This window comes from Leptopilina heterotoma, unplaced genomic scaffold (genome assembly GCF_015476425.1).
Source record: "Leptopilina heterotoma isolate Lh14 unplaced genomic scaffold, ASM1547642v1 Lhet_91, whole genome shotgun sequence".
Taxonomy (NCBI): Eukaryota; Metazoa; Arthropoda; class Insecta; order Hymenoptera; family Figitidae; genus Leptopilina; species Leptopilina heterotoma.
Window position 1 is genome coordinate 917,405 of NW_025111197.1, and position 72,089 is coordinate 989,493.

Genomic DNA, 72,089 nt, shown 5'->3' on the forward strand with positions numbered 1-72,089 from the left:
GATTAAAAATGACAATTCTACACTAAATTTAGTGAACGAAACTACATTCTTTATTTTTAGTATCTCTCAAACATTTGCAGCAAAAATTGAAGTAATAAAATTTAGTTAAGCTCTAAAGTTACTAAAATCACTAATCAAGGATCTCTGAAATCGTAGATTTCGAATCTGATGTCAGATTTCAAAAATTAAAAATGGCGGATCCAATAGGTGCGGATTCGATGGATTTTAAAAAACTCGTTCACCATTATGAATCCATCATTTTCAATTTTCGAAATCCGACAACGGATTTGTAATCAGCGACCCCGAATACCCCCGAGTAACGAATTTAAGACGAATTTAATCGATTTTTAAAAATTTGTCCGCCATATTGGATCCACCATTTTGAAATTTAGAAAGCTAACATTGGATTCGAAATCTACGATTTCAGAAATCCTTGATTACTGATTTTAGTAACTTTAGAGCTTAACTAAATTTTATTACTTCAATTTTTGCTGCAAATGTTTAAAGGATACTAAAAATGAAGAATGTAGTTTCGTTTACTAAATTTAGTATAGGATTGTCATTTTTTATCCAACCGAGGTCGACAAGGGCTCAAAATTTGTGTAATGATATAGTCTATCAATAAAAAAATTGAAACCTAAACATTCTTTACTGTTTGATGTAGAAAAAAATAGTAGAAGTTACTCAAACGTCTAAAAATCATCAAAATTGTCATGAAATTTCATCTTTAATCGACTGTAACTCTCTCAATTTTTGTTGAATTTTATTTTGTGACCTATGGATCGAAAGGTAATTTAATAACCTTTCCAATAATACCTTATTTATTATAATTTGACAAGCTAATTTTCCTAGAGGTAATTTTTTCGAAGAATTTTATTGAAATTATACTGAAAATAGTTGAATTCCTTCGATAAATTTTATTATTAATAAAAATACTTGAATTTTTCTGAAGAATTTTATTATTTATTAAAATAATGGAATTTTAGCCATGAATTTTATGAGAATTTTTGAAAATAATAATCAATGAAAACTAATTAGTAAATTAGTTAATAATTGAATTTTTTAAAATTTCAAATCTGTAATTCTTCAAAAATTAAAGTTGATACCTATTTGAATATGAAAATTTTTGTAAATAATTTGCATAAAAATAATAAATTGAATGTCGCGTTTCGTACATTATATTTGCTACAGAAATAAATAATGATCTTGCACATTTTTATGAAACATAGATTATTTTATTCAGTTACAACATATATTAATATATTTCTAAATAACATATCGTATAATAGGTCAGAATTTTTTAAAAAGATGACTGTTGTTCTTACCAAAAAGTCCAAAAATATTTTTTATTCACACCTCATAGAGTAAAAATAACACTTTGAAAATTCTAAACAAAAAATGTTTTTTAATGTTATTAACAATTTAGTTTTTTTGTAGTTTTAAATAAAAAATTTTTTTTCGAAATCCAATTGACCGATTTAAAAAAACAAAAAAGGTTTTCTTCGTCATGAAACAAAGTATTTAAAAATAATTTTTGGGTTTAAAAAATTTATTTTTATTAGTTTTTTATATAATTTGTTTATAAAATAAATAATTAATAAAAAATTTTTTTGTTCTGAAATTTTCAGGATATTTTTTTTAGTCTATGAAGAGTTGAAAAAAATTATTTTTTTCGGACTTTCTGGTAATAACAATGGTCATCCGATTGAGAAATTCTAGTATCTAATAATTCAATATTTGCGCAAATAACTTTTTTAAAATGTCCTGTTTTAAAAACTTTTTTATGTAAAAAAATAAAAGGTTTTAAAAAGTATTAGAGTTGGTTTTGAATATTTAAAAAACTCTTTTACATTATAATTTCAATGAATGTGCGTTCTGTATGAAAATGAAATTACGTTAAAATTGAAAATTTTTGAACATCAAAGTATAAAGGCAAAGTTAGGTACGGAAGTACCGCACTACATTAGAATTCTTATACAGTATTCGAATATTCTCTGGAATGATGAAGAGATCCATGTGTTAAGCGTAGTGAAAAGTATATGTTAGCGTGTGTGAAAAAGAGAAACCAAGGGAGAACATTGTAACTAGGGACATATAATCAAATAACTTGCACGCACCGTATAAATTATCAATCAGGGTGCGATTGTGTAACCCCAATAGAGGGAGTCGCTTGCTTTTGGTAAGGGATGTTATACTCCGACATGTGGATATTGGGGTCGATTGTAGACTGACCCCGCAACAGTTATCTTCCCTTTTATGTGTAGGTGTTTATAGATATAACTCTCTTAGAAGGAAGAAATTCTGAAACGTGCCATTCGCCGCAACCTACAAAGTCTTTCTCTTGATATTGTTATTTTTATCTTAATAAACTTTTACTCTTATATTAAGAGCCGGTTTTACCAACTTCCGATTAAAAGTTAATCAATGATTTAAGACAGTTTAAAGTCTTCTGTTTGGTTAATTGAGGATTTAATCATTGATTAACTTTTAATCGGTGTTGGTAAAATCGGCCCTAAATATATTAATGTTTTTGTTAACAAAGTTCATTTTTTCCTGTCAGTAACTTAATATACGCCACATCTTAAATAAAAATATTATAATGCAAATAATATAGTTTGTATGACTTATTGAGAAACATGATTTCTTGTACAATTGTCACACTAAAAAAATTTCTAGTAGGTTTGACTACGTTTTAACTACTCTGCGTAATTCAATAGATCCTCAACTGAATTTAAAAAGATATATTCACTACCGAAAAGTAGTAAAAAAAAACTGAGAATGTAGTTGGTGTAATCAGATTTCATAGTTGTTCTTATAATTTAAGGGGCACACCTAGTGTGAGTGACTGAAAAAAACGTCGATTTTTAGGAATTTTTTTCAGGGAAATTATTGCATCTAATTTTTTTTAAAGTTTTGTACATGTATATTTGTATAAATAGTGAACATTTTGTAATTTTTTCAAAGAAAAATATCTTTTCTTTAAAGAGTTATTCGCTATATAAAAAAACCAGTTTTCCCACTGCTGCAGTTATTGCGGCCTTCTGAGTGCCTGAAATCAAAAAAACCAAAAAGATTATTAAACTAGAAGATATTTCCCGTACAATGAGGCTCCAGTTTTTTGATTGGATGAAAAATAAAATTTTGGGATGCCAAAAACCATCGGATTTTTTTGGCGAAATTTAAAAGCTTTTTTCAAAACTCCACCATTTTGTTGCAATTCAATATTTTTTGACATCCGAGGGTCATTGTACGGCAAATATCTTCTAGTTTAATAATCTTTTTGGTTTTTTTGATTTAGGTCACTGAGAAGGCCGCAATCACTGCAGCAGTGGGAGAACTTTTTTTTCGGATACTCAGGAGATAGCGAATAACTTTTTGAAAAAAAGATATTTTTCTTTAAAAAAATTACAAAATGTTCACTATTTATACAAATATACATGTACAAAACTTTTAAAAAAATTAGATGCAATAATTTCCCTGAAAAAAATTCCTAAAAATCACCGTTTTTTTCAGTCACTCACACTAGGTGTGCCCCTTAACTACTTTTTTTAGTCATCTGAACTAATCAAAAGTAGTAAAATGAACTACACAAAAATTGTTAGCAAAACTAAAAAGTAATTAATTTAACAACTTTCCACTCAACTAGGTAATAGTAGTTGAAGATTTGGACCAAATTTTTTTCAGTACAAGCATAAAAATTAGCTTATTCAGGCGATGAGGCGCATGATTATTCCCCAAATATCATTTATCCTAACTGTCATTTTACCGAATTGCATTTATCCGAACTGTTATTTTAACAAAATGTCACTTTTGCAAATCGACATTCTTACGAATTGTCATTTTTGCAAAATATCATTTTTGCGAATTGTCATTTTTACAAAGGCTTCGTCCATAAATTACGTCACACTTTTAGGGGGGAGGGGGTCTATGAAAATGTGACTAATTGTGACAAAAGGGGGGGTGGGGATTTTTTATTTTGTTATGTCACACTTTATACTCCATTTATTATAATGAGAAAATTGTAATAAATAAAAATATCAAATATATTTCTTGTTTTTAAAATATTAAAAAGTGTACTAATTATTATGAGGCATTTTACGTGAAATGTCCTAAGTTGAAATTTCAACTTCTTGAAAAAAATTGAAACTCGGGGAATTTGTTGTTCTATCAAGTAGAAATGACCCAAAAAATATTTTTGACTTTTTCGAAAATTTGGAGCCAATTTTACGAATTTTGATAACACCGGCTACTTTGTGAATTTTTTCTGAACATACTTGTAATGAAAAAATTTTTTTAGAATATGTTTCTGAAAGGTTTTTTCGTCCCTTTTCCAATGGTGAATTTTATTTTTTAATATTTTAAAAATTTACCCTAATTTTTGATAATTAATATTTAATTTTCAATTTCCCAAAAATCGGTCCGTTTTATTTAAAAATAAATTATTGCAAGTATGTTCAGAAAAAATTCACAAAGTAGGCGGTGTTAGCAAAATTGGTAAAATTGGCCCCCCTCTACCCCCCAAATTTTCAAAAAAGTCAAATTTTTTAAAGGGGGGTTTACGAATTGTGACATAATTTAGAGGGAGGGGGTTCCTTCAGATGTTACGTAGTGTGACAAAGGGGGGGGGGTCAAAAATGGGCTAAAAACGTGTGACGTAATTTATGGACGAAGCCAAATCGTTATTGTTCCGAAATGTCATTTTTACGAAATGACATTTCGGAACAATAACGATTCGTAAAAATGATATTTGGCAAAAATGACTTTTCGCAAAAGTGACATTTCGTTAAAATAACAGTTGGGATAAATGCAATTCGGTAAAATGACATTTGGGGAATAATCATGCTCCTTGCAGGTGATAAATAAGTACAATTATTTTTAAAAAATAATTGGATTTACTTAAAACATGTTACACGGATACTTATGGGATAGCTGTGGTTACGAATATAAAATCATAGTTTTCAAAATTTCAAACTGGTGAACCGAATATAGAGGACAACTTTTTCAAAAAAAGATTGAATTGCCGTCTACCATATTGGGTTCATTATTTTCTATTTTTGAAATCTGATTTTTGTAATCAGTAAGCCCAAAAACCTTGCGAGTAACAAGTTTTAATTAAATCCAAACATTTTTTAAGTAGCTGTACCTAATAGCAGACAGCATAAGCCAATTTTAATGCTTGACAGTTAATTTAAGTTGTCGTTACAGATATCGCTATATTATATTCGTAAAAAACAGACTATTTTCTTCAAATTAATGTTAGTTTTGTAATTTTTATCATTTTTAATTCAAGAGTTCATGAAATGAATGTATATAGACTAAAATAATGCTAAGCTTAAATGCATTTGAATCATTTTTTCTTTTAACCCCTTCGCAGTCAAGACCAAAATCTCATAAGTGGGCTCAAAATGTCAACAACTTTTTAAAAAACTAAAATTTGCGCAAACGAGAATACTATTGTATTGGAAGTCGCTGATTACGAATCCGATATCAGATTTTGAAAATTCAAAATGACGGATCCAATATGGCGGACATAAAAATTAAAAATCGACTGAATTCACTTGAAACTTGTTACTCAGGGGTTTTTGGGGTCGCTGATTACGAATCCGATATCAGATTTTGAAAATTCAAAATGGCGGATCCAATATGGCGGACAACATTTTCTAAAATTCATCGGATTTACTTTAAACTTTTTACTCGGGGGTTTTCAGGGTCGCTGATTACGAAACCGATTTCAGATTTTAAAAATTTAAAATAGCGGATCCAATATGGCGAATCAAATTTTCTAAAATTCATCGGATTCATTTGAAACTCGTTACTAAAGGGTTTTCGCTGATTACGAAAAACTTTTGAAACGATAATAAATACAAAATTTTCCTCCACAGTCATGTTAAGTATACTACGTTACTTACGACCCCAGAGTTTACTACGTGGAGGTATGGGGTCGGATTTTACACTCCTTCATTTATTTTGTTTTTTTATATTTTTTTTGTTTGTTCTTATATTGGATCCGCCATTTTCAAAACCGATATTACATTTTTGATCTACGACATCAATAAATCTCAAATAGCAACTTTTAAGTAAATCTGATAAATTTTTTTAAATGGCGCCAGTCATATTCGAACCGTCACATTGTATTTAAAAAAATATGAATCGGATTTGTAATCAGCGACTCCGAAAACCCCTGAGTAACAAGTTTCAAGTGAATCCGATGAAATTTTGAAAATGTCGTCCGCCATATTGGATCCGCCATTTTTAATTTTTGAAAAAAAAAAAAAAAAAAAAAAAACGGATTCGTAATCAGCGACACCGAAAACCCCCGAGTATCAATTTGTGGACAAATTTGTGTGTTTTTGTAGCCAAAAATCTGCTTGCGTCTATACACGTCATCGACACCCTGCCAGATTTGGATTTACTATATGTCCACTTTTAAAGTGGACAAATGGTAGACACATGGTAGACATACGGTAAAAGTGGAAATAAACTATTTAGAAGGTGTTTGATAGCAAAAGGAAGTGTTGAATATGTAAAATGGATGTTTAGAGAATAGATTTTAGCAAATATTGCAATAAATAAATCTCTAAATAATTAATAATTACTTGAAATTCCTGACAGATTCGATATAAACCTAAATGTTAGAAAAATCTCTTATAATTAATAAATTAACTATTCTACAGTCGATTTATCCATTATTTAAGTTGAATTAAATCGTAAATTGTTTAATTATTAATGATAAATATGCGAACTGTGAGACATGTCAATGTATTGGTAACATGCGTGATACTTGTAGCAGACTAAGATTCACTACGATCATATTCTGAACGGCGGAATATCTTTTACCTTTAGAAAACGTTTTTTTACAACAATGTGATCAAAAATTAGAAATTTAGCAAAACTTTTTTGATTATTAAAATAAATATATTTATTTAAATAAATATTATTCAAAGCTAAAAATCAGTATTTTACTTAGAAAAATAAATTTAAATAAAATTTTTTTAAACAATTTCATGTAAAAAATAAATAACCTGAACAATTAATTTTGATTGAAAATCAATTATTATTATATTTAGTAGAATACAAAAAATAACTCCTCCTACTTTAAGAAAGCAATTTTTTTTATTCTTTGGTTCAATAGCACAAAAAGGGAGTAAATATTTAATTATTAAAAAGTTACATTTAGTCTTAACTCCTTAAGAAAACAAAGACTTCTGGCCAATAAAAATAAACACCTCCTATTTTCAAAGTGCAATTTTTTGTTTGTTGGTTGAGTTAAAGAAAATGGAGAAAGTGATTAATGTTTGAAAAATAACACATATTACTATATGTGTTATAGAAAGAAAAAAAAATGAATGATTTAGACCAATAAAAATAATAAACAAACTCATCCCATTTTCAAAATCAATTTTTCTATCTGTTGGTTGAGTTAAACAAAATGGAGAAAAAATTATATTTAAATTTATAATTCCAACCCCCAAAAGAAAAAATGGATGTTCTAGACCAATGAAAATAAAATTAAAACTCCTCCTTCTTAAAGAAAAATATTTCTTATTTGTGGCTTCAATAGAACAAAATGGAGAAAATAATAATATTTAAAAAAGATAAAATTTAGTCCCAACCCCCAAAAGATAAAATGGATGTTTAAAACCAATTAAATTAAAATTTAAACTCCTCTCTCTTAATAAAAGCTATTTTTTATTTATGTGTTCAATAGAACAAAATAGAGAAAATATCAAACTTTAAAAAATATAAGTCTCAACCCCTCACGAAAAAACTGCTATTTGGATTTATCCAAATCAGTTCCTTTCGTTCCGCCGTTCAGAATATGATCGTAGTGAATCGTAGTCTGCTACAAGTATCACGCATGTTACCAATAGTTCACAGTTCGCATATTTATCATTGATAATTGAACAATTTACGATTTAATTTAACTTAAATCATGGATAAATCGACTGTAGAATAGTTAATTTATTAATTATAAGAGCTTTTTCTAACATTTTTAGTTTTTTTGATGAACTTTTTTCTACTATTTAACCCATTAAGTCCCATGAAGAAACCAGCCATTGTATTAAAAAACTAACAATTGGATTCATAGGCAAATCGAAAAAAAAGATATACCTGTTTATTTGTTTTTAATTTCCAAATGTTTAACAACAATTGTCTAAACAAATTAATAAAAATTTAAAATTTTTAAAAAAACTGTTAACGCCAATCGATTCTACGTAGAAAAATAAGAATGTTTTGTAAAAGTCATTTTTTCTACAAGTCGTATTTTGTTTATAAAATTTGGTATAAACAAATTAAGCTGGGTAAAGAGTGTTTCATCCCAAGAATAAACAAATGAATTTTGAGTAAAACTAACAATTAGATTCATATGTAGGCAAATTGAAAAAAAGATATACCTGTTTTTTGTTTCTAATTTCCAATTGTTTAACAACAATTGTTTAACAACAATTGTTTAACAACAATTGTTTAACAACAATTGTTTAACAACAATTGTTTAAACAAATTATTAATAATTTAAGTTTTTTTAAAAACTGTTGACGTTAATCGATTCTACGTGGAAAAATAAGAATGTTTTGTATAGGTCATTTTTTTCTCCAAGTCGTATTTTGTTTATAAAATTGTTATAAACAAATTAAGCTGTGTAAAGGGAGTTCCATCTCAAGCATAAACAAATGGATTTTAAGTGAAACTAATAATTGGATTCATAGGCAAATGGAAAGAGAAGATATACCTGCCTTTTTGTTTTTAATTTCCAATTGTTTAACAACAATTGTTTAAACAAATTAATAATAATTTAAATATATTTGAAAATTGTTAACGCTAATCGATTCTACGTGGAGAAATAAGAATGATTTGTATAGGTCATTTTTTACACCAAGTCGTATTTTGTTTATAAAATTGTTATAAACAAATTATGCTGGATAAATATCCTAAGCAACAGTTTTAAAAAATTTTAAATTTTTATTAATTTGTTTAAACAATTGGAAATTAAAAACAATTAATAGGCATATCTTTTTTTTTAATTTGCCTATGAATTCAATTGTTACTGTTACTTAAAATCCATTTGTTGATGCTTGAGATGAAACACCCTTTACACAGCTTAATTTGTTTATAACAATTTTATAAACAAAATACGACTTGGAGAAAAAAATGACCTATACAAAACATTCTTATTTTTCCACGTAGAATCGATTGGCGTTAACAGTTTTTAAAAAATTTGAAATTTTTATTACTTTGTTTAAACAATTGTTGTTAAACATTTTGAAATTAAAACCAAAAAAACAGGTATATCTTTTTTTCCATTTGCCTATGAATCCAATTGTTAGTTTTTAATACAATGGCTGGTTTCTTCATGGGACTTAATGGGTTAAAGTCTAACTACCTATATACATTTAGGTTTATATCGAATCTGTCAGGAATTTCAAGTAATTATTAATTATTTAGAGATTTATTTATTGCAATATTTGCTAAAATCTATTCTCTAAACATCTATTTTACATATTCAACACTTCCTTTTGCTATCAAACACCTTCTAAATAGTTTATTTCCACTTTTACCGTATGTCTACCATGTGTCTACCATTTGTCCACTTTAAAAGTGGACATATAGTAAATCCAAATCTGGCAGGACAGTTTGAGCTCACCCACGTGTATACACGTCATCGACTGCCAAGGGGTTAAAAAAAGTCCGAAAAAACGTTTGAAAATCAGTTTTTAATATGGTTTCTCAACCTTAAAGTTAAATTTTTCTTTACAATATTTTTTTTCAAAAAATTAACATCACAATCACTATACGAGATCATAATCAAAATTTTGTTCATAAAAATACATTATACTTCACCTAAAGTTGTGGCCTATTTTTAGAAAAACCTCATAATTTGTAAAAATGATGTTTAATATCTGTAGAATTCATTTTTGACAATTAATTTCAAATATTTTTAGAATTTTACTTAGAATTTGTAAATTCTATTTTAAGTTGCACAGAGAAAAGATTAGTTTGAAAGCTATGAAAATTTAATAAAAAAGCCATAAAATAGTTTAGATAATACAAATTTTTTAATTGATATTTGTTCAAAATAAGCTAATTTACTTATGAGTCAAAATACGTGAAGTGTACCAGCACAAAATAAACAATGTTATCAACGTTTTAGAAAGTTTGTTAAAATTCTATTGGAAAGAGAATTTTATAAAGATTAAATACCCGATTCCAAATTTCGTGAGCCGCAATTAGGAAAGAAGTACACTGAAACTCCACTTATTTGAACATGGCCCACGCAATTCGACACGAAGTGTCGCGTTTATTTGTATTTTGGTCGACATAACCTATGTTGGTGACGTAATTCGATAAATTGACATAATTGGTTTGTTTTGTTTGAACTCAACCAATGGGAATGTAAGTATCTTTCTATTGATCGCGTACTACGCATGAGCTAAAATAAGTGGGGTTAGGGCTGATTCTAACTAAAAATAACTGAAGCAAAAACGGGTTCAAATAAACGCGACTTTAAAGGTACCGTCCCACGATGGCGTGAAAGCGTCGGCGTAAAGCGTAAACCATGTGAGTGAGTGAGAACCTGATATCTGTTCATCTCTTTCTATCGCACGATTTCTGCTTTACGCCGACGCTTTCACACCGTCATGGGACGGTACCTTAAGTAAACGAGACTTTAAATAAGTGGGGTTTTAGAGTAGTTACATTTTATTTGGCAGGCGGTACGTCTTTTTACCCCGCAGCACGTTAACTGACAGTGCGTACACACAGTGTCACAGTGCTTTTACAATTTACTGTTCAAATTTGTCTACAGGCTGCAATTTTTAACCAATTTGAGTGTTCTTTGTTTTAAATTAAAGGGGAATAAATTCTTAAGACATCCCTCGAGGCCGACTTTTCAGTTTTTAATTGTTGATAATTTTTTATTTAATCAAAGTTAACAAATTAATACAATTTAAAAAAAAATGTAATTACTTCTTTCCTAATTGCGGCTCACGAAATTTGGAAACGGGTATTGAATCTTTATAAAATTCTCTTTCCAATATTCTATCAATGTTACGCATGCGCAGTAGTGTTATATAAATATCAGGCATGTGCAGTAGTGTTCTATGAATATCAGGCATGCAAGTAGTGTTCTATGAATATCAAGCATGCGCGCAAATCACCCACACATGTATACTCCCACATACACTACCGTCGGGAATTATCGGTACGGCTGCACGCGCACGGCCCAAAAACATACCAATCATTAAATTACGATTTTTTTGTAAATAAAAATGTCAGAAAATTAACAAATATACCATTCGAAAGATTATTAAATTCTACGATTAATGATACGGGTTAAAATCAAAAAATCGTTGAAATCTTGTCCTGGATAAATAATAATTTGGTTGTTAAAAATTCATGATTTTAAATACAAACATGTTACAGAGTATAATTTTAACTACATTACCTGGTTATTTAATTTAATTTTTTATTGATACAACAGGTACAAAATAGTAAAAATATGTCCAAAATGTCATCGTGTCCCGTGTCCCTATATATATATTTTACGATATAAAAAAATGTTTAATTCAATTTTTTATTATATATAAAGTAAAATTTCTCTTCGTGTACGTGTTCTCCAATACATAAAGTGTAATATAGGAAAGTGTTGAGAATTTTTATAACACTAAATGCGAAATTTAAAGAATTTTTAACGTGTCCCCAGATTTGAAATTTTTTAATGTCATCGTGTCCTCACACACATATTTACCGGTTTTCAAATTGGGATCACAATTAAAAGTTGTAAAACTATGAAATAAATGAAGTACGATATAAATTTGATAATACGTGAGCATAAAGAAATGTCAAAATCAATTTAAAAATCAGTAAAATGATATTTTGATAATAATAAGAAAAGAGTACATCTTATCTTTTTGTCATCGTGTCCACAAGATTTTTTTTAAAGGCAAACATTTTTAAATGGTAATTAATATATAAAAAATTTTTCTAGTATATGTATATTATTTGTGTAAATATACAATTAAAACTAATTTCAAGTTTTCGAATAAAAACAAAAATAAAAATTCATGTTTATTATTTTTTGTCATCGTGTCCCGTCCGACATATCTTTTTTTAGGAGTGAAGTCAGACGTTACATAGATAAAAAGAAAATTTCTAAAATCTGTTTGGTTAGATATCAAAAAATAGTTTCAGAAATTTATATTAAAACGATTAACACGCTAAATAATATGTTATTATTATTTAACAGGTAAATTCAGTAATTAAATAATTAAACTAACTAAAAATAAATTAATTATTACTATAAACTTTTTTTGTAATTTTATCAAATTGAAATAGGTTAAATATGTGATTACTAAAAAAAATATTAATAAGCTAATAAGTATTCCTTGATCTTGCATTTTATGATTTTTGACATATTTTAGAACATAACAAATAAAACAGACAATTTTCTTCAACATTTCAAAGATTTTATTTTCTTTTAAAAAGTTAGGCACATATTGTCGATTTTTTGATTTTGACCCATACATAACTGAAAATTTAAATAATTTATACAAAGATTGCAGCAATCGACAAATTTGACAAAAAAATTTAAAAAATAAAATTTTTTTGGAAATTTTTTCAACTCTTGCACATTTTTAAAAAATTGTAGAAAAAATTTGAAACTTACATAAGTGTGATCATTTAAATTTCATCTTTAATTTAAGACCAAAAGAGTTTAAAAATCTTATTCGGTTCGTGATATATCATTATAAACGTCCGAGCATGTTTTTTGACAAATGCATTGAATTAGTCGATTTTTAACGATTTTTGGCTGAAAATGCTCGGACGTTTATAATGATATCTCGCTAACCAATTAAGAATTTTGAACTCTTTTGGTCTTAAATTAAAGATGAGATTTAAAAGATTACACTTATGTAAGTTTTAAATTTTTTCTACAATTTTTAAAAAATGTGCAGGGGTTCAAAAAATTTCCAAAAAAATTTTATTTTTTAAATTTTTTTGTCAAATTTGTCGATTGCTGCAATCTTTGTATAAATTATTAAAATTTTCAGTGATGTATCATTAATCGTAGAATTTAATAATCTTTCGAATGGTATATTTGTTAATTTTCTGACATTTGTATTTACAAAAAAATCGTGATTTATAGATTGGTATGTTTTTAGGCCGTGCGCGAGCAGCCGTACCGATAATTCCCAACGGTAGTGTATACACTAATCACATGTACATGAATACTAGGGAGGCTCTTATTTACCAAGTTGAAGATAACTTTTGGGCCCCCCTCTACATCAAATCTTCGCCCCAAATTATGAAAAAATTCGATAAGAAAATTGATTTTGAGATTGATTAACCCTCCCCGTAAGCGCCTACTTTTCCCATTTAAAATACATTTGATTTTACAAATTTTTGGTTTTTTTAAAATAATTTTTCTACTTAACAAAATTTTTTAAATCGGTTTTTAGATTCTTAAAGTGCATACTTTTACCTTTAAAATTACCTAAAATACAAGATTTTCGGTTTATAATTGAATAAGTTATAAAGCTTTTAATATAGAGTTTAATAGATTTAGCCAAATTTTACTAGTTAAAGTGCAAAAATCAGACACATTCGTTGTTTATTCACCTTTCGTAGGACATAAAGTTGAGAAAAATTTTAATTCAAAAGTCGAAGGTTTGGGTTTAATCCGGTGTTTTTATTTCGGAGATCTTCAAAATATTTTTAATAGGTTTTTAAATACATTGAAAGACAGTTGCTAATCATTTCTAAGGTGATCATAAACAAATCTAAGCTTTTGTAATTAAAAAAGAAAATTTTTATACCCCAGGTGGAAAAGTTAACGTAAGCTAATGCTACTAACGTTAGACTAACGTTAGTCTAACGACATTTTTTGATCACAAATATCAGATTATAACGTTAGTTAACATTAGTCTAACGTTAGTAGCATTAGCTAACGTTAACTTTTCCACCTGGGACGGTTTTTGGAAGCTTTTTTAAGTGTCCGATTACTGTCGGATTCTTACTTGTTTATTTATCAATTTTTTTAACGAATAAAATTTTTTTTTCATAAGCATGATTGGTCTAATAGTTTTGTGTGATCGTAAGGAACAATATCACATGAAAGAATTTTAAAAAAAGTATGAATATTGCACTTTAAAAACAGTGTTAATTAAAAAGATTGCTTTAGGTGGCCGACTACTGTCGGATTCTTACTTTCTTTTGTAAATTTTTTTAACGAATAAGAAATTTTTTTGTAAACATGATTGGTATACTAGTTTTGTGGGAACATTAAAAAAAACACATGAAAGAAATTTTAAAAAAATTTTAATTGTAACTTCTAACCAGTATTCATTAAAAAGATTTTCTTAAGTGGCCGACTACTGTCTGGTTTACACTATATTGCGAAGAAATTTTAAAAAATAAAATTAAAATTACGGTGACTAACTTCTCTTGATTATTTTCGAGAAATTTAAATAAAATTATTTGAAAAAAGTTAATTATTTTTAATAGAATGTAAAAAAATTTTAATTATTTCAAAAATATTCAATCAGTTGTTTATAAATATTCAATATTATCTTGAAACAATAAAATTGAAAAATTTCAAAAATCTTATTTTTCAGAATTTAAAAAAAAACTTTGCGAAAATTCAATTTTATTAATAAATTGTACGTGTGTACAAATAATCAAGTAGCAGTGTAATCCTATTCACCTATTTTGCGCCCATGTTGCGAACATAATTTTTTGTCCTAACTGCATGAAAAGTATGGCATTGAGGGCACGAGCGAAGCGGGCGCAAAAGTACAGCAAGCAAGCGTAAAAGTACTTTTGCGCCCGCTTGTGTGACGTCAGCGGGCGTAAAATAACTTTTGCGCCCGCTACCCCGACCCCGAGCGAGAATCAGTTACTTTGCGCCCACTTTAAGTGCCCGAAATGACATACTTTTTATGCAGTTAGGACAAAATAGTTATTATCGTATCAAGGGCGCAAAATAGGTGATTGGGACGATGGCGAGATGAAGGGACCGAGGGGACATTTTCGCGCCCGAGGCGTGACGGCGCACGGCTGTCCTCTTTAGAAACTATAATTTATTAAAAATGTTTTTGATGCTAATGTTAAATTTAATTCACTTCTTACATATGTCAAAACCAAAATGTTAAATATTATTATTGAGGATAAATGTATTCATATTGATTATTTATCTAAGAAAATTAATGAACTTAAAATCATTCTAAATGATACAGTTCCTCCTAGCGTTTTAAAATCTTTACTTCATGTTCATAATCAAAAAAATTCTAATTTTATTAATAATCTTAAAAGTCATTCTAAAAAGAAATTTAATTTTTTAAAGGATAGAAGTTCTAATTTAAATATTGATAATCCTTTTAATGCTTAACCAAATTGGTTTGTGAACTTGTCTGATTGTGAGTTTCCTGATGAGGTTTCTAATGTAATTTCATTAGGTAATAATTTTAAATTTGACAATAATAATAATAAGATGGATTTAAGTACCACAATAGAATATGTAAAATCTGTTAAATGTTTTATTAAATCTTACGACTTAAATGATGGAATCTCAAATGTTATTAGAAATAAATTAATTGAAAGTTTGCGTTCATATAAAATTGATAATCCACGACATATTGATATTAGAGATAGAATTTTTTCAAAAAAACTTGATGATACTAAAATTTTTCTCAAAAACCATAATTAACTATAATAATCTTCGAATTCGTTCATTCATTCATTCAGTCTGTCCACAGCCTGTATATTCTGTCCACAGTAAGAGAGAAAGATTGATAAAGAGAAAGAGAGGGAAGTATCGCCTGTCCTTTTAGTTTAGAGTAGGGGCGAAAGAGAGGCGAATATTATTATTATATCTATATATATTAAGTTAGTCTTTCCTTATATATTCTGTTCACAGTGAGAGAGAAAGAGAGGGAGGGAGGTATTGTCTCTCCTTTTAGTTTAGAGTAGGAGCGAAAGAGAGACGAATAGTTAAGAAAGTAATGCCCACTTTTTGGGTTTAGAAGGGGGTATAATGTTTTCTCCATTTTCCGTGTCAGGTAGAAAGAGAGGAACAGAATTTGATAAGGGAAGGAAAAGAGGGGAAATTTACTTTCAAGCCAAAATACGAAATGGGCGTCTTATTTCCTTATTGGCTACTTATTTTTCTTTTTTCACTTACAGATAGATTAAGGAGTAAAAGAAAGGGAGATCGAGAACGAGGTATGAGTTAGAGGTATAAATTTTATCGTTGTTCCATAAACCAAATGGACAATTTTTCATCAATTTTTGACCCCCACCCCGCCTTCAGTTGCGAACAATCGCAAATATTTTAAAAAACTAATTCGTATAATTATTTATTTAAGATTCAATTATCTTCGAACAATGTAAATAAAAATTTAAGAATATTTAATTTTTAGACTTATTGAATTTTTTGAGAAATTATGGTCCTGTTTATAATTAAAATTCTCCAAAAATTTGATCACTTTTATTAATATTTTTTAATAAAAATTAGGGGAGGGTAGGCTACATTGAACCGGGTATTTTATAAAGTCCAAGAACTAATAAAATTTTACTAATTTCGATCAGGTTTTTGTATCAAAATTAAGCTGAAGTACTCCTTTAGTTAATACACACGTTACAAACACAAATTATTATGATTAAATAATAAAATTAAATTTTTTTCTAGCCAGTTACACTTTTCTTATTTTGAAGAATGTGTGTCTACATTGAACCACCTTTAATAAAACACTACAATTTACTTCTAAAATAATATTTCCACTTACACATTGTAAAAAATCTTCTTTTCCACTCAAAAAAATAGAAAATTGTTATTTAATTGTTATTACTTGTTAATATAGGAGATTAATGTATTTTAATGTCAGGTTAGGTAGGTAAAGTGACAGTTTGAGTTTATCTCGTTCACAATTGTGATGAAAGCATGTCTTCCAGTATTTTTCTTACTAATTAGTAGAGCAGACAATTTTACAACTCTTAAAATTGAAAATTCTTTGCTTTTTCGGGTGGTTCAATGATGCCGCACTCACTGTATTCACATGACATTCACAACAAAAATTGTTTATAATAAATTTGTGTAAGATTTAAAGTTCTTTATCACATCGGAATATTGAAGTTGACACCCTAAGCGAAATAAATCGCAAGTTTACTAATTTTTAAAACTTCCTATTTCAATAAAAAAACGTCATTATAATTCCACCAAATTTTTTGTTTTGTACGTGAAAAACAGTTTTTTTAGTTTTTCTTTGTAAATAATAAACCTACGTGCCCGAAATTTTTGGACATAGTTTGTTTCAGTAAAACTAACTTATATATTAAATAAGAAAAAATTTCACTCAGTCATTTCTCAGAAAATTGAAGTGGTTCACTGTTGACGCTGGTTCAATGTAGCCTACTCTCCCCTATATAATTTTTATAAGATTTTACCAAATTTAAATTGTTTCCTTTAAAAGAGTTTTTGTATATAATTAAAAAAAACTAATTAATTTTTTGATGAATGTCAATTAAAATTTTGAATATAAATGTTTTTTCCAAAATTTTAAAAACAATTCTAAAATATTATTTTTGTATGCATTTAGATTTTTGGAAATATAAATTGAAAATACTGAAAATATTGAATTTAAAAAATTAGAAGCTAATCTTAATAATTTTCATTTTTAAATTGGCCTTTAAAGAATTTTTATTCTTTAAAAATTAATTTTCAAAAATTATAACAAAATACTTAAAAGAAATTAATTATTTTTTAATTAAATTTTACACAATTTCAACTATTCAAAAAGATTTTTATTACACATATATTTCAAAAATTTAATTATGTCTTAAAAAATGATTCAAAAACAATTTTTTAATAATTTGTTTATAGTTATTTTTCGCTATATCAAAATCAAAATAACTTGCACTTTTTTAATAAAAATTGTAGTATTTTGATGTTTGAAATTTAAAGGAAAAGACGAAAAAGTGACAATTTTTTTAAAGTAATTCGAAAAAAGTTTTAATTTTCTTAATTTTCCTGAAAAAATTTTTTTATGACATTTCCTTGTCTATGGTGTTAATATACAGTGGGGCAAAATAGCCATACTAACGGTTTTTTACTCTTGTGACTAAATGAATCAACCGATTTCATTTTTCGATGTGTTGTTTGAAAAATCATTTAATTGTGCAACTTTTTCCCAGAGACATCAATACTTTATCTTTCATTGTTTAGTTGCTGCGTTAACTTTCAAAATTTTGCCAACTGACCGGTTTGACCCACCCCCTGGGGTAAACCGACCAGTTATGTTTTTTATCTATAATATTGCATTTGTACTATAACAACAAACATAAAGAATCATGTGAATAATGGTTGTAATAATGTTAATAATAATACAGGATTGGATTTTAATTAAATAAATAATTTTTTTAATAACAAACAAAAATGTTTAAAATTATCAGGGAAAAAATATTAAAGGGTCTAATTCTTATTGGGAGCGTTCACAAATGATGTCACGTTTTTGGGAGTAGGGGGGTCTCTACTAAACGTGACACAATGGATTTTTACATATGAAATTTCGTGCCTTTTGGGAGGGGTGGTCTAAAATCCAGAAAAATTGCGTGACATCATTCATGAACGCTTCCATTAGAAGACAATTATTTTTCATTGAAAGTAAATATTTTAATGAAAAAAATATTCTAATTAATAATTATTTTCATGAAACTCTGATACAATGAAAATATCTTATGTCCGGTTTGCCCCATAGGCTCATTTTGAAAATAAATATTTGTTTAAAAATAAGGAATACTACACATGGTTGTTTCGAAATTCTAAACAACACTTTTGACAATTTCGCCATTTCGGTGATATTGACACTTAGCCGGTTTGCCCCACTCTCCCCTAATATTACAATATTATTTTAATGATTAACCCATTATCGCCTAAAATAAGAAAATTCTTTGCGCAATTTCAACCTATACTTTTATGTAGAGTTGCATTCCGAGCGAGACGAGCGAGAAATATATAAGAACGAGAATCATTCTCGTTTTCCATAAGAACATCTCGTCTCATTCTCGTCTCAAAGGCGAGATTATATAATAACGAGAATCTCATGTTTTCTCGTTTATTTCTCGTTATAAAAATTAAAATAAAACAATATATGTGTAAATTATACACAATAAATAAGAGTTATTAAAGAACTTTGCTGCTTAAATTAACACAGAAAAAGATTAAATAATTTAATTTATGGTATAATTTTTTCCATGAAAAGAATGTGCCTCTGAATTAAAATCAAATCACTTTTAAAACATATTGATTAAATAATCCTTCGATGGATTACAGCGTTAAGATTAAATCCTTACAGATTATTTTAATCCATTTTGGTATTAAAATAATACTCCATAAGTTTCTGTGATTACATTAATTTATATAAAAAGTATGATGTAGTAAAAACATTTTAAGTAATAATAATTCATATTTTTAATTTTAATATACTTAGAATTTTAATAATTTTCAATTAGCATGAAAAAATATATGATATAAATAATTTATTGTTCTACTTCTAGATGCACCAAAAAAATAGAACATTATATTCTCAACATTAAATACAAACTTTAATTGACTGAAAAAATACAGTTATTTGATAATGCCAAATTAATAAGCATATGTGAAAAAAATATTAAAACTTTTTGTTTTATAATCATTGTACATTGATTTTCTCTTGAATTGAAGTTGCTAAGGAACAGGTAGACCAAGAATTAAGCGACATTAAAAATCGTATAGATGAATCATTCAAACAATTTCGATGTTTCGTAATCGTTAAAGCACTCCTTGAGAATAAACGCTCAGATGACACTGATGTTGCTTGGATTGATAAATAATCCCTCGCCATTTTAGATAAAATTGGATAGGTTTTTTGGTGGCTTTTCCACCACTCTAGAATGTCGGTTTTGCTGTCAGCCCTTTTTTCTGAACAATAAATATTCAATTCTCTTTTCCAGTCACTAATGCAAACATTAACAGGATCTTCTTCAAACAATGAATTTAAATTTAAATCATCGTTTTCATCACTGTCCAATATATCTTGAACATAGTTGTTGCAGTTTGGTTCATTGGTTATCTATAATTATTTAAATAATTATAATTGTCAGAGAAATTTAAAATTACAAATTGAAATTAAAAATAATTTTCATTGTGAAATATTATTTGAAGTTTAATTTAAAAACTGTTTCAAAATTAAATGTACCGTATTACTAACAATATTTTACAATTATTATTTGCTTTATTCAGATGATTATTCAAAAGAAAACAAAATTGGGCAGACATAAATTGCTAATTCAGGGTTGCCACAAGTCAGGGAATTTAGGGAAAAGCCAGGGAAATGTCAGGGATTTTTGTTAAAAGTACTGGAAAAAAAATTGAATTTTAAAAATTGATGAGAAAACTCTGAATTTTCATCCTTTTTTTGTTTGCCTGGTAAACTATGAAATTACCACGAATTTTTACGAATTTTAATACAAAACCTTTAATTTTTTCTATTTCTGACAATAATTTCTTTTTGAAATAACTTAATTCTTGAAGAACTATCATAAAATTATTACTTATAAATTATTTAATGAATAATTTTACTTAAAAAATTCAAAATTAATTGGAGTTTAAAAAAGTTTCTTTTACAATCTTCATAAATAGATTAACTTTAAAGGTTTCAATTCAAAATTTAAATTATCTTCATAATATAAAATTTGAATAAAATTCCCCGCTAGAAATCAATTATTTTTATAAATAATAAAATTTTTCTTGAGAATTCAATTATTTTTATAAATAACAAAACTTATCGCAGAATTTCAATCTATTTTTTATACAATTTTAAATTAAATGATAGAAAATTGCATTTATTTTTAGAATTTTTCTTTAAATTCGCCGAAAGAATTCAATAATTATTATTAACCCCTTGACTGTGAGGGTACGTCTATAGACGTACATTTGAAAGTGGGCTTCCAGTGTGAGGTACGTCTATAGACGTACATACAAAAAAATTGATAAAAGGCAGAAAAAACAAGTAAATTGACGTCACACATACGTTACTTATGGTATTTTCGACGCTGAATCCGAATCTGAAGTCAAATTTTGAAAATTCGAAAACCAAAATCCAATATGGCTGCTTAAAAGTAGACTGTTTTGAATGATACTTTTATTATATTAAATCTCAGGCAGCATACATTATCATATCAAAATAATATCTCACACAATTATATCAAAATGTTGTCGACGTCGCTGGTTACGAATATGAAGTTAAATTTTCGAAATTCAAAATGGCGGATTTGGATCCGCCATTTTGAATTTCGATGACGGACTAATTTTTTTTAATTCATTGAATTCGCTTGAAACTTGTTACTCGGGGGTTTTCGAGGTCGCTGATTCCGAATATGAAGTTAGATTTTCGAAATTCAAAATGGCGGATCCAAAATGGCGGACATATTTTTTTTAATTTCTCGGATTCGATTGAAACTCGTTACTCGGGGGTTTTCGAGGTCGCTGATGACGAATCTGAAGTCAGATTTTCAAAATTCAAAATGGCGGATCCAAAATGGCGAACGTATTTTTTTGAATTCATCGTATTCGCTTGAAACTTGTTACTCGGGGGTTTTCAGGGTCGCTGATAACGAATCTAAGCTCAGATTTAAAAAATTCAAAATCGCGGATCCAATATGGCGGACATATTTTTTTTAATTTCTCGGATTCGATTGAAACTTGTTACTCGGGGGTTTTCGAGGTCGCTGATGACGAATCTGAAGTCAGATTTTCAAAATTCAAAATGGCGGACGTATTTTTTGAATCCATCGTATTCGCTTGAAACTTGTTACTCGGGGGTTCTCAGGGTCGCTGATAACGAATCTGAAGTCCATTTTTAAACATTCAAACTGGCGGATCCAATATGGCGGGCGTATTTTTCCAATTTATCGGATTCGCTTGAAACTCGTCGTTACGCTTTTTCTTTATTTATAAGAGCAGAGATTTTTCGACATAAAGACATGATTTCTGAATACTCTCTATTCATAGAATGTAATTTGCACAAGTCACATCGAGAGGAATGTAACTGCATCTCCCAAGGGCTAATATTTTGTTTTGCTATTTTACGTTTCGATGTTTTAAATCGATTTACATTTTCAGGTTAAATATTTTTATTAAAATATATCACGCTATTATAAATTTTGGACAGTAAAATATGTACAATATTCATTGAACATCATTTAGGCAAATAGAAACGCGTAACTGTTGTATCTTAGTCTTTTTAACGCTCGTCTTTTGTTTTGATATTTTACATTAATCAACTTTTCCATAATAAAAACGTTTTATTATCGTATATTCGTCTTATTAAAATTTTGGACACTTCTACATTTATAATCTTCATAGAATTTCATTTACTCAAATTGATTCGAAAAACAGTAAGTATTAATCCGACTTCTATGTGTTTACCTTTCGTTTATTTATTACGCGTGTTAGTTACCGGCATCAATCAACTTTAATTTTTTTTTATCTCTAATTATATTTTACAAAGCCTTTCTGGTACTAATTCGAAATGTCAAGAGGGTGGAAAAAACGAAAAATTTCTGATTCAGATTCAGAGGTAGATATTAGCAGTAGCGACGAGAGCGATGATTTCTTGGTAAGTGAATCGGGTTCTGAAGATGAAACTATAAATAATGGTAATGATCTTGAAGATGAATCATGTGAAGAATCTGAAGTACCTTTAAGTACACGTCAGTCAAACTTAAGATCAGATTTTAAATGGACTGATCAAAATGTATTTAATCCTGTCATATATCCTTTCAAAGACGACAATCATGGAGTACAGCCATCTTCAGGATTAACCTCTAGAAATTCTCCGGTTGAAATTTTCAAAACAATTTGGGACGAAAATCTGGTAGATATAATTTGCGCACAGACAAACACTTTCGCAGAGAGTAAAAAAAATAACCTTATAGAGCAAGGGAAATTGAAGAAAAACTCTCGTATATTAAAATTTTCTCCTGTAGAAATTGACGAAATGTATGCCTTTCATGCCCTTGTAATTTTGATGGGTATAATTAAAAAACCAGAACTTTCGATGTACTGGACAACGGCTCCTACTCTACAGACTCCAGCTTTTAAAAATTGCATGACATATGATAGATTCCGATTAATTTTAAGTATGTTGCATTTTCAATCCGATTTCGATGATGATAATGATGCTTTGGTCAAAATTCGTCCTGTTTTAGAGTACTTGCTGGAAAGATTTCAGGCTACTTACCGCCCAGGAGAAAATATTGCTATAGATGAATCCTTATTGCTATGGAAAGGTCGACTGAGTTTCAAGCAATTTAATAGAAACAAACGAGCCAGATTCGGAATTAAATTGTACCAAACGTGTGAGTCAAAAACTGGGTATTCCTATAATATAAAAGTGTATATTGGAAAAAGAGGAAACGACTCTTATATTGATAAACGTATTGGAATTTCTGGACAAGTAGTGAAAGACATGCTCTTAGATCTTGGTGGGCAAGGACGTACGTTGTATATTGACAATTGGTACTCTTCGCCTTCTTTATTTTACCAACTGCTCAATGAAAAAACTAATGTCTGTGGGACGGTGAGATTGAATAGGAGATACTTACCAAAGTTCAACACGAAATGTATCAAAAAGGGAGATATGAAAGTATTTCATACTCCAAAACTCTGTCTAATGGCTTGGCATGATAAAAAAATTGTGTCTATGCTAACTACAAAACATGCTCCAGAATTGATAGATACAGGGAAAAAAATCCAAGAACTGGAGAATCAGTAATGAAACCCAACATTGTTATGGCATATAACAGCTACATGGGTGGAGTTGACTTATTAGATCAGAGTACTTCAGCTTATCCTACTACCCGAAAAACCATAAAATGGTACCATAAAGTCTATTTCTATTTGCTAAATGTCGCAATGTACAATTCTTATGTCATTTTCAAAGCTCTTCATTCCGACACTAAAGTGACCTTTTTAAATTTTAAAATTCTTATAGTAGAAGACCTGCTAAAAGTACATCGTAAATCACAAAACATTTCACGAAAACAAGTACCAGTTTTGCAAAAGAAACTGACAAATTTTGATAATCATTTTCCAATCAGTAAAGGTAGCTACAAAAATGCCAGACAAAAATTTCGACCATGCATCGTGTGTCGGCAGAAGAAAATTAGAAAAGAAACAGCTATCATTTGCGAAAAATGCAATGTGCCTCTGTGTGCTTTTCCTTGCTTCAAAGAGTACCATACGTAGAAAATTAAACCACTATAAATGTTTACGACAACATTTATAAATTATACGTTAAAAAAATGATTTTAATTAATTTAAATTTTTATAAAAATCAAAACACAAAAATCAAAAAAAAATAAAAAAAATAAAATAAAAAAAAATTTTTAAAAGGAGTGTAAAGTAAACACCCCTGTACTTGAGAGGAGTGTAAACCGTAAACCTCCCTGCTTCAAAGAGTACAATATGTAGAAAATCAAACCACTATAAATGTTTACGACAACATTTATAAATTATACGTTCAAAAAATTATTTTAATTAATTTAAATTTTTATAAAAATAAAAACACAAAAATCAAAAAAAAAATTAAAATTAAAAAAATAAAAAAAAAATAAAAAAAAATAAAATAAAAAAAAAATTAAAACAAAGGAGTGTAAAATCCTACCGCAAACCTCCACGTGGTACACTCTGGGGTTGTAAATAAATATTAAATAATTTACTAGCAAACTGCGGGGGTGAAATTAAATTTTTTTTCATTCATAATATTTTCATTATTTTTACACTATATTTAATCTGATATTTGCAATTTTTATAACTTCATATTCGTAATTAGCGACCTCAAAAACAACCGAGTAACGAGTTTCAAGCGAATCCGAAAAATTAAAAAAAATATGTTCGATATAATAGAATCCGCTATTTTGAATTTTTAAAAATGGTCTTCAGATTCGTCATCAGCGACCTCGAAAACCCCCGAGTAACGAGTTTCAATCGAATCCGAGAAATTAAAAAAATATGTCCGCCATTTTGGATCCGCCATTTTGAATTTTGAAAATCTGACTTCATATTCGGAATCAGCGACCTCGAAAACCCCCGAGTAACAAGTTTCAAGCAAATCCGATGAATTCAAAAAAATACGTCCGCCATTTTGGATCCGCCATTTTGAATTTTGAAAATCTGACTTCAGATTCGTCATCAGCGACCCCCAAAACCCAACTGTAACCAATCTCACAAATTTTGGTCGCCAAAAAATTTCTTAACATTTTGGACCCACTTTATAAATTTTTCTCCTCACAGCGAAGGGGTTAAAAATTTTGATAAAATTCTTTATAAAAATTAAATTTTAAGAAATATGCAATTATTGAATAAAATATTTATGTTTGTTTTTAAATTATTGAATTTTTGGAAATTTTCTAATAAAAATTAATTTAAAAATTAATTTTAGTTAGAATTTAAAATTATAATTGAATATTAAAAACATTATAGCGTAGATTTTTATAAATAATTGAATTTTGAAAAACGTTAAAATTAAAATCTTAAATTAAAATTTAATTAATTAAAATTAAATTTAAATTAAATTAAAATTAAAATTTTGTGGCAACCCTATAATTAATTTAAATTAATAAAATAAAGACAAATCAAAGCAAAAATAAAAGTAAAAATGAAAGTGATTAAATAAAATGTCATCAAAAGTAGAAGTAAAAGAAGAAAAAAATTAAAAATTAAAATTAAAATAATATATTAAAAAAGCAATAATTTCAATTTTTTGCATTACTTGTTTTTCATGGTTCTGTATTGTTTGAGAATAATCTGCACTTAAGGCTGCTTCAATTTTTTGAACTGACATGGCCTTCATTTCTTTACCCCAAATCGTTTTATCGAAAGTTTCGACTTTAAACCTAGGGTCTAAAATCAGCACAGTACAGTAGGTCCAGTTCGTTTTCTTGTAGTGCTTCATTATTTTGGAGTATGCTGCTTAAAGTGCGTCTAAAACTATCTCTTCTATTGAGCTCAATTTTTCCAAATTATTAGAAAGCTTCTCAATGGAAGTTTCTAATCTATCCAGTAGTAAATTCACTCCAATGACCACTAAGTTTAAGGTAGGGTATTTCTCACCACTGAATAAATCTGTCAAGACTTAAAAATGACGCAAATATTTCGTGAGTTCTTTAAAAATATTCCATTCATATTCTGTAATCTTTAATTTTTTCACTTTCTGATTATGTTCACATAGTAAATTTATTGCCGGCTGCATTGTAATTGCTAGCATAATCATATCGTACGTAGAGTTCCATCTTGTTTTGACGTCGATGTTTGGAGACAGCATTTGGATATTGCAGGTTTGGCAGCAGGTTTTTAATTTGTTTTGCCATTGTTCGGAGTTTTTAAAATTTTGAACAAGCTTCTCAATTTTTTTACAGGATATGTGTATGTCGTCGATTCTGATTCTTCGTCTTCTTCCATGTCTCCTCTTTCAGTTGATTCACTTTCTTCTTCACTTTGCTCGCTTTCTTCATTCTGTGATTCTTTATCATCGATATTAAAAACATTCAACATATCCTGGACGGAAAGATTTAAAATATGCGCTAGGCACCGGAAATGATGACTTTCAGAATCGAAATCATTTATTAGTTTGCTTAATTCACTCATGCATGTCGTGTTGGCAGCAGCGTTGTCCATCGTTATTCCCATAACTTTTTCAATAATTTTATTTTCTTCGAGCATTTTAAAAAAACAAGCAGCTATATCTTTACCCTTATGTTGGCCGTGTGAAGGGCAAAAATCTATCACGAGAGATTGAAGGACCCAATTATCGTCAACAAAATGAGCAGTGATTCCAAAATAGCTTCTGTTGGCCAAAGATGTCCAACCATCTATTGTAAACGATATTTTCGACGTATTTTGTTGTAAAATTTTCATAACAATTTCTTGTTTCTCGTAAAATTTATTTTCAATCAAACTTTTCAATTGGTTTCGTTGCGGAACATGGACTATTGGATTTATATATTGAAAGAAATCTTGAGAAACCTCGTCGTCAAAGAAAGCAAAGGGTAAATATTTTGTGACTACAAAATTTACTAATTTTTCAAGGAATGTGTCCTGGTCAAATTTCTGAAACAAAATTAATCAATACTTTTACTTTCTTTTAACTTTTATTTTATTTTTTTTTTTAATTTCTGAAACAAAATTAATCAAAACTTTTACTTTTTTTTAACTTATATTTTTGATTAATATTATAATTAAACTTTATAAAAGGGTATACAAATTTAAAGATGGTAAATATTAAACAATATTAAATTCGTTACGTTATTTTTAAACAAAATTATCTTAAAGAAAAAATGAATGGTTTTTTATTGAAAATTATAGAAAAAATTGTTAAGTTAAATTAAATGCTTTATCCAGATTCTGATTTTTATTCCTCGGTTTTTCAGAAAATTAATTTTTAATCAGCATAATTTTAAATATTTAATTACGTTTTTTGTTTTCGAAAACTCATCTTCTTTGGAGTTTTATTTTTAAATTCTAAACACTTAGATTTTAAGTTTATTTTGAATTGAATTAATTAAAAGAAAATTAGAATTAATTAAATGAAAATTAATATTTGAAATTCAAAAATTTATTATTAAATTTGAAATAATTCAAAAACAAATAAAATTTTTGTAAATATCTACAAAATTACAAATGTTCAAGTGAACGTTGATATTTTTATTACTATATTTAATTTTTAGAATTCAGTGAGCAATTAATTTTCTTTAAAAATGACACTGAAAAAAATTAATTCAACAGATTAACCGATTAGTGGTCTATAATAATCAAAGAATTATTTATTTGAATCAAACAAAAATGACATACTTGAATCAAATAAATATTTTCTTGAACCAGATAAATTTTTCTTTAAACAAGATAATTTTTATTCAGTAATTCAAATAAAAATTTTAGAATCATAAGGTTCCAAATGTTTAAACGAACAAAATTTTTTTTTTTAATAAAAATTTGTATTGCAATAATTTTGCAGTATCAAAATTGTTATTAAACTATTTACTCGTGTTTGTTTTTAAACATCAGTATTTTTTATATCAAAATTTCGCTTTGTCGCATTTTCTCCCTAAATTATAAAATACTTTCATAAAATTTTTACGTTTGATTTTGGAGCAAAATATATATCTTTAAATTCTTTTTCATGGTATCTCTGAAGATGGCGTTGAAGTCCTGAAGTGTTCCCATCAGTCATTTTCAAAACTTTATTTATCGACGGCTCATTTGATTCACACACTTTACATCGTGCTTGTTTTAATTCGTTTTCGAAAAATATTTCAAAATACTTGGATAGAGGCGGTGCATGAAGTTTTCTTCGTTTGGAGGTTACTTGCTTTTCTGTAACCTTCTGTGGTACAGTACTTGACCTATGAAATATTTTTGCCTTTTTATATGATATATTAAATCATATATAAATTTATTTTAATAATATAAAAATACATTACAATATAAATTATTACAATTTAAATATAATTTATAAGACAATTATTACAAAATTAAAAATAAAAAAAATTGTTATAAGTAAAAAATAATTTTCATGAAACAAAATATTTACGAAGGTAAAATTTCGCAGTCATTTTGAGGTTCATTGTGATTTTCTGAGTCTTCATTCGAAGTCAAATCTTCACGCCCTTCATTACAATTTCTTTTTCTCGACATTTTACTTCTATTGCAGTTGATTGATTTGTTTGGATTTGCTTGACATTCAAAATAGAATATCCAACCGAGAATAACCAATTTGAATACAGCCTCGTAGAGACGAGCACGAACAAATGACACTATACATTTTTTTGTGAATCTATTCTCGTTAATCGAGAATAATAATAATACAGAACGAGAATTTCTCGCTCGGAATGCAACTCTACTTTTATGAATAAAACGGATCATATTTTATACCGCAAGTATGTTTCTTATAGGTATTGAGTGTGCTCTTTTCGATTCCGGTGTGAAAAAAAGTATTTAGTTTAACCCAAAAATTAAGTATTGCTGTTTTAATTTTAAAAACACAAAAGAAATTTCATTTTTTCAAGTTTGATAATTTTTTACCCAATAACCCCTTCACAATTTTATGTTCTGACAGTCGGCGAAGCCAAAAGCCATTTAAGAAGAAGAAGAAGCAGAACCCCTTCACAGTGCATGACGTCTATAGAGGCAAAAATAATTCGTGCCACCAATGTGTATGACCGGTATAGCGGCATCTAAAGGCAAAATCACTGTAATAATAGTCCAGGCGCCCTGTCAATAGTATGTGACATAAATCCTATCCAATAGGCAAAAATGTTTTTTGATAGATTAGTAGCATAGAAACAAAGGCCAACAGTTTGCACCAACCTACACTAAGCGCGTTTATTGTTAAAAAACTTTTAAGATGACAAAGTCAGTTTTTTTGTAGTTTTTTGAGGATTGTTCTTCTCAGTGAAATTTTAGAGAAAAAAGTTGTTATTAAAAGTTGTAGAGCTTAAAAATACCTAAAAAAAATGAGAGGTCGCGCGATATTTTTCACTAATTTGTTTACGAGTTACAGAATTAAAACCATAAAAGTCAAACGATTTTTAAATATTTTATAATTCATTTAATTCTTATTTAATCAATCTTTCCCTTGGCAAAATTATTGCTTTTGAGGCCCTTAATAAACATAAAAAATTTTGACCCAATCGGATTAATAGTTTTTCCATAATCTGATTGTTAATTAACAAACTTTTTTTTTGCATTGAATGTCAAATTTGTGAATCGTTAAAAAAAATTTATTTCAAGTTGCATTTTACTCTTAAGGGTCTATATTTTTGATAACATGTATTGCGAAATAAAAAAAGAAATTTTTATTGCTAAAAAATAAATTTTTAAAAATGGTCAATTTTGTCACTATAAACAATGAAGCATATCTCAGTCAAATTTTATTTTAGAAAATCGGGATAAAAACTACTTTATTCCTGGTATCTTCCTGCAACTTTTAAGACCAAAGTGATTAATCTAGCTCGAACGGTATTAGAAATAATTTTTTTTTCAATGAAATCCAGGCAATTTGTTTATTAATATTTTTTAATTTTTTTCGTACAGATTTGAAGATTACAATCTGCAGTTTAATATAAAAAATCGTGAAAATTATCCATTCATTATTAATAATTAAAAGAGGACATTAAAATCAAAGTAAGAAATTATCTTGATGTAGCGCGTGGAGTGGGGATGGAGTCCAGTGGCGCGTTGCAGTCGCTCGCATCAGAATATTGAATTCGGGCAGCATTTAAATTCGCAAAAGTTGCTGTAACTTTGGAACAAATTGACCGATTTTGATCTTTCTTTTTTTAAACTAGGGTGTTTTTTACTCAGCTATTCAAATTTAATATTCTTTTTTCAAAAAAAAATAAAATTTCTATCTCTAAATTAATATTCATTTTTTCAAAATTTTTATTTTCTCTAATAATTTATTGTAAAATAAAATAATTCTTTCCTAAACCCTTTAAATTTATTAAATTCAATTTAGAAATTAATTTAACAAAAGAAAATCGTATATTTTTGAAACTTTTTTTGAAAAAATACATTGTAATAGAAAATAATTTTTTTAGGAAAATAAAAATTTCAAAAAAATTAAAATTATTTTTCTCATAATATTTATAATTTTTTTAAGAAGGTAATAAAAGATTTGAAATCCTGAGAAAAAATTAGCCCAGTTTAAAAAAAGAATGATCGAAATTTGTTAATGTGTACCAAAGTTTTTATATCTCGTTCGGATTTATCAGGATAATTAAAGGAATTCGTGCTGATGAAGAGTATTCTCGAAATTTGCAAGTAATTTTCGAAAAAAGTATTGAAAAAGAACGTTGTAAAGTTGAATTTTTGGTAAAAGTTTCGGACAATATGTTGGCGAGCCCACAGACAAGTGGATCTATGTGATCTATGTGTCAGTGGTCAAGGAGGTGGCGCCAATTTTCGGGAGTAGCCGCGACATGAACTAAGGAAACTACACCATCTCCACCATCGCGAGCGAGTTAAATAGTAAACTCCACGCGCTACATCAAGATAAATTCTTACTTTGATTTTAATGTCCTCTTTTAATTATTAACGAGAACGATCGCGCGCTGCCGCGCGCGCGTTTTTTCTCTTGCATTTTTATTTTTTAAATTACAGTCTTTTGTTTGTTAAGGTATCAATTTGAGTGACAGTTTCTGATAATAGGAATTTTTAAATATTATTCAATTTAATAAAATAATAGCCTATGTTGTGCGTAAAACAATTTTTTATACCTTTACAATTCTAGTTCTGTTTTTATCTGTTTCTAAATGTATCATTTCTAAAGTTTATGGTTTTTATAAAAAAACAACACTTTTATTTGCTTAAAGAAAAGCGTATATTTCAAGAATAGCACATTTTATAAAAAGTTTTGTACGATGAAGTTATAGAAAACCTTTTTATAATCAAAGTAATCTATTTGTTAATTAAATTTTGTAACATTTAAAATCTTCCATAGTAAATTTATATTTTAAAAAATAGTGATGAAAGAAAAACGTTACTAAATAAACAATTTTTAACTATTTTTCACTTAGCTAGCAAAAAAACATCTCTACTGTCAAAGAAAGCCATAAACAGAGGATATTAAATTAAAAATTTACTTTTGTTTCTTAAAATCGTTCCTACTTTTGCTATAAAAAAGAAATATAAGTGTGGTTTCTGTAAATATTATACAAAAAATGTAAGTACTCCGTCATTTCGAAGAAAATAATTTATTTCAATATATGCTTTTCTATAAGATTCATGGGATGCAAAATTTCGTTAATAATCTTGAGAAATATTATCTTTAAACTTTTTTCAAAGTTCATTTGGATGAACTGGTTGGCAGTACATTAAAATACGTACAAATAAGTGTCTTAATTATCTGAAGTTTGAACTATTATTTAAAATTAGGAAATTAAAACGTCTTTGACCAATTGATAAGAAAGAAACGTGTAAAGAAATCTTACGTGTGAATCTTATTACAAAAAAATGACGTAATTTACCAATAAGAAGCGTCGAAGAAAGTCTTACGCGTAAAGACAGCCATACTGAGACACACTCCTGTTTTAAGAAAAAAAATATATAACGACTCAGACATTTTTATAGAAAAAATATTTACTTTTATTTCAATAATTCAGTGTAAACATAATTCTTGATTAGTAAATTAGGTCTTTGATTTCCTAAATATATAATTAATGATTCCCAAGATTTAACTCGTAAAAATGCAACATATACTTGCCCATGATTAAATACATTTTTACGAAGGTCTACACCAATCTTGTCAAAAGTTTGTCCTTGGCTTTTATTTATTGTTATTGCGAATGCTAATTTTATAGGAAATTGCCGTCGTTTGAAAGTAAAAGGATAAATATCCTCACAATACAGCGTAATACGATTTATAAATACAATATCTCCAACCTTATCACCTGTTAAAATACGACAACGTAGCAGATTGTTTGATAGTTCTAATAACTGCATTCGCGTTCCATTACATAAACCTTCATTAATACTAAGATTTCGAAGTAGCATGTCAATACAATTGGCTCTTAATCGTAATTCATAAGGCGGGAAATTTTATGGATTTAAAGTATTCAAATACTCTGGTAAAATAGCATCATTTATACTTCCATTATCACAATTTTCGGTACTATCAACACTTGTATAAATTCGCTCACTTTTATTATCAAACAGTTCGAGTACCTTGTTGTTAATTTCATCAACATCAACATTTCGAGCAGACAATATTGCTACTTTTACTAAATCATCGTATTTATCATTGATAATTAATTCTCCAAATATTTTATGAATGATATCACCATTTTCTACACATTGCTCTGGTGCTAGTATATTATTATCATTATCATTTGAAGTACCATTTCCAACTGATAATAAATATTCTGAAAATTCTTTTTTACCAGGTAAAGTTCTCATATTTTCTGTTAATGATATCACCTTAAAATGACTCCATAATGTGCTAGATTTAATAGATAAATGAACTAATTTGCTTCTAGTAGCATTAACTTTAACAGGCAATAATTGCCTAAAATCACCACCCAAAAGCATAGTTTTTCCACTAAATGGCATATCAACATTCATAAAATCGCGTAATGTTCTATCAATTAATTCCATAGCATATCTTGGCGCCATTGGAGCTTCATCCCAAATAAAGACATCAACCTCTTTCAAAAATGTAGCTTCCTTAGATTGACTTTTAATATTTGATGTAGAATCATAGAACAATGGAACAGGCATCCCAAATGTTTTATGTACAGTTTTACCACGGGGAAGTAATATTGCGGCAATGCCTGTAAATGCCATAGTACAAACACATTTTCCTTTACTTCTTAACAAATGGTATAAAGTTGTATAAACAAAAGTTTTTCCGGATCCACCTGGTCCATCAATGTAATAACATGAAGAAGATGGTATTCTTTTATCTTGAATAACTACATTTAATACTTTATTAACAATATCCTTCTGTTTGGAATTCAGTTTCACATATTGCATTTCACCAATCTCTTTATGTTATTGCAATGACATTTCGTTGTTCGCTTAATTTTCTGTTTCAATACTTATTTCATTTAACTGTATCATTTCAGGAAAATTGCTAATATTTGATCCTTCATGCAACGGAAAGTTAATTATATCATTATATGCTCTTTTATGAGCTTCATTAGATGGATAATTTTTCTGATAATCTTCAGACATAGCCTCTTTAAACTTTTCCCAAAGTTCGTTTGGATGAACTGGATGGCAATAAATTAAAATACGCACAAATAAACGTCTTAATTGTTGTGGCATCATCCATACTTCTCCTTCTGTCAAAGCACGTTCCCATTCTCCATCATCTTCAATAAGGCCTAATGCTAAACATGCACTACGAAAAATGTCATGTACAATATTGTTGACAGTTCGCAGATGATCATAACTTGTAGCGCCTTTAACTACTATTAAAAGTAATCTAAGATGAAACAGTTCTGATTGACTGGGCGAAATTGAATACATCCGTCCAATGACATTAAATGACCCTTTACGCTTCACCCATTTTAATGCATTTTCACCACGTTCTTTCTTAAAAACATAATAACATGGAATTTCTGCATATATGTATATTGTCTAGCTTGTGGATCACGCCTATTTAAATCGAAATATTCTAATAACATAGTCCGTTTCTGTAAAGCTTCATTTATAGCATCATCATTTGCTTCTTCACTAATGGTTACAGTATGCCGATTAATTAAATGAACAGGTAATCGGAGAATAGAATGACTTTTACTCTGTAATGGTCTACCAAATATTCTATCACATGCTTCAACAGGACTAACATATCGAGTTTCAATAAAGTTTTTTATTTCATCATATTCTAAAGAACTACTATCGGTAATTACTACAGCAGCAGCATCATGTCCCTTAAAAATATATTTATACAAATATTTTACGGATTTAATACTTGAAACTACTTCTACATTAATATGACAATTAAATAACTGAAGTAATGTAGGATTGTATGGAATAACGTATTGATTATCTGTAGTTCCTTCATTTAGGCGATCGTATTGTCCTGTATTAAGGTAGCGATACGTTGGGTATCCGTTTTCATCCATTATTGTCTCAGAACAGAATTGTTTTGGGAAACCTTTCAAACATTTACTATTATTATCTTTACACCAATTTCCACAAGGGCCATGAATCATATTTTTCATAACGATGTCATGAAGTATAACATTTTCTGATTGACTTGGAATTTCTGCCGAAATATATTTGTCTACAATCTCGGGTATTGTTATTTTATAATTTTGTTTCAAAGTCACTAATAAATGCATATGCGGCAATCCACGTTTTTGATATTCAATGACATACACATAAGTAATCACTTCGCCAAATAATTGTTCCTTTACAATAGTATTAATAAGTTTATCTTTTTTTATGGTAAAAACACGCGATACAATATCTGGTCTGTCAAAGGCAGTTTGGTTAGGTAATAAATTTTCCTTAATTTCACGCCAGTTTGGATTACACGTCATCGTAATAAAAAGATCAGGTTTACCAAATTTTCTCACAATAGCCATTGCATCTTGGTAATGCTGTAACATATTTCTCGGAGAACCTGTGAAAGATGATGGAAGTATTACAATTTTCCCAACTTCATTGTTCGAATCATCAGCTCTTCTTTGTAAATGATCAATTAGACCTTCGTAAGTATCTGCACGAAGTTTCTTTTGATTATTTCGACAGAAATTTGTCCTACCTTTTTAATTTTCACATAACTGTCGACAATCCATTGCTGAAATAATCTACCACCCTTTAAAAATACATTGTTGTCCCTAGAAGCCATTCTATGCCTGATGCATGCAGCTCTTGATACACGTTTATTTGTATTAGCGCAGGTCAGATTTTTGTCCCAACTTCTTGTTCCATGTGGATAAAATAAAGGATATATCCATGGCTCAACATTGGGATTCATAGAACTTATATATTGTAAACTTTTTGTATTCTTATTATATACGGTAACATATGATTCTGGAATATCACCATCAGCAGTTGTAGTAAAAATTGCTGCAACTTCATTGACACTTTGTAAATTATAACGTCTACTATCCATCCCAGGCTTTAATGAAAATAATAATTGCATCTTAGGCTAAATTTCTGCATTATTTTCAGTCATTGTTTTTTTAATTTTTTCATACATCATACGGTAGGACTGTGCAAATAGGTTACAATCCCGAAGGGCTGTTTCAATTCCATCAACAATATCTCGGTTTAATTGAACATTATTTTTACAACAAATTTCGGAAGCTTCGTTTTGATCAACAATAAATAACTGTCCAAATGAAGAAGTATCGTTCCTTTCTGCATACAAAGATGTATTCATTTGATAATAAACCTAACCATGTATTTGGAAACAATATGGTCCTGGTCGTCTATTGTTAAAATTAACTAAGTTAGCGTTGAAAGAAGCAAAACCAAATGAATTATTGTAAGGTCGTATATTATAAAGAAAATGCCCAGATAATTCGTGGGTGCCATCAAATAAATTTTGTAATATGAGTGGAGGAGCAGGTAGATCTTCAAGAATGACTTCGCCATGTTTACAACAATCATGAAATGAATTTTTTTTATTAGATACTCTTTCTGCTTGGAAATGTTTAGCATTACAATGCTCACATGAAATGTTCATCGCACCAGCAAAATGTTCTTCTATATGCGAGACTGAAATACTGTCAGAGAAATTTTGATTCTGTGAAAAATCCCGTTTTTTTTGGCTATGAGTTTTTTGATAAGCTACATTTTTTTGACGACCGGAAATATTGGTATTTGCTAAATTTGCTGTAACAGTTACATTATCTTTTGCCAAAGATGTAGTAACAGTTGTAGAGGATTTTTCTGAATTTATATTTGATTTTGACACTGTAATAATACTGTCCTTTGTTTGAAGTGATTGAGGGTTAAGAATTCTATTATTCTCTTGTTTTTTTTGTCGAAACTTTCTTTGATAAGCAGCTTTCTTTTGACGTTTCATGACTTGATGTTGTTCTTCTTCCTCTAAAGAACGTATTATTGATCTTTTTTTTACTTGATTTTCATTTTTTAAATTAGTATATTTTGTAACATTTCTTGAATCATTACAATTATCATTAGTTTTTGATTTTATAAATAATTCACTGTTAACTTTATGTTCACAAAGTTTTACATAAGAATGATCACGTGTAATGTTCATTTCATTACAATAACCCATCTCTATATGTGACTTTGAAATAATATCAGACTGATTTTGTTTTTGAACAGAAGTATGTTTATTTTGTCGAGAGGTGCGCTTGTAAGCAACATTTCTGTCACGAATTGACGTTTTAACTTTAGAAATAGAAATATTTTCTTCTGCTGATGATAAAGCTGTAGATGTGCTTTGGGGCCTCGTATTTAAAGTTTGCTCTGCACTAATGAATTCATTAGAATCCAATGATTCAGAGCGAACAATTTTATTATTTTCTCGCTTTTTTTGTCGATATTTTTTTTGATAAGCAGCTTTTTTTTGACGTTTTATGATTTTATATTTTTCCTCTTCTTCAGGAAAATGAACCATAGCTCTTTTTTCTCCTTGCTTCTCAGTTATTATTAATCTTGTATCTTTCATTCCATTGCTTGAATCAATAGAAATATTATTAACATCATTTGCTGGAATTAAAGGCAAATCTTCTAAACAACTATCAACAAAATTTTTTTTACAAACATTGCTGGTTGAATTCAACGATGATAAATTATTGTCAACAATTTTATTTTCTTCATTTTGGAAACTTTTTTCTCTAGCTCGATTCCTAAGAAGACACTCCCAATTACATTCAACAGTCATAGTTCTAATATTAGTCGACCTTACTGACGGAAATTTACTTAAACGATTGTTTTTGAACATTAACATTAAATGATTTCTCATGTTATAATAATAGTAATTGACAGAGTGGGGCATAATATTAAAAAATATCGATGTTGCGAATGCTATTGCATATATTCCACAAGCAAGATTATTGTTTGGTTGTTGATCAACAGTTGTGAAAACTACTGGAGGTTTAAAAGGATATAATCTACTTAAATATTTCCTTTGATCTTCATTTAAACATCCTTCATTAAGACTATCATAAATATAAAGTCTCATTCTATCATAATAAGTGCAAATCCAATGACCTTTCTTGATAGGTCCACTAAAAAGTATTTGAATATGCTTTTTACCTTTTTCAATCGGACTAATAAATTCAAGCGTATAAAAATACAAAGTGCTTTGCATGCTAAAAGCAGAATTTGATTCCCTTCTCAATAATTTTTCGAATTTATCAATATGAGTATCATTTAACATTCCTCCTTCAGTAAGTATAATATTAAAATCTGTAACACTTAAATTAACAGTTCCTTCTTTGTTCGACATGATTTCTTTCAATTTATTGAAAAGATATCGCTTCTAAAAAATAGTTTTTCATAAAATTAATTAATTCAGAACACATGTAAATAATGTTACTATTATCACATTTAACAGTAACTGGAATTTTTATTTTATCCTTTCTTATTAAAGATTATTAAGAATGTAAAGAATGTATCTTCATCTATTAATATTATTAATATTATTAAATATAAGTATATTTTTGGTAAATTTTTCTGTTATGTATCTGTTAATCTAGTACCTCTTGACTAAATCTCTGTTTATCAAGTATCTGGTATCTCGTAATCACATGTTATTTTTAGTACATCTTTAATATTCATAAAGTTTTTTCCAAAATAATAACTAACTACCAAAATGTTAAAAAACAAAATGTTAAAAAATCAATAATTAAGATTTAAAAAAACAAATATTAATCAATATTAAATAATAATTATTACCACAATAATATAATTATGTACAAACATCAGAATTTAAAAAATCAATATTCTACATTTAGAAATCAAAATAACAGGCAAATGTCCTTTATTCCTTTAAACTTTAACTTTAATTAATTTAATGTATCCTTTAAACTTTAACTTTAAAACTTTAACTTTAATTAAATTAATGTATTTAACTTTAACCTTTAACTGTAATTAATAAAATTAATTAAATCCTTTAAATTAATAAATCAAATAATTCACACATTATATTTACAAACTCTTCCTAATTTCCTTTTAATACTTACGTACGTAACGTATGCAATGTACTTTAACTTTTTTCAAATGTACAAAAAAATTGCAACTTTTTTCAAATGTACAAAAAAACAAAACCACAAAATTCACAATCAACACTTTCAGTAAAAAATCACTCAGCAAATAACAGCCAATACTTCTTATCGAAACGATACACTTGTCACACTTTGCAAATGGCTGACAGTTGCTGACACTTGTAATATTTTGTAATTTTTCATACCAACCAAAAAAAAACTATGCGTTTCACACTGAGGTGAGGTTACGTAGCAAACAAACAATTGTTTGGAAAAAAAGATGCGCGCGCAACAATTTTGAAGCGTCTAAAATGAATCATAAAATTAAATATATTTTATTATTAAAAAACTTTTCATTTATTACAAACCAAATCATAAATAAAAATTATTTTTATCTTAAACTACTTTTGGTTAACTTTTAGTTAATAAATAAATTTTAATTAATTTATTTTAATTTTAATTTTAAAAAAGATAAAAATGAAAATTTAAAAGTGTGAGGTCACCATCATTATAAAATTCAGCCAATGAGAAACACTCATTATAAAATCAGCCAAAAATCAGCCAATGAGAAGAAAGTTCTACACTTGAAGTTAGCTGCTTTGACATCAGTAAGTAATGTCGTCTCGATTATATCCAATCAAAATAAAGGATTTTGAATTTTATCCAATCAAAATAAAGGAATAAAGGATTTTGAAAAAATAGCCAATCAAGAAAAAGTTCTACACTTGAAGTTAGTCGATCTTACGCACCTCGTTTTTAAGAACGGATAATGAATGGATAAATTTCACGATTTTTTATATCAAACTGCAGGTTGTAATCTTCAAATCTGTACGAAAAGAATTAAAAAATATTAATAAACAAATTGTCTGGATTTTTTTGAAAAAAAAAATTATTTCTAATACCGTTCGAGCTAGATTAATCACTTTGGTCTTAAAAGTTGCAGGAAGATACCAGGAATAAAGTAGTTTTTATCCCGATTTTCTAAAATAAAATTTGACTGAGATATGCTTCATTGTTTATAGTGAAAAAATTGACCATTTTTAAACATTTATTTTTTAGCAATAAAAATTTCTTTTTTTTCCGCAATACATGTTATCAAAAATATAGACCCTTAAGAGTAAAATGCAACTTGAAAAAAATTTTTTTTTAACGATTCACAAATTTGACATTCAATGCAAAAAAAAAGTTTGTTAATTAACAATCAGATTATGGAAAAACTATTAATCCGATTGGGTCAAAATTTTTTATGCTTATTAAGGGCCTCAAAAGCAATAATTTTGCCAAGGGAAAGATTGATTAAATAAGAATTAAATGAATTATAAAATATGTTCCGGATATGGAATAAATTCAAGAAAAATAGTGTTTAACAAATATTTAATAGAAATAGTTAAATTCTACAAGTTTAAACGTGCTCGGTGCAAACAACTTATCCCTTCAGAATACTGTAAAGAACTAAACTTGTAACCATCCTACATGAGTACCTGAGTTACCGCAATAAAATTAGGGCTTACGATTCATACTAACACTTTGTCGACGTCACTAGCAATTAAGTCTCTCTTATACCTGAACCTAAGATTAGAAAGTTTCATATTGACAAAATTCAATATTCAGATGCTAAGTTTTCAGATAATATTCTATGAAATACATTTTATTTTAACACTCTCCCTAAAACTTAACATCTATTTCTCCTTTTCAGGTAGATTTGTTATCTCCTTTTTACATTTAAGACCTAGTTTTTCTCTTAAATACATAAATCTGGGTTTTGCCAGAGCCTTTGTAAAAATATCTGCAATTTGATTTTCGCTTTTCACATACTTTACATCGATTTCAGAGTTTAAATATAAATCACGGATAAAATGATATTTGACGTCGATGTGCTTACTTCGTTTATGAAATTCCGGATTTTTAATCAATCTCACAGCACTCATATTGTCTACAAATAAATCATATTTCTCTGCATTCAGTTCACACTCGGAAATGATCTTTTTCAGCCATACAATTTCTTTTGCACGTGCAGCCGCGCTTACATATTCTGCTTCCGTCGTTGATAACGAAACACACTGTTGTCTTTGGCTTTGCCAAGTTATGGCTGCACCCGCGTGCTTACATATAATACCAGTTGTCGATTTTCGTGTTTCTGTATCGCCAGCATAATCTGCATCGCTAAATGCTTGAAAATCGTCATTCTCACAGCAGTACAGTAGACTAACATCAATTGTGCCCCTCAAATATCTAAAAATTCTCTTTACAAGTTTCCAATGTGATAAACTTGGATTTTCTAAAACTCTTGAGATTACATTAACGGCAAAGCTGACGTCAGGTCTACTTACTACCTGCACAAACATAAGACAACCGACCGCCTCTCTATAGGGTGCATCACACTTTTCATCTTCGAAACTACCTGCATTCCAATCAATTTTAATAGGTGTTGACACACTGTTCGCCTCATTAAAGTTAAACCTACTCAACATGTTTGCAATGTATTTTTCTTGATTTACAAAAATAGAGCCATTCTCGAGTCGACAAATTTCCATACCTAGAAACAATTTTACATTTGTCGTTGTTGTTGTTTAAAATTCTTTGTTTAGTTCACAAAAGAAATCTTTAATAAGATCTTCATGTGTGGCAGTTAAGAGTCCATCATCTACATAAATTGTTAAAAACATTTTAAAATTGTCTCGATCATATATATAAAAACATGGATCAGCTGAGCTTACCCGGAAACCAAAACCCTTAACAAAGTTTGAAAAACGATCAGTCCAACATCTTGGAGCTTGTTTTAATCCATACAGACTTCTTTTCAATCTACACACTCTCAATGTACCATCATCAAATCCCTCAGGTTGTTTCATGAAAATATTTTCTTTTAGATCTCCATACAAAAACGCGGTCTTGATGTCAAATTGAGCTAATTTTAACTTTTCACGTGCTGCAATGCTTAACATTATTCTTACAGTATCAAAACGCGCTACAGGACTAAACGTTTCTTTGTAATCAATTCCCTCTGATTGTGAGTAACCCTTTATTACTACCCGTGCTTTATATCGTTCAGTACCATCAGAATTTAATTTCTTAGTAAAAACCCATCTACTGTTAATAATTTTTTTATTTTCCGGTTTTTCTACTAAATCCCAAGTATCATTTTCGCGTAACGATTTAAACTCATCTTGCATAGCTATTTTCCATTCATTACTATTTTTCGAACTTATAGCATCTCTGTAGTTATCAGGTATAGTTTCTGCAAGATAAGTTATCGGGCATCCATAGTAATCAGGAGGGGCAATAGTTTGTCTGTTTCTTAGTTGGCGTTTATTTAAAACATCACTTACCGTTGATGATTGCAAGTGTTCTGTTTCGTCTTCGTTTTCCTCGTCACTATCAGATTTTTCAAAAAACACTTTTTCCTTTTTCAGATCGGTGTTATTTGAATTATCTAAAATTACTTCTTGAGGTACCAAAACTTCATTTTTGAATATTACATCTCTACTTAAAACGACATCACCCTTTTCAGGAATAAAAACTCGATAACCCTTGCAGTCATCAAGATAGTCAACTAAGAATCCTTTCATTGCTTTCTTATCTAATTTTTTACGTTTCTCATTAGGAATGTGAACAAAACATTCCGTACCAAAAATTTTCAAATCTTTAACACTTGCTTGTTTATTATACCATAACTCATGCGGTGTTTTCCCTACTTCTTTTGATGGACCCGTTCGATTTATAACATTAACAGCTGTGTTCATTCCCTCACAGCATCGGGATATTCAGGATATTCCAGAGACGTCCTGGGGATATCGATTTGTTTTCGGAAGTTTGGATATCCCTGGAATATCCTCTGGATATCCATGGACGTCCCTAGGATATCCCAGAGATATCCAAACTTCCGAAAACAAATCGATATCCCCAGGACGTCTCTGGGATATCTTGAATATCCCGGTGCTGTGAGGGTTGCCTCTCCCCATAAAAAAAGGGAAGATCCGATTTAGAGAAAATCATAGACCTCGCGGCTTCTACTATAGTCCGATTTTCGCGCTCCGCGATTCCGTTTTGTTGGGGCGTGTATGGTACATTGACTGTATGTTTTATACCCTGACTGTTTAAAAACTTTTCTATATCCTTATTAACATACTCTTTACCGCCATCACTATGAATTTCTTTAACATTTTTACCAAATTGATTTTTGACTTCTGTGCAAAACCTTTTTAGATTCTCGTAAACTTCTGATTTTTCCCTGATAAAGTAAACCCTTCGATAACCTGAAAATTCATCTTTAAAGAATAAAGCATAACGTTTTCTGCCTAATGATTCAACTTGCATCGGACCGCACACATCAGTATGTATAACTTGCCGAGCTGCAGTTGATCGTACAGACCTTTCATGAAATGCTCGTCTACATTGCTTGAATGAAAATAAATTATAAAATTTCTTGTAAAAAATATAAATATATAACAAAATTGTTGAAAATTAATTTGAGACTTCCTAAAAGTAAACGTGTTAGTAAATTTTATTTAGAATTACTTCTTTTTTATGTGACAACCACATACCGAACAGTTCCTACAAACAACCAACTTATTACTTGTTTTTCCATGAGAACAACATACAAAGGAGCCAAAACATTTCCGTCAGTATGGAAGAGACTGCGTTTCTTAGATTTTTTTATCTATTTTGAATTTTCAATGAACAGTCTCTTCCATACTTACTGACGGACATGTTTTGGCTCCTTTGTATGTTGTTCTCATGGAACAACAAGGAATAACGAAATTCTGCTTTTTAAAAATGTGTCAAAATTTGTGAAGCAAGCCATCATTTTTGGATAGGTGAGTATTTTCTATGTTCTTAACTTTTTTTTACTCTATACGATAAAACAAAAATACAAGTTGAACAGTTTTGCGAAATTTTAATTTTTACAATAGCAATTGTTAATAACATTTTTTGTATGAATTTCGAAATTATTAATTATCTATCGTTTTATAAAAAAAATCTATTTGAGTTTTAAAATGAATAATTTGAAATAATACTACTTTTGATTAATATTTGTCATTATATAAAATTTTAAAAATTGTGAAAATGATAAACAATTAAAAATATTTTTATGTTCTCCCAACATTTTAAAAAACTTTTTTATTGAATATTACTGCTTATTTAATTACGAATAATTAAAGAAAAGAAAAGTGAGTATTCTTAATTAGGTAAAAAGTTATTCAGGTTTTTCTCTAAGCGCGCCACGCGCCATGCGTGACATGCGTGAACGTCGTCCCGGGACGCACAGTGGGATTTTTTTTACAATTTACTGTTAATAATTTAAAAATTGATGTAAACACTTAAATATAACAAATATGGATGCGCCTCAAATTCTGCACCATCCCTTGAGGGATGTCTAAAGAATTTATTCCCCTTTAATTTATATCAAAGAACACTCAAATCGTTCAAAAATTGTAGGCTGTAGACATTTTTAAACAGTAAATTGTATAAAAATCCCACTGTGCGTCCCGGGATGGGACGACGTTCACGCCTGTCACGCATGGCGCGTGGCGCGCTCAGAGAAAAACCTAAATAACTTTTTATCTAATTGAGAATACTTACTTTTCTTTTCTTTAATTATTCGTGATTAAGGGGGAGCCTACTTTACATGGTAAAAAAAATCGATTTTTTTGCTTAAATCTTTAGAAAATACATCCAAGAATATGTACCTAAAGTTTGAGAGGCCAATCTAAATTATTTTTCATGTTTTTCGTTGATTTTTGTCGAGTGTAAAAAGTTAAGTTAAAAAACATTGAAGGTTACAACCAATTGTGAATTCATATGATTTCTTCTTTATAAATTTTGATTAAATTCGTTACACTGAGGTTCTTGGGCTCGCTGATTACGAATCCAGTGTCGGTTTTTGAAAATTCAAAATGGCGGATCCAATATGGCGGAAAGATTTCAAAATTGATCGGATTCGTTTGAAACTTGTTACTCGGGGGTTTTCGGGGTCGCTGATTACGAATCTAACATTAGTTTTTAAAAATTCAAAATGGCGGATCCAATATGGCGGAAAGATTTCAAAATTGATCGGATTCGTTTGAAACTTGTTACTCGGGGGTTTTCGGGGTCGCTGATTACGAATCTAACATCAGTTTTTTAAAATTAAAAATGGCGGATCCAATATGGCGAAATTTTTTTAATATTGATCGGATTTGCTCAAAATTTTATGTTTAACAGCTTTTGGCTTTTGAGTTTTGAAAAACTGACGTTAAATTCGTAATCAGCAACTTCAAAAACCCTAGAGAAACAAGTTTTAAGCAAATCTGATCATTTTTGACAATTTTTCGCCATATTGAATCCGCACTGTACTTTTTCTAAAAGTGTTATATCTGAAGAGCATATTATAGTTAATTTTTGAAATATTAAAAATTGCGATAGTTATGATTTTTTAAGTAAAAAGACTCAGTTTTTCTGTTTTTCGCGAATACGAATTTTTTTTATTTTATTTTTACATAGTGTACGCTTTGGGTTAAGATATTATGGCAAGTTACCCTAAAGGTGACAGATCGAATAGTGATCGTTCTGCGAGACCAAGAAAGCGTAAGTTTCACGGTAATCGGTATTCGAATGAATTCAGTAATGAAGATAATGATCAAAGTAGTAGTGCAAAAAAATTGTCATCAGCAAACACAAAAGATATAATTATAAATCCGCTTCATGGTTATAGAATTATTGAGTTTCTCACTGTTTTTCATGCTATTGCTGATATAGTAATCTGTGGATTGTGTAAAGAAAAAATAAAATTTGTGGAAAGCGGACATCGGGGCTTAGGCTTTAAAATTATTTTAGCGTGTATGTGCGGTCGAAAAGAAATACATTCAGGACCGTTAATTAATACCGGCTACGAAATAAACAGGCGAATCGTATTTGTCATGAGACTACTTGGTGTTGGACGTGAAGGCATAAATTTGTTCTGTGGTCTTATGGATATGTGTCAAGGTTTGGCGAAAGGATCGTACGACAAAATAGTGCAGTTTTTTTACTCTGCGTCAAAGTCAATGTTCGAATTTGTCTGTGAGAAATCTGTTAAAGAGGAAATAAAAAAAATGTAGAAAATGGGAAATCCGCAAAAGCTTTAAAAGTTTCTGGTGATGGAACCTGGAAAAATCGTGGCTTCGCCTCTTTATTCGGTGTAACAACTTTAATTGGATATTATTCTGGCAAATTATTGGATCTGGTTGTAAAAAGTTCGCACTGTCTAGCATGTACCTTAAAAAAACAACAAGTAGACGACGACGAATTTGAAGAATGGTTTGAAGAGAATAAAGAATCGTGTTCTTCAAATCACAAAGCTTCTGCAGGAAAAATGGAAGTCGATTCAATCGTGGAAATGTTTACGAGATCTGTGGAAAAATTCGGAAAAAAATATTCTAATTACATCGGCGATGGAGATTCCAAAACTTTTGCTGGTATTCTGAAGGTGAACCCGTACGGAGATGAAAATCGTGTGACAAAAAACGAGTGAGTGGGACATGTGCAAAAGCGTATGGGCACACGACTTAGGAATAAAAGGAAGCAAGAACATCTCGGGGGTAAAAAAGGTCTGACGGAAAGCCTCATTAAAAAATTGACAATCTATTATGGCTTAGCTATAAGGAGAAACGTTGATTCTGTGAAAGGAATGAAAACTGCAATAATGGCAACTCTTGACCATTATTGCTCTACTGATAAATCTCCTCTGCACAAGAATTGTCCGCAAGGTGCAGACAGCTGGTGTTCATGGCGCGTTGCTGAATTTGAAAATCAATTGGGATCCTACAAGCATCCTCCGCGATTAATAAATGAAAACGTTGAGAAACACATTCGGCCTATCTACGAAGAACTGTCAAATAACGATCTTTTAACGCGGTGCTTAGGCGGACACACACAAAATTTCAACGAATCCATCAACTCGACCGTATGGCGCTTGAACCCGAAACATTTGCATTGTGGTAAAAAAATCGTCGAATTATCAGCGTTCTTGGCTGCAGGAATATTTAACGAAGGATATTCTGCAATTTTGTGTACAATGCAGTTGCTTTATTTGAAAATCGGACAACAATGCAAAATATTTGCGGATAACATTGACGCGGAGCGGATTAAGAGAGCGAACAGGCGTCAGTCACTTTCCAACAAAGAAGCTCGTACGGCACGTAGACTGGAACAAATGCACCAAAATGAGTTTTTTGAGGAAGCAGAAGGTGAGTTTTATGGAGCTGGGATTGCAGATTAGAAGAATATTGATGTAAGTAGTTTAAAATTCATACCTTTTAAAACTCAAATTTTAACCTTCGCGCTACTAAAGATTTTTGTATACACAGACTACCGATGGGGCCACCCAGGGTGGCCAAACGCTTTTTTATATTTATGTTCCAAAAACGATTAAAATTTATCAAAGTTTTTTCATTTTATTTACCAACTTTTTACAGAATGCACCTAGAAAGTTGCAGTTTTTTACTTTTTTCTTTATAAAACTGCAATTTTGTAGGTGCATTCTGTAAAAGGTTAGTAAATAACAACAATAATTTGTTTAAAAATTTTTTAAACAATATTTCAAATTTTTTTCTATATCTGTAATCATATAGAGTTTAGTAAATTGCAAAATTAGGAAAAAACTACATTTTCCTAGGTGCGTTCTGCAAAAAGTTAGTAAATAACAACAATAATTTGTTTAAAAATTTTTTAAACAATATTTCAAATTTTTTCCTATATCTGTAATCATATAGAGTTTAGTAAATTGCAAAATTAGGAAAAAACTACAACTTTCTAGGTGCATTCTGTAAAAAGTTGGTAAATAACAACAATATTTTGTTTACACATTGTTTAAATAATAATTCAATTTTTATTCTATATCTGTAATCATATGGAGTTTAATAAATTGCAAAATTAGGAAAAAACTACATTTTTCTAGGTGCATTCTGTAAAAAGTTAGTAAATAACAACAATAATTTGTTCAAAAATTGTTTAAATAATAATTCAATTTTTTTCTATATCTGTAATCATATGGAGTTTAATAAATTGCAAAATTAGGAAAAAACTACATTTTTCTAGGTGCATTCTGTAAAAAGTTAGTAAATAACAACAAGACTTTGTTTAAAAATTGTTTAAACAATAATTCAATTTTTTGTTCTATATCTGTAATCATGTAGAGTTAATTAAATTGCAAAATTGGGAAAAAACTGCAACTTTCTAGGTGCATTCTGTAAAAAGTTGGTAAATAACAACAATAATTTGTTTAAACAAATAAAAAATTCATTGTAACATGAAAATATATTGTATTTATTGACATAAAACAATTTTACTGTAAAACTTTGATGATTTTATTTTCATTTTTTTGCAATATACAAAATAAGCACCCGGGCAATTTTCAGTAGTCTGGTACATACTTTTATAATTGTTATAAATAAATAAGAGGAAATGTAAAAAAAATTTAATTTTTTTATTTTTCGAAAGTAGATAAAATTTTGTTTAGTGACTTAAAATCGCAATTTTTTTTATGCAAAATTCGAGCAGATTTATAACATTAATAATTGCTTGGCTACCCGCTCGGTGGCCCGTTGGTAGCGCGAAAGTTAAAGCGCGTTTTTTCGAATTTCACTTTTTACGAATTTTACTAACTGGTGGGCAGGATTGACAGAAAACGCCTCGACCGATTTTAATGAATGATGGCTTGTTTTACTTAGTATTAATCCCTCTTCTACTTGAACTAAAAAAATTTTAAAAAAAATTTTTAACAATTTTGAGAACCAGTTAAAGTCATTATTTTTTTTTCAAAAAAATGATTTTTTGTTTTTATCACTCAAAATTATCAAATTTCACTATTTCTTTGGAATTTTATTAGTTCAAATAGAAACTACATATGTAAACTTTAAAATTTTTCTTTATTTTTATGTTTCAGACAACAATTGAGGGCGTGGATCGGATAACTGCCTGTAGCACATGGCCGAAAAGGACTATACCAGTCAGACAACAGTGAGCGCCTCTAGGCCTCACACTGATGTCTGACTGGTATAGTCCCTTTCGGCCATGCGCTACAGGCAGTTATCCGATCCACGCCCTCAATTGCAGTCTCTATCGTGCCCACCGTTTTTAAGTGCAGATGTGCACCACCATCAACAATTAATTTTAACTTATGTATTTTTTAATATTTCATGTCAAAAATTTTTTCACAAATGCTTTAAATATGTACAAAAACATCTCAAAAAGCCCGGAGGTCTAAGTTATTTTTCTTCTTCCTAAAATAATTCTTAAAAAAGCGCTATTTTTAGGCCTTCTAAAGTAGGCTCCCCCCTTAAATAAGAAGTAATATTCAATAAAAAAGTTTTTTAAAATGTTGGAAGAACATGAAAATATTTTTAATTGTTTAAATATATTGTTTATAATTTTCACAATTTTGAAAATTTTATATAATGACAAATATTAATCAAAAGTAGTATTATTTCTTATTATCCATTCCAAAATATACGTCAATGACATGTATATGCGGCATTCCACGTCAAGTGATCAGGGTCCAAATTTACACGGAATATTTGAAAACTTTGTAGTTTCTTTAAAACGAAAAGATTATAGTGAAGGAGAATGAAACGAAAACATTAGGACAAATTGTTTTTAAAAAGTAATTTTTTAATTTTGACTTTGAAACGTTGGAGTAAACTAATTTTTAAAAACTATTTGTCCGAATGTTTTCGTTTTCTTCTCCTTCACTATAATTACTATTTCTCGGACGTAAAAGATTGATTAATAAAAGGAAAATGTGTTTTCTATTTTAGGTTTTTTTTATATTTTTCAGCACTTTCTATAATGGTGTAAACAAATTTAACCCTAGAAGGAGTAACTGGGGTGTCTGGACACCCCACGAAATATTCAAAATACGCCTCTAACTTAAAAAATGATTTTTTCGCTTTCAAACCTTAGCCATTATTTAAAACTTTTTTTAATTTATCAAAAAATGAATAAAACCATTGTTTTCCTTACTAAAAAAGCAATCAAATTCACTACACATAATTTTTTTACGTCAAATAGAAACCTTAAAAAAAAGTTTAAAGCGTGGAGTGTCTGGATACCCCAGTTACTCCTTAGAGGGTGAGTAAATTAACGTACTTCTTCTAGGGTTAAGAAAAAAATTTTTTGATTTTGAAAAATTCAATTAAAAAATAAAATTTCATTTTTCTATCAAATGGACATTTTTTATTAAAAAAATTTTTTTTTCATAAAGGTGAGGTTTTTTCCTAAAAAAATGTATAGGTTAAAACGTGAGACAAGAACTTTTAACTGATCATAAAATGTTGTTATTAGAAAAAGAAGGAATACCAGACTTATCTCTAAAAGCACCATTTCACGGAGAGAAGAGTTATAGTTGGTTGTACTCTTACGCGTTTAGTAAGAAAATTTGAGTTGCGATAAATGAATATATGGTAAAGGTTACAAAACAGCGTTCAATTTTTTTGTTGTCGATCGAACTAAACATAGTAGTAAAGATAAATGTCTGCTTAGTAAAGCAAACAAAACTAATTCTATTTTAGATTTTTTAATCAGATTATTAATTAAAATTATAGTTTTTAAATTAATTTAGTATTTTAACCTTATATCACCGTCAGTTCTTTTTTGTAAAATATTTCTTGATTTTCATTGTGATCACCATAAAACAAAATTTCTCGGGAAATAATTAATATTTAGTTATTTAATTAATACCATATTTGACAAAATTATTTTTAGCAAGTGTTAACAACTCTCATATTTATTAAAAAAGAGGTTAATTTTTATTTTTGTAAATTGTAAACTGAAACGTGAATATGACAGTTCATATCGTAGACATAAAAATCAAATTGGTAGTCTTGGTAACTAAACTACTGTTTAGTGAAGCTTACTTTTTGTTTTGTTGAACGAAAATGTCACCATATTGTTTAGTAACTATGTCTCAGGGTTGAGTAAGATTAACTACTTTCTTCTCTCCGTGTTTTGTTGTTCAAGATAAAATATTAACTCAAGTTTCTAAAATAATACAGAAATTCTAAATAAGTGATGCTCCACGAGAAGAGGAACGTTTTAAATGCACATATATTTTTAAACAACTTAGATAATTCAATTTTTTAAATTAATATTCTACAAAACATTTAAAATAGAAACAAATAAAATTTAAAATTATATCACTTTGAGAATTAAGCAGTAGTATTTTTTTTAATGTGGTTGTAATGCCGGTTCCTAACCCAGGTGAAAATAATTCTGTCGAATATCAAACAGATTTCGTTCAGAATTCCTATCGAATTTGTGTGGAATTACCAATAAAGTTCATGTCGCGTTTTGAAACAGAATTTCAAGCGAAAATTCGCGCGAATTACACCCGACCATTTTAAGTGGATTTTCAAAAAAATTTGTTGCACGGAAATCTGTATGGAATTCTACAAGTAATTTCTAATAAAAATTTTATAACAAATTTTCGGTCAAATTTCAGAACGAATATTGGACGATATTCGTCGGAATTACTACAGAATTTTTTATGAAAAATTCGCATGAAATTTGTTCTAAAATGTGGCCGAAAATTATTTACAAAACTAATAGCAGACATTACTTGTGGAATTTACCATAAAAAAATTCGGATGGAATTCACAAGAATACTAGTCCGAAATTCTGCTTCAAAACAACAAGTGGATTTTTTTCTTCGTTTTACATGAATTTTATAGGAATTCTGAACGAAATTTATAAAATATCCATTGAAAATTGTTGGAATCATTTTCACCTGGGAAAGAGCAATCAAAATGGTAGAGGAGTTAGGGATTTGTGGACCACCTCCATTATTTAATAATTTTTACTAGTTTGGTCACCCAAGGATTTTCTTGGGACTTAGATCGGGTATATATCCTTCTTGCTTTGAGGCATTCCTTCCTCAAGGAGGCTAGCTCCTCTGACCACCAGTGCAAAGATTTTCATACGGGAATGGCGCCTTTGCGTGGCATTGACCAAGGGGCGAGGTCGCTTCCTTGATACTGCTCACTGCAGAACAGGATATCGACCTCATTTTCCCTTGCTGTTTGCATTAGGAGCAACTGTGCATCCTTACTTGTATGCAGGTTGACCTGCAAAAATTTTAAGGATTTGCCTTTTTAATCTTTTGCAGTTCTTCCCTGTAAACCGGGCAGGCTCTCTTTCCGGACTCATGATCCGTTTCTGGCTTCCCCAGGTCCAACCAAGTAAGGCACTTCGGCTTAACTTTACAGCTCTTCGCGAGGTGTCCCTCTCCGCCGCATCTCCGACAGTTTTTGCTTCTGTCGGGGCCTTTGCAGGTTCGGGTAGAGTGTTCGTAGGCTAAGCACTTTTGGCACCTAGCTACTTCAACATGCTCGCGAATTGGAGCATTTATCCAGCCGATTTTGATTTTGCCAAGTTTAAGCAGAATGTCACTTTCTGCTTCTGCCAAGCGGATTAGAGCAACCTTTGTTCCTCTGTAGCGAGGCAGAAGTCGACACTCCATCGTCAGGTCGGGTTTACCCAGCTTTTCTCTCAGTGCTGAAGTCACCTCATCCTCTGTGGTGGCTTCATCCAAATCCTTAATCTGTAAAGACCTTCTATTCACTAGAGGCGTGACTTCGGCCTTGCCATGCAGGGCCGAAGACATTGCCTCTGCAAATTTTAAGGTCTTTCCGCCCTTTTTCACTATCACGAGAACTTCCTGTCTAAAAGTTCTCCTGATCTTCCAGATCACGGTACCCGTATCTTCAGGTTTTACTTTTGCTTTTATCAGCGGCAAGATACCCTCATACAACTTTGGGTCTCCTGCCGTGATTTTAACAGCTTTCGTGCTCCTTAGCTTCAAAGGGGGCTTCGAAAACTCTTTTTTATCGCCTGAGGGCTTTTTTTTGGAGCCCGTTTCTTTTTGCTTCTAACAACTTTGAAGCCGTCCCCATTGCCCGCTCCGTCTTTCAAGACTGTCGCAGCATATGACTTGCTAGGACTATTTGAGGGCGCTTCTTTAGTGTCAACTAGCGACTCAGAACCAAGCTGTGGAGCGTCCTTCCGCTTAATTCTCTTCCCGCCTTGAGTCACCCGTTGTGGACTCGCATCTGGGCTTGCACCTTCCCTGGGGCGTTTATTAACGCCTTTTGCCTTATTAGGGAATGTCGTTGCGCCGTTCAGAGCTGCAGTAGTGCTCTCCGTCTGCTGTGGAGCTCCGACAGTTGGATGTTGCAGCTTTTGGTCTTTGAAAGGCTCGGGGATAAAACGTAAATTCTTACAGATTATATCGAACGCACTTTCCAAAACCGTCACGCCATCCTGGATGTTACGACTGACGTTTTTTTGGCGCTTAAATCCTTGGCGCAGGCTTTTAAAAATTCCCGGAATAGCCAGGAACTGGTCTGAGACATTTGCCTCATAGCTTGTCAGCTGATTTTGTCCATGTCATTCGTTTTTTTTATTTCTTTGTCCCGTGTCGAGGGACAATCGGGCTTTAACAGGGTACTACCATCTGGCCAGGATGGGCCCTAAACCGCCTCCGTTAGTTACATAAACGTTATAGCATTGCCGAAGCAGTGATGCGACGTCTATGATATCCAAGGGCACGTGAACATGTATGTTCGGACGTGGAGGTCGATGTGTCTCTCCAAGATAGCAGGAAGCTTCCGCAAAGGGAGTGCATCCTGGTATCTCTTCACAGAGTTTACCCTCTATTTTAGAAGTTATTTAAATTTTTGTAAAACATTGAAAATGACGATTTTTAAGAATATCTTCTACTAATTTTGTCCAAATAAGTTCTGTGAGGTCTTATTCGTTGCAAAATTTTATCGTCTTTCAAAATATAAACCAAAAAATTTGAGTTTTTATAAATTTTATGTTAAAAAATTTTTTTTATTCCTTCAAAAATGGGTGGACTGACAATTTTGGCCGGTACTGTACTTTGACTCCAAAAAGAAATTTTGCATCAAATTAAAATGAATAAATAATACAAATGTTTTTGTAAAATGAAGCATTTGGGGAATTGTGGGCCACTTTTTTGGGGAAAGTATTTATTGCTTGTCTTTGATGATTTAATTGCAAATATTATTAAAAACACTCTTAGTTATAGTAATTTAACAAAAACAATTATATTCATTGCGATTCAAGCCATATAGCTGATCACTTAAAATGTGTAATTAATTGAGCCTATTTTATTTGTCGAAATTGTGATTCCAATTAATTTCGTTTTATTACGTTTTCTTTTCTAATTTTAAACTAATAATTAAACATTTTTAATATTTCTAACCATTTAATAAATATATTTCATCCTTATTTAGTATTTTGAACTTAATTTAGGCAGTGCCTACGGTTCCCCAACATTTCTAAAAATCATACAAGTGCACTCTTTAGTAAAACTAAAACTTCTTTTAGATAAGTGATAATTTTGGTAAACTGACTACGATATATGATAGTTTAGACCTCCTACTGACACAAAATTTTTTAAAATTTAAAAAAAAAATTTTGTATAAGATATTAATCTAAGAAAAAGTGTGGCCCACAATACCCCAATCTCCCCTAACGTTTGAAAATTTTTTGTAAATTTTTATGAGCTTGTAAATATATAAAGTGATTTTTACCAAAAATTACATGTATTTATCATTAAAAATGTCACTTACCTCGAGGCAAGTGTTAATAATATTTCATTTTCTTCAAAGTTTCCGAAATGTTTTTAAATTGAGTTTTAACCTGTGTAACTGATAGTACCAAAAAGTTGATTGACATTTTGTCGTATCATAAATACCAAACTTTTTATTCAATAGAAGCGCGATAACTCCAGTTTTTTCGGTAGAACTAGAGCGAACCAATTTTTTAGTTAAAAAAAGTTTTTTTTTAGAATTTCTGATTACTGTATTTTTTAGTGTTAGAAAAAAGGGCGGATAACATTTACATATTAATATTGGTTCTACTTTAATGTTCCGACGAAAATTTAGACATACGTTAATATCTACAAACAATTTCAAAGCTTTAAAAAAATACCGGCAAAGTCTGCTCGTTGAGACACTGTTAGTCTAAGAGCTAGCGACAGTTTTAGTCGAGGGATTTTTATAAGGCTTATAATTGAAGGATAGGTTCCTTCTTCACTCCTCTTTGCAAAAATGTAAGTCTGGCAGCACATATCGGTCTGTCATTTTAATGGTGACATATACGAGTGGAATACTACCTATGAAAAAAGACAGACTTATAAAAACGCTTGAAATTCTGTAATTATTTTTTAATAAACAACGAGTCTGGCACATCATTGGCAGGGGTTGGCAGTTCTGGGCCAAAGGTGGGCACAGTTAACCTAAAAATTAACGTCGTTAATTGTTAATTCGTTAAGTAGAAAAGTTAACTTCATTAATAGTTAATCCGTTTACGAACAAGAAAATTAACGGAAGTTAACCGTTAAAGTTAACGTCAATTAAAAAAAATTCGTAATTGCATTCTAATTTTTACATCAAATCTAAGAGAGACATGTTTCCTTTTATAAACAACTAAAGTTTTGACAACATATTTTTATTATAATAATAATGATGACTTTATCGATCACTCCGAGTCATGACTCGGAGTGATCGATAAAGTCATCATTATTATTAAATAACACCGAGTGATAAATTCAAATTGATATTATATTTTTATTATGTTACCCTGCTAAAAATAAAATCAGGAATAATAAGCAAACGTCAGAAAATTTAATGTTTTGTGACTACTTTGACGTTTTCTGAATCTTTTTGTTAATTCTGACTAAAGGGTTTTTTATGCTCCTATTAAATCTTGATTATTATGAAATCTGATTATTTCTCATTGAATTCATCTTTTTTATTTTCAGCCCCCACCGAAATATAGTGGGTAAATGTAATGTACAGTTAAATCTTCAAATTTGTGCGTATCCCTTTTTTCACAATAGAATCGTAGGTCTGTTGTTATGAGCTTCGGGAGTCTCCAACCTGACTTTTATTGCTCAAAAGTTTTGCAATCTTAACATTTAAAGTGAAATGAATATAAATTCAGAATCTAAAAATCTTTACGATTACAAATATCTAAAATTTATTATAAAAAACATTTTTTAAACAAACTGTAACCTATTTTGAAAACCGGAATTGATAAATAAAAAAGAATATCATTTTTGAACTTAAGTTCTAAAAAGGATATATTGTATAAATAATAAGAACATAACGTTAAAATTTCAAGTCGATGAAAAACAAGTATAATGTTTAAATAAATATAAACGTAAACAAATAAAAAGATTATCCTTTAATTTTATGACGGTCAGATGACCTTTTTCCAGGTAAAAGAGGGTGTCGACTTTGTATAAAAAACCTGACTTCTTTTGAATTTTTCTGATTAAACATGACTCAAGTCTAATGTTCTGTGTCTGCAATCATAACAAAAGCAGTCTAAAATCATAAGAGATTCTCACTAAATTTCTGTCGCTTTGTGACTTTATTCTTATTGTTAATAGGGTAACAATTTCAAAAAAAAAAGAAATTTAACGGACCTTAGTTAACGAAAGAGAAATGTAACAGAAGTTAACAAGTCCGTTAACTGTTTTTAAAATTAACTTAAAAGTTAAATCGTTAACGAAAAAATTAACGGAGTTAATTAACGATTAACGGATTAACGCTTTTCTGACCACCTTTGGTTCTGGCAGTAATATTTTTATGAATTTTAGGCATGAAGGTTTTATATCAAGTAGGTCTGGCACTTAGAAATATGAAAATAAATTTTCTACATATTAAACTGTCTCATATGTGAAAACGCAGGGCATGTGTGCTGCCAGACTTACATTTTTGCAAAGAGTAGTGAAGAAGGAACCTATCCTTCATATATGAGCCTTATAAAAATCCCTTGACCATAACTGTCGCTAGCTCTCCGTCTATGTGGTACGCATGTTAAAGCGCTCACGGTGTGAAAATATTACTGTAATTAAAATTGATTTTAAATCCACAATTTTTAACGGGACCCTACACCACTTTTGCGTTTTTTTAAACATTTATTTTTTCATAGTAAAATGTATCAAAACACTGGGCTCTTTGCACACATATTAACACACATATTGAGAATTAAGAAAAAATATTTTTGTATTTCTTCTGCCCTTTATAGCGATAAAATGGTGGCTGAAGTGATTGTCCGGAAAAAACTGGTTGACACGATATCTCTGCTTCAAATTGTCGGAAACAAAAAATCCAAAGAATTTCTTAAAATATATGTCAGTGGCTATGTCATGAACCACAACTAACATTCTACATCCATTTTTTACCGTTTTATGGGTAAAAAATTCAAACCGCCGCCATTTTCTCTTTTTTTTGCAAATTCATTTTTTGTGGTTCATGCCATAGACACTGACATATATTTTAAGAAATTCTTTGAATTTTTTGTTTCCGACATTTTGAAGCAGAGATATCGTGTCAACCATTTTTTTTCGGGCAATCGCTTTAGCCGCCATTTTGTCGCCATGAAGGTCAGAATAAATAAAAAAATATTTTTTCTGATTCCTCAATATGTGTGTTAATATGTGAGAAAAGAGCCCAATGTTTCGATACATTTTACTCTGATAACAAAATGTTGAAAAAACACGCAAAAGTGGTGTACGGTCCCCTTAAGCGTTTTACATGTTCTTCACCTGTAAAAATTGCGAATATAAAGATTTAGATTAAGGGGACCGTACTCCACTTTTGCGTGTTTTTTCAACATTTATTTTTTTATAATAAAATGTATCGAAACACTTGGCTCTTTTCACACATATTAAGGGGTTAAACCACTCTAAAGCGTCAAAAAGAGGTTCTAATTTCAACTTTTTTTTTAAGAAAAGATTAAAAGTAATGAAAAATATGTTTACATATCTCTATCAGGTACACTTAAAACAGAAAAAAATATACTTTTTAAATTTTTTTGATTAAAAACAGCTGATGTACATGTACGTGATGGAAACCCTTTGTAAAAAGAATTCATTCGCGGCCGGAAAGGTTTTTGGTACAATTTTCATTCTAGAACAGAAAATAAAGTTTTTTCTATTTTTACATCTCAAAAGCTAGAGAAAGACGTAGGGGATTTTTTTTAAATCGATTTTTGCAAAAATGGTGAACATTTTATGGAAAAACTGAGTTTTTGACTGAAAAAATAGGCACTAAATTGTTTATAACTAAAAGAATATTCAACATAAAAAAATCCCCTCCGTCATTCTCTAGCTTTTGAGATGTAAAAATAGAAAAAAAATTGTTTTCTGTTCTAGGATGAAAATTGTACCAAAAACCTTTCCGGCCGCGAATTAATTCATTTTACAAAGGGTTTCCATCACGTACATGTACATGTACAGTTTTTAACGAAAAAAAAATTTATAAAGTATATTTTTTTCTCTTTAAAGTGTACCTGATAGAGATATGTAAACATATTTCTCATTACTTTTAAACTTTTCTTTAAAAAAAAAATGTTGAAATAAGAACCTCTTTTTGAAGCTCTAGAGTGGTTTAACCTCTTAACACATATTGAGGAGTAAGAAAAAAATATTTTTTTATTTATTCTGCCCTTCATGGCGACAAAATGGCGGCTGAAGTGATTGTTCGGAAGAAACTGGTTGACACGATATCTCTGCTTCAAAATGTCGGAAACAAAAAATCCAAAGAATTTCTTAAAATATATGTCAGTGGCTATGGCCTGAACCAAAAAAAATGAATTTGAAAAAAATGAGAAAATGGCGGCGGTTTGAATTTTTTTACCCCTTTTTATCCCTTAAACGGTAAGAAAATGGGGTTAAAAATAGATGTAGAATGTTGGTTGTGGTTCATGCCACAGCCACTGACATATATTTTAAGAAATTCTTTGGATTTTTTGTTTCCGACATTTTGAAGCAGAGATATCGTGTCAACCAGTTTTTCCGGACAATCACTTCAGACGCCATTTTGTCGCCATGAAGGGCAGAATAAATAAAAAAATATTTTTTTCTTAATCCTCAATATGTGTATTAATATGTGTGAAAAGAGCCCAGAATTTCGATACATTTTACTATGAAAAAATAAATGTTGAAAAAAACGCAAAAGTTGTGTACGGTCCCCTTAATTATTTTGTGCAAAATAAAATTTTATTTCTTGATTATATTCTTTAAGTTAATTTTTAATGTTATAATTTTTTTCTTTGCGCTATAAGACCATCAAAATAAGTAAGTAAACAACAAACAATTAGAATCTTACGTAATTATTAATTTTGTTCCAATTTAAAATAAATTACTATGGGTGTGTCAACGTGCGTACCACTTTTTTTGGTAAAAAATAACATGTTTAAGAAATCAGCTATAAATTTTTCAGTTTTGGCCAAAAAAACTTTCAATTTTTCGCTAAGTTTTTGTTTGTTAAAAATTATAGCTGAAAAACAGAACCCGTCTCAACGTGCGTACCTCTACCCCAAATCCAACCAATTTTGTAAACAAAAGAATGTCCAAGAGACGCTTTAAAGACATAACATTTCTTTAGAACGTCCTTTGAAAGGGCATGATGATGTTACTTAGTTTTTCTATCTAGATGAAATATGTAAACATGTACAGGCATTAGCTACTTTTATGAAGCATGTACTCGAATTTGACCTTTGCATAATCATAAACATATTCAGATAATAATACTGCTTTTGTGTTTTAAATATAACACTAGTTTACAAATATTTTGATCCGCGGCATTTCACTGTCATTTCTTATGTAAAATTTGATCCCGAATCCGAATATGAAGTCAAATATTAAGAAAGTAGAACAGTTTTCGAGATTTAGCTAAATTTCAGTTTTCTGAATTTCGATAAAAAGTCGTTTTACTAATTTACCATTATTTCCGAATGTAGTAGTTTAATTTCAATTTTCTTTAAAGGTCAGACCATTATATTTCAAATAAAGTCGTTGCGGCCTAATTTTTAAAAAGATTGATACTTTTAGAAATGAATCTGTTTGATCTCTGAAGAACGAAATGAAATGAATTATATTAAAATATTTATTACTTTTCTTAAAATATGAGTGTAAAGTGGAGAAGGTGCGAAAAAATTGTACTTTTTTATCAATTAGAAAATATTTAAAAAAGTATTGAAAAAATCTTAGAAGTGCAAAAAGATTTATTGATTCATGTTTAAAATTAGTTCATTAATTATTCTTTAATAAAAAAACTAGTAAAAATATAAAAATAATAGATAAAATATGTTTTTAAAGTCGATCCGACAAATAACCTAATTTTGACGTTTTTATCAATTAATTACGAGAAGGTGGAACTATTGAATTAAATAAAAACTCACCGAATATAGAGTATTTTTGATGAACTTTCAGGATTTCTTATCACTTTTTTAATTTTTCCTTTAAATATACAAGAAATATTGAGTTGAAAGTACGCGATTTCTGAATTGTTGCGTACTTTACAACTTAATAACTCCGTTAGAGAAAAATAAAAAAATTTGGCACTTTCACAACTTCTAAATCACAACGAAATCTATACACTCAAAAATTTTCTTTTCGGTCCCGGGTCTAATTTAATAAATATAAAGGTTTAAAAATTGCACACTTTTTCAGGCTAAAACTATTTATTTTCTTAAAATTGAAGTTTGTTTTTTATTGTAAATCACGTTCCGATCATAGTGTTTAAATTAAAAACCAACTTCAATTTTAAGTAAATAAATAGTTTTAACCTGAAAAAGTGTGCAAATTTGAAACCTTTATATTTATTAAATTTAGACCCGGGACCAAAAAGAAAATTTTTGAGTGTATAGATTTCGTTGTGATTTAGAAGTTGTGAAAGTGCCAAATTTTTTTATTTTTCTTTAACGGAGTTATTAAGTTGTAAAGTACGCAACAATTCAGAAATCGCGTACTTTCAACTCAATATTTCTTGTATATTTAAAGGAAAAATTAAAAAAGTGATAAGAAATGATGAAAGTTCACAAAAAATACTCTATATTGGGTGAGTTTTTATTTAATTCAATTCAATTCCACTTTCTCGTAATTAATTGATAAAAACGTCAAAATTAGGTTATTTGTCGGATCGACTTTAAAAACATATTTGTTGAAATGCAACAATAATATATATACTAACACAAATACACCACACGGAGCTCGGATCTACCTGAGTGTTTATTGCACTCCCTGACGTCACCAAAATCTGAGGACCCGGAAGGAACCGAAGGATGCACGGTCTGTTAGTCTGTTGCAAAGCCTTTTACAGTAAAGACATTGATACACTTTCACAAACAAATCATTACACAGTTAAAGTTAAATAAAGAATATTGTTACTTTTCTTTCATACACTAGCCACAAACAATTGTATTATCAATGGAACATTAAAATTGAATTCTTTCATTAAAACTTGTTTCTTAATGAAGTGTTGATTCCCAACAGGTTATGGGCCCAGAGCCTAGTGTACAAAGTGAAAAGTAAAAAACAGTAAAACAGAAACTTGTGAGTTTAGGAATTGGAATAGCTTACATGTGTATGTGATCTGTTAACAGCGTACAGTGCAACCCTACAGTGCAACCCCCCTTTTATTAAAGTGCTGAAGAAAATGGATTTCCTTCGATCAAGTGTACAAAAGTTGGACGGAGAAAATTACTCTATATGGAGCCAAAAATTAGAGTTGTTATTGATAAGAGAAGAACTGTGGGAAGTAATTAAGGATACAGCCCCAAATCCTGTGACCTCAACGTGGACAAAAAAGGACGACAAAGCACGTGCGACAATTGGTCTTCTCATTGAAGACAATCAACTATTGCACATCAAAGGTACGAAGACTGCACGAGAGGCATGGGACATGCTAAAAGAACACCACCAAAAGGCAACGTTATCTAATACAATTTTTCTATACAAAAGGATTTTTAGACATCAGCTTGCAGAAGGTGGAGATGTAGAGACACACGTATCGGAAATGTTGATATTGGTAGATAAACTAGCAGCTCTAGGTGAAGAATTAAAGGATAAGTTAAAAGCTTCACTTTTGCTGAACAGTTTACCAGACTCATTCAGTAATTTAACCACTAGTTTAGAATGTAGGAACGAGACTGATTTTACTTTTGAATTCGTAAAAGGAAGAGTAATTGACGAATACAGAAGGCGTAAAGAAAGCCAAGGAGCAGAAGTTACAGATTCTGATTCTGCAATGAAAGCTAACTTCAAAAATCAGTCCAGAAAGGAATGTTATTTTTGCGAAAAACCGGGACATTTCAAAAAGGAGTGTTTTCAATATAAAAGATGGAAAGCAGGAAAGGAAGCACAAGGTAAAGCCAACACAGTGACTGCGAAACAGGAAATAGAAGATGAATTTCTATTCATAGCTAAAATAGAGGAAACATCATTTAAAGAATCATGTTTAGGTGTCAATGAAAAAAGTAAGCATGTTTTTTGGTATGTGGACTCAGGAGCAACAAGTCATATGTGCAGTTCTAAGGAATTTTTTACAGAATTTAACTCGGAAGCTAAAGGATTTGTACAGTTGGCGGACAGCAGTAAAAAAAGTGAAGTAAAAGGTATAGGCTCAGGAATGTTAAACTGCATCGTTGACAATAAGGTTATTAAAGTGAAAGTGCGGGACGTGCTCTATGTTCCATCGTTTGGATCAAATTTACTTTCAGTGAAAAAACTGAACAAAGAAGGTTTTGAAGTGAATTTCAAGGACAGTGACTGTAAAATTGTAAAAAGTGGAAAAGTGATTGCTTGTGCGCGTTTAGGAAAAAGCAAGGAAGATTTATATTTGTTGGAAACGGTTGTTGAGAAGGCCCATACAGTAATAAACGCGGTACATGGAGACAATTGTCAACATGCCTGGCACAGACGTTTTGGGCATAGGGATCCAAGTGCAATTATGGACCTCGCAGTAAAGGGATTAGCCACAGGAATAACCATAAACAACTGTGGAAGGAAAGAAATCTGTGAATGCTGCATAAAAGGAAAAATGGCCAGACAACCTTTTCAAAAGGAAAACATAATTAAGACGAAAGAAATTCTCGAACTCATTCACACAGATGTTTGCGGACCAATGCAAACATTAACCCCATCTAATAAAAGATATGTAATGACAATTATAGACGACTACTCAAGGTTTAGTTTTGTATATTTCTTAAAAACTAAGGATGAGGTAACAACTTGTATTAAACAATTTCTTGAACTGGTGAAAACACAAAACAACAGAATTCCTAAGTGCATAAGGTCGGATCGAGGAAAGGAATATGTGAACGCAGACCTACAAAACTATTTGACAAATCAAGGAATAAAAATACAGTATACTGTCCCATATACTCCACAGCAGAACGGAGTTGCCGAACGAAAAAACCGTTCACTAATGGAAATGGCAAGATGTATGTTACTGGACAGCAATTTAGAGAAAAAGTATTGGGCCGAAGCTGTAAGCACAGCAAATTTTTTACAGAATCGCCTCCCCACAAGAGCAACAGAGAAAACTCCGTATGAATTATGGTACTCCCAGAAACCTAATGTAAAAAATTTGCATGTTTTCGGTTGCGATGCATACATCCAAGTGCCCAAAGAACAAAGAAGAAAGTTGGATGATAAAGCAGAAAAATTAACCTTTATCGGATATTCAGAAGAGTCAAAAGGTTTTAGATTTCTACAAAAAGGAACTAATCGAGTAAAAATAAGTCGCGATGTGATTTTTCTTGACAAGATAGATGCAATAGAAGGCACACACCCAACGGAAATTGTATTACCATCAAGCATTAATGAAATCAACGAGGAAACAGAAGAAATGTGGGAAACATCAACAGAAACCAGCAATGAAGAATTAGAAGAAGATAAAAACAATCAAGAAAAATCCGATGAAATCAAAACGAGACAATCGGGAAGGATAAATAAAGGTGTACCACCAAATTGGTATACGGCTACGTCAAAACTCACTATTTTAAAAGAAGATCCTAAAACATTGAAGGAAGCATTGACAAGTGACGATAAAGAAGAATGGAAAGGGGCAATGGACGAGGAAATAAACGCGTTAAAAAGAAACGATACCTGGGACATCGTACCTGCGCCGAAAGATGCAAATATTGTTTCCTGCAAGTGGGTTTTTAAAACTAAACAAAGTGCGGAGGGAAAAATTGAACGATACAAAGCAAGACTCGTTGCTCGAGGTTTTTCCCAAAAATTCGGAACTGACTACGATGAAGTTTTTGCTCCTGTAGTAAGACAAACAACCCTAAAAATACTGCTAGCCCTAGCAGGTAAGAAAAATTTAACAGTAAAGCATTTTGACGCAAAAACAGCTTTCCTGAATGGAAATTTAAATGAAGTTATCTACATGCAGCAACCAGAAGGATATGAAAAAACAGGACAGCAAAATTTGGTTTGCAAACTAAAAAAGGGACTTTACGGTTTGAAACAATCAGCAAAGATATGGAACGAAAAATTAAATAGCACTTTGAATACTTGCAATTTTTCACAAGGCAAAGCGGATCCATGCTTATATACAAAAATTATTGAAAATGAAATCATTTACATTGTTGTACACGTAGATGATTTTCTAATTGTTTCAAAAAACATAAATAAAATAGATGAAACAGCAAATTTTTTAAAAACCAATTTTGAATTAATCGATCTAGGTCTTTTAAAAAAATACCTGGGAATTGAAATAAGAAAGAACAGTGAGGGATTTTTCTGCATGAAACAAACAAACTACATTGACAACATTATAAGAAGATTTGGACTAGAGGATGCAAAACCATCAGGTATACCTTTGGATACAGGGTATTTAAAAGCTAGAGAAAATCAACCTACAATGGATACAAGTGAAAAATACCAGCAACTCATCGGAGCATTATTGTACGTGGCAATAAACACAAGACCCGACATTGCTGCAAGTGTGACAATTCTCAGTCAATACAACAAGGAACCTTTATCATCGGATTGGACGGAACTAAAGAGGGTTGTTCGCTACCTGAAAGGAACAAAGAACTACGAATTAATATTGGGTGGACTTGACGGAGAAAGAAAGATCACTGGTTACGCCGATGCAGATTGGGCGGAAAATCCCAGTGACAGAAAATCTAACAGCGGTTACATTTTTGAATTTTTTAATGCTACAATCAGCTGGGGATGTCGGAAACAAACATGTGTCGCGCTGTCCTCAACTGAGGCCGAATACATCGCTTTAACAGAAGCATGTCAGGAAGCACTTTGGATCAAAAAATTAGTGCAAGATTTTTTGTTAACAAAACCTACACTACTAATTTACGAAGACAATCAAAGTTGTTTAAAGATGATTCAAGACAAGAAGTTCAGTAACAGAACGAAACATATTGATACAAAATTCCATTTCATCAAGGATTTGAGAAGCAAGGAGGAGATTCTTTTTGAATACTGCTGCACAGAAGAGATGAAAGCCGATATGCTTACAAAACCACTAAACAGAATTCGACTACAACTATTATCACAGAAGTGCGGTTTAAAATCTCAATAATTTGTATACATATTATCGTTGAGGAAAGGTGTTGAAATGCAACAATAATATATATACTAACACAAATACACCACACGGAGCTCGGATCTACCTGAGTGTTTATTGCACTCCCTGACGTCACCAAAATCTGAGGACCCGGAAGGAACCGAAGGATGCACGGTCTGTTAGTCTGTTGCAAAGCCTTTTACAGTAAAGACATTGATACACTTTCACAAACAAATCATTACACAGTTAAAGTTAAATAAAGAATATTGTTACTTTTCTTTCATACACTAGCCACAAACAATTGTATTATCAATGGAACATTAAAATTGAATTCTTTCATTAAAACTTGTTTCTTAATGAAGTGTTGATTCCCAACAATATTTTATCTACACTGAAAAAAAAATTCGGCAGAATGCGCTTTTTACTCAGGCAATTTTTGCCTAAGAACAAAAACAATACACGTAAAGCAATTGTTTCTTTTAAAAAAGGCAAAAATTTTAACTAAGGCAATTTTTACCTTTTTTAAAGGCAAAAATTGCCTTTTTTTAAAAGAAACAATTGTTTTACGTGTATTGCTTTTGTTCTTAGGCAAAATTTGCCTGAGTAAAAAGCACATTCTGCCGAATTTTTTATCAGTTTATTATTTTTATATTTTTACTATTTTTTTTTATTAAAAAATAATAATTAATCAACTAATTTTAAACATGAATCAATAAATCTTTTTGCACTTTTAAGAATTTTTCAATACTTTTTAAAATATTTTCTAATTGATAAAAAAGTGCCATTTTTTCGCACCTTCTCCACTTTACACTCATATTTTAAGAAAGGTAATAAATATTTTAATATAATTCTTTTCATTTCGTTCTTCAGAGATCATACAGAAGTTAATAATATAATATTTAAATCCTATAAGTTATAATATTTATGATTCATTATCAACAAAACTTTGTGAATATTGTAGGGAATTTATTGAATTTCAATAATATTTTATTGGAAAATAAATAATTAATTATTTAAATTAATTTATTTAAACAATAAATTTCAAATATAATTTTTTCCTAATACCTTTAAAATCATTCCTGCAAAATATTATAATTTTTAAAAATTAGTTGGAAACTATTTTAATCATAATATAATGGAATGACTCATTTATTATTGCAATTTTTATTGTAGGTAAATTACAATAAACTTTAAAAGGAACAACAATATGTAGATTACGACTATAGGAGATACCACATTTTTTTAAAACGCGCCAAAAACACTCTACCACCTGGGTGGTGTGGAATTAAGTAACAATGTTTATAATAAATTGTAATTAATAAAAAAACAAGGATGCAAGTACAAAGATAGCCATTTAAACTTGTCATCTTGAATGTTTTAAGTCTTTTTTACATCAATACTTAGCAACTGGCAGACATACGACGCGTGAGCTCTGCCATGCGATGCAAAGTTCAAAAATTAATTTCTCACGAATATCAAAAAGCACATCTTTGAAATTTCCAGGGATTTTTATTCTCTAATTTTGAGCAGAAGACAATAGTTTGTTGTATAAGAGTATATAATTTTACCAGACAGACTGAGAAAGTCAGATAATTTTGTAAAACATAAACGAATCGTTTGTATTTAAAATAGAAAATAATTTAAACATTTTCGTTTGTTATTTTTTTTGTAATATATGACAAATGGATAAATTATCTGACTTTCTCAGTCTGTCTGGTAAAATTATATACTTTTATACAACAAAACTTTTGCCATTTGCTCAAAATTAGAGAATACCAACATTTTTTATACGTACTTTTTCTTGAGAATTTGAGGATTGATAATGTAAAAAAAGAATTTCATTTTTCGATTTGGAATACTAAAATAACTCTATTTGTTTATAAGAAATTACTAAATTTTGCATTAAAAAATTACATTTTTCAATTTAACATAATTCCTTTAAAAGTACTTCTATTTGTCAATAAAATCCCGGTCTTGAAATATTTTTTTTAATACAAGCTCTAAAAACTGAATTTAAAAAAAATGGCGTATAAAACTTAAATTGTTTATAACTTTTTTAATTAAAATTTTTTTTCATTCCTTTTAGGATATCATTACTTACAATAATAGCTACAGGAAAATGTACTTGGTTTTAATTCTTATGAATGTTGGTGAAACAGAGAGCCAGTTCATGGAGCATGTCTCCCCTATTATAGTGAATTTGCCCTGTTACAAAGTCTTGACATATGTACACTACTGGTCAAAATTGAGAGACCACCTATTTTCAGGCGAATGAAAACGTTTAAAAACATAAAATTTATTAAAATTAAAATTTTTTTCTGTTCATTTTTTGAAAGATGATAAAATTTTGAAAAGAACAAGATATTTTAGAAGTCGTTTGGCCAATAATTTATTTAGATATTTTTAAAAAATCGTCATTTTCAATGTATTACAAAAATTTGAATAACTTCTAAAATAATGGACGCTTTTTAATGATCTTATTCTAATTTTAAAGTTCATTTGCTATACTATAAGAATTACTTATAGGTATTAACGTGTAATTTTTTTTTTAAAAAATGCAGGCCGTCAAACTTGAACCAAAAAAATTCAAAAAATTTGAAACAATCTTATTACCAGAAAAATAATTTTTAAAATCCAAACGTATTTTTTATTAAATTTTCTTGAAAAATCTACACCATATGATGTTTTATATATTTTCTAGATTAGTTTTTAGTGCAGAAAAATTGTTCTAATTTTTTTGGTCCAAGCTTGACGGCCTGCATTTTCTAAGAAAAAAATTAATCGTTAATGCCTATAAGTAATTCTTATATAGTGTAGCAAATGATTTTTAAAATAAGTCTAAGATCATTAAAAAGCTTTCATTATTTTAGAAGTTATTCAAATTTTTCTAAAACATTGAAAATTACGATTTATTAAAAGTATGTAAATAAAATATTGCCCAAATGACTTTTAAAAGATCTTGTTCTCTTCAAAATTTTATCAGCTCTCAAAAAATAAAAAGAAAGAAAATTTTAGTTTCCATACATTTTATGTTTTAAAATGTTTTCCAATCACCTGAAAATGGGTGGTTTCTTAATTTTGACCAGTAGTGTATTTCATTGAGTTTCTTACCCGAAATTTATCAGGTAATTATTATATAAACATTCAGTATTAATTTCATAAATTCTTAAATTGTTGAAACAATTTTTTATTGTTAATTGTCAATGTTTTTAACTTTAACCAACAAAATTTTAATTTTTTTTACATTTTTCAACACTTTACGCAAAAAACAATTAAATATAATTAAATATAAAAATGGTATTGTGTAAATATTTAACAATTGTTTAAACAAATTATTTGTTTTTTGTTTAATTTTATTTAAAGAAATTAAAATTTCGATTTTTTTAATCTTTAAATTTTTTCTATTTAAATGAACTTAACTTAAAAATGTTTCTGGCAAATGATAATTTTTACAATTATTAAAACAAATTATTAATATTTTTTATTTTTATTATTAATATTTGTATTTAATATTTTTAGAATCAAGATACTAATTTACATTTTACTTTAATTTCGAAAACATATATATATTCAGAAATTGAAGAATATGTAACTATGAAAAGAAAATTCTTATACATCTAATTTCAAAAATGTTTAAACAAATTATTTTTGTTATTTTAAATAATTGGAGTGGCTTAAATAATAAAAATTTAATTTTTTCCATTTTTTCATTTTTTACTACATATAAGAAATAAGTTAAAATTTCAACTTCTTAAAAAAATTGAAACTCAGGGAATTTGTTGTTTTATCAAGTAGAAATGTGCCCCAAATTTTTTTTTCGAAAATTTGGAGGGGGTAGAGGAGAGGTCAAATTGAACAATTTTGTTAACACCGGCTACTTTTTAAATTTTTTCTGAACATACTTCTAATGGGAAAAATTTTGTACAATATGTTTCTGAAAGGTTTTTCGTCCTCTTTCCAATGGTGAATTATATTTTTTAATATTTAAAAAATTGACCCAAAATTTTTATAATTCATTCAAACATTTTATTCTTATATATAGTATGTAATATAAACTACAAATATTTATTAATAGAAATTACTGTTAGCATTTTATATATGAGGCATTTTACGTGAAATGTCCTAAGTGGAAATTTCAACTTCTTAAAAAAAATTGAAACTCAGGGAATTTGTTGTTCTATCAAGTAGAAATGTGCCCCAAAAAATATTTTTAATTTTTTCGAAAATTTGAAGGGGGTAGAGAGGGGGTCAAATTGAAGAATTTTGTTAACACCAGTATTTTTTTGAATTTTTTCTGAACATACTTGTAGTGGGAAAAATTTTGTACAGTATGTTTCTAAAAGGTTTTTTCGTCCTCTTTCCAATGGTGAATTATATTTTTTAATATTTAAAAAATTGACCCAAATTTTTGATAATTAATATTAAATTTTCAATTTCTCAAAAACTGGTTCCCTTTTTTAAAAATAAATTATTGCAAACGAAAGCTGAGGTTTTTTCCTATCGGCATATAAATTTGCCGACAGGAAAAAACCTTAGCTTTCGTTAGCAATAATTTATTTAAAAAAAATTGACCGATTTTTGAGAAATTGAAAATTTAATATTAGTTATCAATAATTTGGGTCAATTTTTTAAATATTAAAAAATAATATTCACCATTGAAAAGAGGACGAAAAAACCTTTCAGAAACATATTGTACAAAATTTTTCCCATTACAAGTATGTTCAGAAAAAATTCAAAAAGTTACCGGTGTTAACAAAATTGTTCAATTTGACCCCTCCTCTACCCCCTCTAAATTTTCGAAAAAAAATTTTAAGGCACATTTCTACTTGATAAAACAACAAATTCCCTGAGTTTCAATTTTTTCAAGAAGTTGAAATTTCAACTTAGGACATTTCACGTAAAATGCCTCATATATAAAATGCTAACAGTAATTTCTATTAATAAATATATTATGCTAAACAATTATGTTTTGTAAAATATTTGTAGTTCATATTAAATTCTATATATAAAAATAAAATGTTTAAAAGAATTCTTTCGTTTTAAAAGGTTTGCCACATATTGTTTGCTTTAGGATGGCGAACTATAGGTTTCTCGTTACAATAGGACGTATTTTATGAGTTTTTCGGGACTCTTTTTTTCTTATGAATTTATTTAGATAGAAAGTTTGTGAAATTTTTTTGTATTAAGAATCAGGGACTTTCACGAAAAATTCGTGTCGTGCCCGTGCCTTGGCACGACACGAAGTACGATTTGTAATTCGTGCCGTGTGAAGGCACGACACAAAGTTCGCTTGGTAATTCGTTCTGTGCCTAGGCACGACACGAAGTTTGCTTGGTAATTCGTGCCCGTGCCAAGGCACGACACGAATTACACTTACTAAATCGTGTTGTGCCTTCAATATTGCTTTTGAGATTCTACACAATATTCCATGCGTGCCTTTAAAGCGTGCCTTGGCACAACACATTTAAAAAATTTTATTTGTGTCGTGCCTTGGCACGGCACGAATTACCAAACGTACTTTGTGTCGTGCCTAGGCACGGCACGAATTACTAAGCGTTATTTGTGTCGTGCCAATGCACGGCACGGGCACGACACGAATTTTCGTTTTTTTTCGTGTCCGTGTCGGCCCCTGATTAAGATATAAGATGGAAATATAGGAAAATTTCATATATTTTCTATAAGAAATGTTCTTTGAAAAGTCTTTCAAGATGCTTTCAAGCGTCAGTTGCTTTAAACTTTGGCAAGAGCAAAACTGAAGCCGCGAGTGAGAAAAATATTTAAAGTTTTAGTGATTGACTGATGACTTAAATATTTTTTCTCTTCAACCTGATTATTCAAACTTGTTCAATATATAGTGATTGGAATATTCTAAAGTGATTGTGAAGTGATTCAACTGTATTTAATTCCAAGTGATTGGAGTTAAATATTTTAGTAGGATATTAAAGAATTGAATATACGAAATTAATTTATAATTTTGGAAAATTGAGTAGTACTGCTTTAAAATAATTTAGTTGTCTTAATTTATTTAGGACTATTATATAAATTTTTTTTTGCATTAAACAATTTTCAGTTTAATCTTATCTAATTTTTGTTCAATAAAGAATGGTTTAATAGTTTCTAAACCTTTTTATTGTTAGTTATCTAAATTAATCACTCAGGTGCTATTTATCAAAACTATGTAGCCTTATATAAAAATTATTTTCGAAAAATGTTTTATTAACTTTTGTTAATTTGCTTCTGAATTATAATAAGAAAAAATTGTTTTAATACATTTTATATACGTATATCGATATGAAGCTGCAAACTGATGTGTGGTTTGGTAATCAACAATGCAAATGAACTTGGACTCATAAAAAAGGCACTGTTTATAATGGCGTCAGATGAGTTTTTGCTCGTAAATGCTCAACGTGAAATATGCTCTAATACAATAGGGTATACACATTGGTTTAGTTACCATTATCAAGAATGGTTGGTCATTTAACAGAACCACTAATATATTATTATACCGCACTAACTTGCATTAGTATAATACGTTAGTTAATGATAAGTGTTGATTTCCTTGGTACAAAATGCGGTTTAATTGAACTTTTATAAGGCAGGTGCTGCAGTAATATAAAACGAGAATAATGAACGGCATTGAGATTTAGTATCTTCAGTTCTCAGAAATTAGGTAGCAAACGAAGTCTCGTAGATGAATCCTATCCTTAGGCTACGTACTGAGAGTCAAGGATTTAACAAATTAGTAAATTATAGAAACGAACATTTAAATTCAATTTTTAATTTCATTTCAAATATCTTTTCTATTAACTTTTAGAAAATATTATGTGAACGAAATTTATATCGTTATCAATTTTAAAAAAGTAAATAATTAAATAAATATCAATAAATGCATATACGAGCGAGCGAGATATATGTCGCTAGCATTTAATAAAATTAATAAAATAATATTCTCGTAGACTTGGAAAATGTTATATTAAAAAAATTTAT

At 29.4% G+C, this 72,089-nt stretch overlaps 2 protein-coding genes across 2 annotated transcripts; both read left to right on the top strand.

Annotated features, from left to right (window-relative positions):
• The first annotated feature begins 22,562 nt into the window (after window positions 1–22,562).
• On the top strand, window positions 22,563–23,807 carry LOC122511948 (piggyBac transposable element-derived protein 4-like). The gene has a single exon (XM_043627522.1). The coding sequence runs from the start codon at window positions 22,563–22,565 to the stop codon at window positions 23,805–23,807; it is 1,245 nt and encodes a 414-aa protein (XP_043483457.1).
• Window positions 23,808–46,229: 22,422 nt separating this feature from the next.
• On the top strand, window positions 46,230–47,095 carry LOC122511929. The gene has a single exon (XM_043627500.1). The coding sequence runs from the start codon at window positions 46,241–46,243 to the stop codon at window positions 46,964–46,966; it is 726 nt and encodes a 241-aa protein (XP_043483435.1). The 5' UTR covers window positions 46,230–46,240; the 3' UTR covers window positions 46,967–47,095.
• The last annotated feature ends 24,994 nt before the right edge of the window (window positions 47,096–72,089 follow it).

Bases quoted from the DNA above. Each gene is read 5' to 3' on its own strand.
- LOC122511929 (XM_043627500.1), top strand. From the start codon at position 46,241: ATGGGCACACGACTTAGGAATAAAAGGAAGCAAGAACATCTCGGGGGT.
- LOC122511948 (XM_043627522.1), top strand. From the start codon at position 22,563: ATGTCAAGAGGGTGGAAAAAACGAAAAATTTCTGATTCAGATTCAGAG.